At 43.0% G+C, this 72,089-nt stretch overlaps 1 long non-coding RNA gene across 2 annotated transcripts; it reads right to left on the reverse strand.

Annotated features, from left to right (window-relative positions):
- Window positions 1–22,183: 22,183 nt before the first annotated feature.
- On the reverse strand, window positions 22,184–44,710 carry LOC123596164. Of its 2 annotated transcripts, none has more exons than XR_006711572.1 (6): window positions 44,491–44,710; window positions 39,357–39,538; window positions 35,780–35,981; window positions 31,837–33,084; window positions 30,741–30,913; window positions 22,184–22,681 (listed from the first exon to the last, which is right to left on the reverse strand). It is a non-coding gene; the product is annotated as an uncharacterized LOC123596164 (long non-coding RNA). The 2 variants fall into 2 exon arrangements; XR_006711573.1 differs by lacking the exon at window positions 22,184–22,681 and adding an exon at window positions 22,753–23,539.
- Between the last annotated feature and the right edge of the window lie 27,379 nt (window positions 44,711–72,089).

Genomic DNA, 72,089 nt, shown 5'->3' on the forward strand with positions numbered 1-72,089 from the left:
TTAGAAAAAGCACTTGATTATTCATTAGATGGTGAAGGAAACCATGTTATGGCATACCAGCACTCTGACTTGGCTTGGTTTGGTCGGATTTCCAACTCTACCTCTAGGGTAGAAGTGGCAAGTTCAAATGCCAATGTTGGCAGACCCTTGTGATCTCCCACCAAAAAAAAAAAAAATGTTAAGGAGACCATCGTGCTTCCAGGCTAGCACTGACTGAGAACCAGCAGATTTTTCATTTGAAGTTTTTGATGTTGACTTTGATGCCCTGGGGATTATTACGTTTGCAACATCCATATGTGATTGCAAAATACAATTCTGGAAAATTCAACTGAAATGGACAAATAAGGATAAAGCATGATAGGAGGATACAAAGGCTGTAACAAATAGCAAATACAGGCACACTTACACCTCCTTTTTTTCTTAAAAAGAAATGCACTATCAATAAGCAGGGTCAATGACATCTGCTTGTATCACTTAGGTACCCCCACTGGAAACAGGTGACATTTATTTCTCCCAATTTAATGGAAGTATTCTAGGAGCTCAGAGAATCAAATGAAGATTTGACTACTCAAGCTTCAGGCAATACACGAACCAGGGACCTTGGAGCATTCTTCATTCGTTCATTCCACAAATATTGTTGAGCACCTGCTTTCCATGGAATTGCTCTCGGTGCTAAAAGCGTTGTGGAGATGGAATCTAAATGTGATTGCAAAAGCTAATGAACACGTGTTCCAGACACAGATGCTAAATGTTCAAATTCCAGTGCCTGCTTTCCATGTAAGGTTTTGCTCAGGTTTCAGTTCCTGGGAGAGAGCCCAAATAACCTAGCTTGCATCAGGAATCCACCTCCTTTGTCAGTGTTGAAGGGGTGGGGGAGGGGGTTTTGAAGAGCCTTGATGAACAGCTTCCCCATGAGCATGTCCACAAACCATGGGGAAAAAAATCTCACCCAAAAGAAAATACTGGTGCTTTCACAAGAAGGGGATGCTAAGAAGGAAAATGAAAAATTGTCTAATCTTCTGCCTCACAGGACAGAATGAGATCATGAATACGAAGACATTGTCACAGACAATAAGTATATGCGAAAATATATATATGGCGAAAATAAGTATATGCTGGGTAAACAAATGACAACAGGAAAGGTAATTTCAAAAGTCCATCTTCGATATGACTAGACATCAGAACATGGGAAGTAATTATGCAGGTTTTTAAAATACAAACAAACATAGTCAATGTGTCAGAAGTAACATATCAGATTTAAATAACTTATGAAATTTGGTAGAGCATTACTAAAAGTGTTTTAAATGAGGAAGTGTTAGTCCAACTTTCCCTGTGCTTGTCAGACTTCACCTCAATTTCATTGACACTTAATTAAACACATGCTATTTTCCAAATCCTTGGAGAAATATACAGATTTTAAGAGAGATCTCAGCACACAATATCCTACAGAAGAAACAATAAATTACAAACAGATCTGATACTATGACATAAGTGAAGTGTTTAAATGGATGAGGCAACTGACCTAACTCATAGCATCATGCCCATCAAATTGTATACAACTCTAGGTGGGGCAGAGCCCTCCTCCAGCAAAGATGAGAGAGTTTCTGGTGACTATCTTGTGATGTCTGGAAGAGGAGTCTTTGAAACCAGGGTAGGACAGTGACTCAGGCATGGCTACTTTTGCCATTAGCTAAAACATCAACTGTGCTGTATCTTTCACAGAAGAGCCCCAATGTATGTTGTCTTTGAAAAGGCAAGAAGAGGGGCGCCTGGGTGGTTCAGTCAGTTAGGTGTCTAACTTCAGCTCCGGTCATGATCTCACGGTTCATGAGTTTGGGCCCCGTATCAGGCTCTGTGCTGACAGATCAGAGCCTGGAGCCTGACTCGGATTCTGTGTCTCCCTCACTCTCTGCCCCTTCCCTACTCACGCTCTGTCTCTCAAAAAGAATTTTTTTTTGAAAAGGAAAGGCAAAAAGAAAAACTCTTTCCTAGAATCTCCATTGCTTTCCAAGAACACAGGAGTGAGTTTCCTTCAAAGCTGGAAACAGAGATGAGAAAATTCCAAGGACAAATGTGGGCAAAACACTTTTCCGTGTCTCTCCATGTGACTGGGGCTTTCTCACAACATGGCGGCCGGGTTCAAGGGTAAGAATACCAAAAGACAGCCTTTGCAATTTGTGATCTAGTATTGGAGGGCATGGAGTGCCACTGCTTTCACACTCTGTTTGTTAGAATGCCATCACACAGACCAGCCCATATTCAAGGAAAGAGTAATCAGACCCCACATTCCAATGAGAGAACTACCAAAAACTTTTCAGATCTGTTTTTAAAACCACCACAGTCCATACTCTAGTGGCACATGTTTAGATTCCTTTCCATGAAAATTACCTTCATCCTCTCCTGAGACATCTCCTTCCTCCAAGTTTTGTTATTAAATCAGGCTCAAGCTGATCTAATCACCAAATTCCATAAAGTAGGAATGACCCTTTCTCCAACTGCATCAAGAAGAATCATGTTAAGTGTATACACACACACACACACACACACACACACACACAATTATGATGCCTTTTTCAAAACACAGAGTGTTAAATATACATAAAACATCTCCATTTGTGCAGTTTTAATGTCCTCTCCCAGGTAATTAATTTCATGGAAATTTACAATCCATGTTCTCCCGGTAACACCCCTCCCCACACACACTACACTCCTCACACTGTTGGGAATACTGGACAAACACTCTCACCAAGAAATTACATCAAGAAGTTAAATTAACATTAAACATTGTATGACACATGCATCAAACAAGAAGTGTTGTTTTTAGACACTGAGATTTTCTGGACAACCTCCAAGTGCTAATATGTTTAACCTCAACCATCGATTCCTTGTTCTGAGATGGCATTTAAGACATTCAGATATGTCTCCTTCTGAATTCACCCTCCTGGCAGTTCTGGGAGGCTGTATTTTGCTGAATTTGGCCATTAGCCAGGAAAATGTCTCCTATGAGACAAAGATGGCTGTTATTTCCCCAGTATCTATTCTCCCCTTTACCTTAATAATAAAGATTTTAGCTGGGCACATGGCCACATAGCTAAAGAGTTTACTTCCCAATTTCCCTTGAAGCTAGGGGTATCTATGTAATTATATTCTGGTCAATAGTATGTGAGTGGACGTGGCAAGTTGTTACTTCTGGGTCAGACCCTTAACATACAGTAAGCATATACTTCCTTTCTCCTCTCTACCTCCTGGTTTTTAGAATGTGGATGTGACAGTGAGAGCCACAGCAGCCATTTTATTTTTTTTTTATTTTTTTTTTTTAATTTTTTTTTTTTTTCAACGTTTATTTATTTTTGGGACAGAGAGAGACACAGCATGAACGGGGGAGGGGCAGAGAGAGAGGGAGACACAGAATCGGAAACAGGCTCCAGGCTCTGAGCCATCAGCCCAGAGCCCGACGCGGGGCTCGAACTCACGGACCGCGAGATCGTGACCTGGCTGAAGTCGGACGCTTAACCGACTGCGCCACCCAGGCGCCCCTACAGCAGCCATTTTAAACCACGAGGTAGAAGCAACATGTTGAGGATGGCAAAGGAATAAGAAAGTCCGTATCAGCTTGACTTGATATGGTTGACTGCTTATACTCAGAGTTACTTTGGAGAGGAAGAGCTTTTATCTGGCCTGATTGTGTTATAGGGGGAAAAGGGAATGCTAACTAATAGACTCTCAGATCCAGGCTTGCAGTCATCTCTCAGATATGCCCAGCATTGGCCCTACCTCCCTTCCTTCACTATCTCTTATTCTATAAGAAGTCGTGAGCCATCCAGTGTCTGCTTCCTATAGCCAGTAGCTTCTGTCTACTCGACTTGACCCACATTTGCCACCAGACCTCTCTCCGATTCCCCCACAGGCAAGAAGTTTAATAACCTTTGTCCGTTAACCCTTTGCTTCCAGTCTTCCCGCGTCTAATGGATCCTCCAAAGTGTTGTTGACAGGAATAAGAGTGCAAAGACTTCCAACTGGAAGGTTGCAGGCAATGAACAATCGGAATCAATACTACCCATAAGCGACCATGTGAGCCGCTGTCCTAAGCAGCAGCACAGACATCTGGCTTCTTCCTGATGATTCCTGTCTCCTGGCCTGCTCAGTCCTGCAACATGCATCCCACTCCACAGCATAACCCTAGAGTGGAGACTGGCTGCACACACACACACACACACACACACACACACACACACACAGACATTACAATTAGAAGATGGATGTCATCCTTCATTAAAAATCAAAAAGTGCATGACCTTAAAATGGATGACAAGCCAGAATATCCCTTCTTGGCTTTCACTTATACCTATGGGGTCCCAGATGCATTTTAGCATGTGTGTATATACTCAGACTTGCTACAGACCGCTAACTACATCTCTTGCACTCCTGGTTTTAAATTGTGACTGGCACTGGGGCGCCTGGGTGGCGCAGTCGGTTAAGCGTCCGACTTCAGCCAGGTCACGATCTCGCGGTCCGTGAGTTCGAGCCCCGCGTCGGGCTCTGGGCTGATGGCTCAGAGCCTGGAGCCTGTTTCTGATTCTGTGTCTCCCTCTCTCTCTGACCCTCCCCCGTTCATGCTCTGTCTCTCTCTGTCCCAAAAATAAATAAACGTTGAAAAAAAAAATTAAAAAATAAATAAATAAATAAATAAAATAATAAATTGTGACTGGCACAGCCAGAAACCAGACATGGTGGACACAAGCAATCCTTCAATTAGCCAAATATTTCAACATTGAAATGGGAACTGCTGTGTTTGCACAAATGAGGCACATTGGTATTCTGGACGGTTACTGTCACAACAAAACAGAGACCAGTATCATAAGGAACGGATATTTCAGCCTCAATGACATGAGAGCTGTTTCGAGTGCCTCGGTTTAATGCAACTAAATATTCACTGAGTGTTTATCCTGTGTCAGGTGCTGACTGCACCAGGCGTTGGGGAGACAAAGGCGATGAAGACAAGGTCCCAACTCAAATGAACAAATTGATAAACAAAAAGCTGCAAATGTCTGTAAGTACCATAATAGGAAATGTCTAGAAGAGTGTTACGAGAACATAAATGAGGCAGGAACCACCTCTGTCTGGCATCAGGCTGCCTAGAAGTGTTCAGAAAGGTCACACGAGTCAGGTCATAAAGAATGAATTGATGTTCACCAGGCAGACAAAAAAGGGAGGGGACGACAGGCAGAGCCAAGGGCTTTGCAGGCAGGAAGAGGCACAGCCTCTGGGGCAGGTGATGAGGCTGCAAGATGTCATTCTCAAATACTGGTGCAGGTTAGAACCCCCGAGAAGCTTATAGGAACCATGCCAGGATCCACCAAGAATATTAAATCAGCATGTCCAGGGATGGATCTGGGCACCAGGACTTTGTCAAAACTCCCCAGGGGATGCTACTGTGCAACCAAGGTTAACAACCACTGCCCCGGTCAAGACCAAGAAGGTCTCCAGTGTCACCCTGAAGAACTATACTTCCGTCCAGGTCATGGGAATCCTAGGCAGTCCTGTCTTCAGCTCCTGAAGACTTTCAGTGGCAAACACCTATGTGAGGTCCTATACCACAGGGTTGGGGGCACAGGTGAATAGCTAAAAGAAAAAAATACAGGTATCTCAGTTACAGGCAGAACCAAATTCCACTAGAGGGGATAGATGCTCCAGCCCAGTCCTGTGAGCCTGCCCTACTTCTATCAGAGTAGGGCACACGCACCTTAGATTTACCTGCAATGTACACGTCTTTCCTGTAGCTTAGTCAGTTTCTCCTCTTCTCCTAAGTCTACACTTCTGAGCAAGTTCCTATGATTTGAGAAGTCATAGATGGAAGGGTGTTAGTTAGCCTGCAGACGAGCTCAGGTCCAAGGAGACAAGAAGCAACGTGCCTCCCCGAAGGTCCCAAATTCCCATAGTCGGCAGCTCTCGCTAGCATACCTCACTGCTGGGCTCAGTGTGCTGGAACAATCTAGAAGACACTGCTTTCTCTCTGCTGATCTACAGCTTTTTCAAAAATACCCTAAATAATGTAACAGCAGCTCACAACACACACACACACACACACACACGCACTCACGCACGCACGCACTTTTTTAGATATGCTTAGGACACTGCTGTCACTAGGCATATTCAACACATGGCATCAACAGCTTGGAGGAGGTGTTTCAAATACACCAGACTCCCTTGCAGATGTTTTGAAAACTGCTGGGTTCCAAAATTTAAAAGCAGCAGAATTTTCTTTTTTGTTGTATGTTTCATGGAACTCCAAAATCTCTAGTCCTCGAGGCTGAAGGCCTGTATAGCTCAGTGGTAGGACTTCGCTGATCTGACCAATTTCTACTGAGCACCTACCATGTGCCAGCAGAATTATAGGCACTTAGGAAGAAAATCAATGAGCAAACACGTTTTCAAAATTCCTGCCTCTGTGCAACTTACATTCTTGCAGACCCTGAGAGAATGTCAACTTTGGGAAGTTATGAACTGAGCACAAATCACGTATCTGCTGTGACACCCTGGGTACCTGACCAAACCGATGCAAGCCTGTTTCATCGTTTTGAAATGGAGCTAATAATACCCACCTCCTGGGATTATTGTGAAAATAAATTCCACAACCACAGCAAAGCAGCGAGAACAATTCGGGCTTATAGAGGCTGCTGGATGCATTTGGGTCCTCTTGTCCTTCTATCATTTATCTAAGACCCCATGCTATCTCAGATATAAAACCAAGGATGAGAAGGCACGATTCGATAGATACTAGATTAATTAGAGACACTAAGTGCTCATCACTACAAACTCAGAAATAAAGCCTCACTCTAGCGTTTCCACCAGGATACGTGCTGCTTCACCTTCCCTTTTACAAACTTAAAGAAGGCAGTGCAGGGTAAGAGAAATACTACGGGCCACGGTCAGGAGACTAGATTTTGATCAAGCTCCTCCAACAATGGCTATGTGTCTTTGGGCAACTCACTTTCCCTCTCGGAGTCTCCACTCCTGGAGCTGCACAGTGAGGGGCTCTACCGTAACAGTGCTCTCAATCTGGCCTCCATAGCAGAATCCCCTGAGGAGCTCTTACCACATATTAATGTCCAGAAAATTAAACCAGAATCCCTGGAGGGATGTTTGTTTTTTTTTTTTTGTTTTTGTTTTTTTTTTTTTCATTTTAATTCTCGTGATGCGAAACCAGGATTAAGAATGTCTTGGCTCCTCTTTCAACTCTAACATCCTAGGACAGGGCTTGCGATAAATGAAGCCAGGCATCAGGTGACCCTGCCAGACCACCATTTCCCTATGGAGCTGGATGTGGCTGGATGGAGCTGGACTGGGGGTCCAGGGTTGCATATTTCATTATTCAAGAGGAAATGGATATTGGGTGTGTGTGCATATGTGCATATGTGCTCCCAGAAAATCTCTAAAACTTAAAATGGTAAACCAACTCTGGGATTTTCCTTTCAGTTTCATGTTAATGTGGCATAAGCAATAATAATAATAATAATAATAATAATAATAGTAATAGTAATAATAATCAATCAAAGCCAAAAAGCATTGTATACCAATGCTAGACTCCTGTTCTCTAAGGCTTTTGACCAATTCAATTCTTGGAACACAGAAGCCATGATAAAAACATGGAGTTTAGAGATTCCTTTTCTTCCTTTCTTTGTATCTTTTTAAACATTTTTTTTCATTATTTCTTCCCTTCCAGGAGCCATTTTTAGACATTTTTCCTCCATTCGCCTGTCACTAAATTTTAACAACACAGATACGCTGTGTATCTGCTTATGTGCTTTATATATGAAGAGAATATAATTTCTTCACCCCTCCCTCTGCCCTGCCCCAGAGACTCACTTTTACAAATTGCCCCCATTGAGAACACATGACTTTTCTAAAAGAGTTGAGGCATCTTGACCTGCCTATTGATCAAGCTCAAGTCTGGTTTTGATCCTGTGTTCTCTACCATGCACACCCATGCACACCTTCTAGGAGAAGCTGAGCGAGGCAGGATTGCTAAGTGCCCAAGTGATCGGTAAGCAGGTGTACAGCCTTCCATAAACTTCCTACCCTCCCTGATCCAGTTCTCCCCCCTAAACTGACTTCAGAATTGTTTTAAGCATGCAGTGAATCCACGACTTGACTGAGACGGGGAGCTGGTGAACACTGTGCTGTACTATCCAGATCGTTCATCTGTGAAGACCTTGTCACTGGTGGCGGACAGCTTTGAGGTGTTGGCCCCTCTGGGGACAGCCTCTGGGTACCCACACTCAATGATCAGTGAGGGAGTATAAAGGGCTGGTCATCTCAGTCCAACAGGGAACAATCTGGACCTGCTACTCTAGCTAGCTCCAGGGTGTCCCTTGGGTCCGGCCAACGTTGTCACGGGGCCATCACCCTAACTCACCTGCCCCATCTGCCCACTCCCGCTTCATTCTTCTGTATATCGGGAGCCCAAAGACACACCTGCACAAATATCAGACCGCACACAAAGCTCCATGTCAGAATCTGCTTCCCAGGAAGGCCAACAACCACAACGGGCAGTACAGAGCCAGTGCAATAATGGTTGCCATTGTTTAAGAATAACTTTCTGAAACTTTCAGCATTTCCCCCATGAAACTGTCAACTGCGTTTGCAGCTAGAATTTATGCCAGGCTTCCTGGCATCAGGGATGCTGTGAAACAAAAGGGACCACAATGAGGAGCTCACAGTCCTGATATCCCCAAAACCTGAACTCAGAGCAGGACCTTATTTAATACGCTCTCCCCATTTCTTGTGATCGATCCAGCCCATTTCCTTTCTGCTCTGGGAGATCTGCATAATTCTCACCTAAGGGACGTGACTCTCCTTTGTTGGACAGGTAAATAAATGCAGCTTTGTGCTCGATCAGTTTGGTGATCTTTGTTCCTTACTGTCAACATCACGAATCACTCTTTACAAGACCATTGCTTCATGCCACCCTTGGGTTCTCCAGGGTTTCTTGCTGGGGAGCCCATCGGACCCTTCCCAATACCTCACCCCAGGTGTCCTATCCCACCTCCACAGTAATCATAACCAGAATGATAGTTATGGTTTTAAACTAATTATAAAGCTTCCTAGATTCTTTATGCGTGTGACCTCATTTAATCCTCAAAGGTGTAGCTATTACTATCCCTAGGATACAGGTTAGGAAAAGCGAGATCGATGGCCATGCTTTATGACACATCTGGTGGGTGGTACAGCTGGAATTTGAACACTTTAGGACTAATGCCCAAGCTTAGGAACTACTACGCTACAAATCATCTCTCTCCTAGTTCCTGTTCCTGAGCTGCTGCTGTCAAGATCGTTCTGTAAATAATGGCAAATAAAGTCTCAAACTTGATACAAAAACAAAACAAAACTTAAACCTTTTTACCAATGAGTAGGCAGCAGTGGCCGAGAGCTGGGAACGGCTGGTCAACAGCAGCAGCCCCAGCCTGCAGGGCATGGGAGAGCTCTGTTTGAGGATGAACTACCCTCTGTGCCTTCTTCCACCGGGCATCCTTCCTGCCCCTCCCCTTGGTGATTCCGAACCCAATTTGACTTTCTGACTTAGTTCCTGGTACTCCCTAGACCAGGCTTGCTTTTTTCCTAATGTTTATTTATTTATTTTTAGGAGGAAGGGGCAGAGAGAGAGAGAGAGAGAGAGAGAGAGAGAAAGAGAGAATCCCAAGCAGGCTCCATGCTGTCAGGGCAGAGCCCAATGCAGGGCTCGATCCCACCAACTGTGAGACCATGACCTGAGCCTAAACCAAGAGTCAAATGCTGAACTGACTGAGCCACCCAGGCGCCCCTAGACCAGGGTTTCCTAACCTCAGAACTGTTGACACACTTGGAACCGGGTTATTCTTCACTGTAGGGGCTGCCCTGTGCGTGGTAGAATGTTAGTAGCATCTCTGGCCTCTACCAGATAGATGCCAACAGCACATCACGTCTTCCATCTGTCATAACAACCCAAAACATCTCCAAAAATTTCCAGAAGTTCCCTAGGAGAAGTAAAACCATCCCAGGTTGAGCACTTCCCCTGACTGGCTTCTGGAACAGGTTTGACTTTGGGCTGATGACTCAGCAACCCCATCTGAGCAGGCACCCCCTGATTAATTGGATTAATTGTTCATCTTGGCATCTTCCTCGGGAGGTTGGCCTCTTGACATCCCAGAAACAAACTGCAGTATTCTTAGCGAAGAATTCGCTCCTGGTGAAAGAGTGTGTCGTCTGTCCCAGACCAGCCCTACATCTTAACATGTGCCTCCTATCCAGTGCTGGTGGGTAGGAGCTCCACCCGATTCTCAGAGAAACCCCAGTCAGAGGATGGAATTGAACATAAACCTGCAATACTCAGTGTATCCCTGTGCCAAACCCACTACTTTCTGTCTGACTTCAGCTTTTCATTTTTAAGAATGCTTCAGACATGTGGATGGATATTCATTGTTTTATTCCTACGGTGTCTGTTAAGGACTTTTTAAAAAGCCAGCACCAAGGGCCAAATAACAGACTTAACTTTGTAAAGGGTCATGTAAATGGCTCATTGACACATCTCCCAGGCCTGGCAAAGCCGGTAGCCAAGCTCCAACAGAGCCTGAAAATGAATGTCCCAGTACGTAGGTTCCAGGGCTGTGAGCCACTATTTTCCCCCTTGGCAATCAAGCTACTCCCTAAGCCCAGCCCCTGTCTTTCTGCACCAATTCCCTCATCTAAAGGATAAGGAAGGACAAGCAACACTTCAGCCTTTGGCTTTCTCAAGGTGTGACTGTTGATAAGACTCTTGGCCATCCATTCTTCCCTTGTTAACCCTCGTTATACATCAGCTCCCATGGTGTGCAGAGTGGAAAGGGAAAATGCACTTTGCAATCACGTAGACCTCGGTTTCACTTCTACTCTGTGTCCTCAGCAAATTTCTTAACTTCTCAAGACATGCTTTTCTCTTCTATATGTGGAAATATTATAAAAACTGTCTTTTCTGTGTGTGTCATTGAAAAAGATTAAGTTAACACGTACAAGGTGTCTGGAAGGTTCTCATTGACTGATGGCTACTGGAGGGGCAGGTGATATTGTTGGTATTAAAATGATGATGGAAATATTGATGCACATGAGTTCCTTTCTCCCTTGGACAGAGAAGCTACCGTAAATTTCTTAATCCTTTCTGACTTATGGGAACTCAGTCGTCCTTTAAAAAAAAGAAAAAACAACTGTACACTTTAATTAGCTCTCCTTCTTGAGATTAGAGTTCTTCTTTTGAATCTGTTTTGAGCATCTGGTTGCTGGAAGCTCCCAAGAAGAAAGTACTCCCAAGAGCACTTAGAGATTTAACGTGGAAGGCTGCAACAATGGCCTTGAAACTGACTTCCAAAATGTGTGTCTCTCTCTCTCACGCACACAAACACACATTCAACAAACATAAAAAAATAAACAGCTCCATTTCTTTCTTGCTCCTAGAAAGGGTTCTGCCTTTGCTTTGGGATGGGAGGGGTTGGATAGTTTCACTATCTCCTCTGAATACCTTCAACATTATTAAGAACTTATCTGAAAATGAGAAGTAAAACATTAACTGAGAAACTATTACTGTCATTTTACCTTTTACTATACATTTTACAATACACTATTTAATCCACACAAAACCCGTGTGAGTTAAAGATTATTATTATTCTCATTCAAGGTCCATATTGAAAAAATTAACGCTCAGAGCAACAAGGGGGTGTCAAAATGCTTATTCCAATATTAGCCCCTAATTGAAAATCCAATATTCGTTCCATAATGTCATACTGCTTCTCAACTTTGTTTCTCTGAAATCTCTTTCACATCAATTTAACAGAGGTTAAGAATGGAGAGCCCTGCAAGGTGCAATGAGCGGGGGGGTGGGGGTGGTTGTCACATAGTGGATGGGAGATAAGATGTCAAGTATTGTGACGCCTGCCCCAAAATAATTAGGGTTTTTTTTTCAACGTTTATTTATTTTTGGGACAGAGAGAGACAGAGCATGAATGGGGGAGGGGCAGAGAGAGAGGGAGACACAGAATCGGAAACAGGCTCCAGGCTCTGAGCCATCAGCCCAGAGCCCGACGCGGGGTCGTGACCTGACTGAAGTCGGACGCTTAACCGACTGCGCCACCCAGGCGCCCCTATTAGGGTTTTTTTTTAAGACATTGTAGGAATAAAGTTCACAAAAAAAAAACTAGAAAAAATAATTAAAAGACTAGTAAATTCTATTCCCTGGTCAAAATACAGCCAAACCTTTTCCCAACCCATTGGCCTTGCATCCTTTGCCAGCACCTGATTTTTTACTTCATTCCTTTGGTTGTACGTCTCTTTCCCCCTTTCTTTCGGAGACTTACTTGGCTTTGATTTGCAAGTGTCCAATACCCAACCAGAGTAGTTGAAGTGAAAATGGACTTCTCTTGTTTCACATGGCTAGGAAGCCCAGGCATGATAGGTCCTGGGTTTTGTCTTTCTCTCCATGTCTCAACCTTACTTGGGGCTATCTGAAGAAAGGTCCTTAAATGCCTACCTCCATCTCTAAATCCACATCCTCCTAGTTTGACAATAACATTGGATAGGGGGAAATAAAAACTCTACTCCAAAATCCTCCATATTAATTCCAGGAAAGGCACTGGCTTATCCTGCTTGGGTCATGCATACACACATGTAGACAGTAACTCTACCCAGAGGGATGAGGTGTTCTGCCCAGCCAGGGTCATATGCCCCTTCTTTAGCTAGGGGTATGAACAGAATGATTGCCATACCTTAACAAGCCCTTAACATGGACTGAGGGAGGGTTCTCTAAAAGAATCAGAATAAAGGGGATTGGAAAGCATGCTGGATACGCATAAAAATGTGTGACTACCATGGTCTACTATAACAGTAAATTAGAACAATTTCAGGATCTTTACAGCTTACCTAAGCCCTCTAAAACTCTCAAAGGTGTTGCCATTTGTGGGACACAGAGAAGTTTTCTCTAAAGTACAATGTTGTCCTGGTGACATTCTGGTGATATTCTGTCCCCTGGCAGTCCTTTCTGTCCCTAACAACCTCCCTGTTGTCTGTGAACATTTGGAAGCCTGGGAACATTCCCATCCCTTATTCCCACTGTCCATGAGCAAATTACTGCCAGATATTATCTCCTATTGTGTCTGCCCCACCCTCGACCCAATGTCAATCTATCAGATATGAATTTTGTGGGATGCTACTGCTTACTCATGAAGCTTCTACAGCAGGCTTTCTGGATGATACGACACAACAAAGCCTCTTCCCCAGGTCTCTATTTCATTTTGTGGTTTAAAATAATCACAAAAAGTAGACCCGAAATCCTTTGTCCAAAACAAGTTGACTTGACGCTGAATAATAAACTGGAAAATCAAAGAAGCATTGCTGTATAAAGGCTTGTTCTTTCCCTTAGAGTGAGATATACTAGACAAAGTTCAGTATTTGTCATGGTGAGCAGGATACGGGGGCTGGAGTGATGTGATATAGAAGAATCCAATTATTGTAGAAAGAAAATGAGGGGAAAGTCAGTCCTACTGCTCTGAGAAAGAAATGTTGGTTAACGGGACTGTGTAAAAGAACCTATCCATCCCATCGCTAGGTGTTCCATTCGAGCATTTCAGCTCAAGCTTCTCAGGTACTCGCAAAATATGACACCCAAGTAACAGGAAAGATACCACCAAATGGAGTTTCAGTTACATGGTTGCACTTAATTCCAGGAAAAATTCTGTTCAAATGGCTACGTCCATTATCTCAATCTTCTCTACAAACCTAAGGTATGCGTCCTTAGCTGAATGTACAGATGCAGAACTGGGGATTCGGAGTGATGAAGACCCAGTGATGGCAGAGCCACCGCTAGATTCTGGTCTGGTAGACTCCAGCTCTGGTGCTCTCTCCTTGAAACCTCTATGCCGAGCCTTATGTGAGTTGGCCTCTGCCCTAACCTCCTGGATCAGCAGACATGCTAGATTGGACTACCACGTGGAGGAATATCAACGGGCTACCACACTGAACCAACAATTTTGGAGGGTTTTTTTTTTTTAATTTTTTTTTTTAGCATCAGTGATGTACTGTGTTGTTCAAGTACTAAGCAACCCTCCACTTGTTAAAATTTTTTTTTTTTAACGTTTATTTATTTTTGAGACAGAGAGAGACAGAGCATGAACGGGGGAGGGTCAGAGAGAGAGGGAGACACAGAATCGGAAATAGGCTCCAGGCTCTGAGCTGTTAGCACAGAGCCCGACGCGGGGCTCGAACTCATGGACCATGAGATCATGACCTGAGCCGAAGTCGGACGCTTAACCGACCAAGCCACCCAGGCGCCCAACCCCCCACTTGTTAAAAAGCTCCATGTTTCAATTCAATTCAGCCTTCCGAACATTTGTTCCATTGGATAAATAGGCCTAACTCATGTTTTTCTGGAATATGGGTTTTATGTCACTAGTATTGGAGGCTCAAAAGCAGCTCCGAAATTAGTGCTGGGGGGAGGTCAAAGAAATGACTCTTTGGACACTGTGCCAATTCCACGCTCATTACCATACTAATGTTGCCCGGGCAAGGCCTTCAGTGGCATCCTCCAACATATGCAAATATGCATTGGGAAAAATGGAAATGTATGTAAATGACACAGAAGTTATACTGGCCCATTAACATCACAAATCCCCATTTACAGCCCACTCTTAATTTAGGTGATCTTTCTATTAGGAGGACCGCTTATGAAGTTAATCTGGAACGAAATCACAGCATGTCAATTAAAATGGTGTGACAGTGAGACCACCATCAGTTGGTAACTCTTAGCAGATGTCTTAATTAGGCTTCTCAGTGGCAGGTTGACCGACGACACTCTGTGAAAGTCATTTTCAAGTTTGCATCTGGGGCTTTCTTCTCCAAACTTCTTCTCTTTCTCTTCTTTCCATTTAAATCTTAGCTATTATGAGGTCTCCCTTTGTGCACGTTTTTCCCAAAGACTTGATTCTTTTTCTCATTTCTTTTGACTGTGAGTGAGAGTATTCCAGAGAGAACATTCTACTCCTAGGGGTTGGGGCACTGCAAGCCTTAATTTATTTGAAGTCTTTTGTTTTATCTTACATATTCATTTGAACTTTGCATTCTCCTTCTTAAAATATCCAGACTTGTTTTAATATAAAAATTGGTTTAAAACCATACACCATCTATTAAAATTGAAGCCATGTTACTCTGCATCTTTGTACTTTCTTGGCTCATGCCGCTGCACATCCCTTAAGTGTGGAAAACACAAATATCATGTAAAGAGAGCTTTGGAACTAACCAGACCTGAGTTTAAAACCTCACACTATTTATTTAAGTGTATGACTTGAAACAACTTTTGCAATTCAGACCGAGCTCTCTGAGGCTAGGGACACTTTCTCCCCGCCGCCCCAGCCCCCTTCATGGAGATATAATTGACAATATCATTGCAAATGATAAATGATAAATCATTGCAAAATGATTAACACCATGGCATTAGCTAACACCTGTGTCACATCATATAATTACTATCTCCTTTTTGTGGTAAGAACATTTAAGATCTACTCCTTAACAGCCTTAAGAATTTACTACAGGGGCACCTGGGTGGCTCAGTCAGTTAGGCGTCTGACTTTAGCTCAGGTCATGATCTGCAAGTTCAAGCCCCGCATCAGGCTCTGTGCTGACAGCTCAGAGCCTGGAGCCTGCTTCGGATTCTGTGTCTCCCTTTCTCTCTGCCCCTCCCCCACCCATGCTCTGTCTCCCTCTGTCTCAATAAACATAAATAAACATTAAAAAAAATTTTTAAAGAATTTCCTACATTACTATTAACTATAATCACTATGCTGTACATTAGATGTCTCAGGACTTATTCATCATACAACCCAAATCTCCCCATTTTCCCTACGTCCAGCTCCAGGTAACAACCATTCTACTCTTTGTTTCTGAGTTTGGCTTTTTTTAGTTTCCACATGTAAGTGATATCCTACAGTATTTATTTTTGTCTGTCGGATTTCTTTTACTCAGCAGAATGCCCTCAAGTTCCATCCATGTTGTCATAAATGTCAGGATATCTTTCCTTCTTGTGGCTGAGTAATATTGCATTGTGTATATATACCGTATCTTCTTTATTCATTCGTGTGTTGATGGACATTGAGGTTGTTACCATATCGTGGCTATTGTGAATAATGCTGCAGTGGACATGGGAGTGTAGATATCTCTTCAAATTATTGATTTCATTTCTTTTAACATATACCCATAAGTGGGAATGCTGGATCATATAGTAGTTCTATTTTCAATCTCCATACTGTTTTCCATAGTGGCTACATCAATTTACATTCCCACCAACAGTGCAAAAGGGTATTCTTTTTTCTACATCTTTGCGAACACTTGTTATCTCTTGTCTTTCTGACAAAAGCCATTCTAACAGGTATGAAGTAATATCTTATTATCATTTTGATTGGCATTTCCCTCATCAGTAGTGATGTTGAGCATCTTTTCATGTACTTGTTGACCAATTGTATGCTTTCTCTTAGGAAATGTTTATCCAGGGGTGCCTGGGTGGCTCAGTTGGTTAAGCATCCAACTCTTGTAATCAGTTCAGGTTGTGATCTCATCATGGGATCAAGTCCTGCATCCAACCAAGAAATGCTTATCCAGATCTTCTGCTCATTTCAAAACCTAAATCAATTTTTTTTTTGCTGTTGAGTTGCAGGAGATTTTTATATATTTTGGGGATTAACAGGTTATCAGATATATGATTTGCAAATATTTTTCCCATTCCAAAGGTTACCTTTTCATTTTATTGATTGTTTCTTTTGCTGTACAGAAAGAAATGGTGCTGGGACTCTCCTTTTCCCAGTAAATATGTTGACTCTCTTGTCAAATACTAGTTGACCATGTATCCTAGGGTTTATCCCTAGGTTCTCAACTCTGTTCTGTTTGTCTGTGTATGTATTTTTCTGCTAGCACCCTACTGTTTTGGTTACTTCAGGAATCCTGTCTACCCTGAGCCTTTCTCATTTCTATCATCTAACTCAGCCCTTGACATTAAACTAAGTACTCAGGCTTTTTGTTTTTTTAATGAATATTGTCTCTATGCTTAAATATGTTTCCTTTCCAAAGCAGAGAGAACAAGTACATCAAAGTATTTTGGTGAGAATTTTAAAGAAATGTTTCCACTTCTTCAGACAAAATAAGTTCCCTATGGAAGTCAATACGTATTTTGTGGTGGAGGAGTGTCTATGCAAATACAGATGCCATAAACAGGAGTTTTACAGTTTCTCTTGAAACAGACAGGATGAAGTGCCATGTATAGAACCCTAATTAGGAATGTAAGATTGAAGTATTTCCTGCTATCACAGAGCAGGAATTGGCAAATATTTACCGAATAGGATCATATAGTAAATATTTTCAGTTTTGTGGGCTATACTATCTTTGTTCCAACTCTCAGCTCTACCACATATCACAAAAATAGCCACAGACTATACTAAATGAATAGATGTAGGCAGCTGTGTTTCAATAAAACTTTATTTACAATAATAGATGGTGAGTTTGATTTGGCCCAAGGCCAAATATACTGTATAGACCCTTGTATAGACTATGCAAATGTTATGAAATTGTATTAGACCTGTATTTTTTTTAACTTTTAAAATTAAGATAGCAGACAAAACTGTGTTTAAAAAGTAAATGTAGAGCATAAAGCAAAATCCAGAACACATAGTAGGTTATCTCTAATACTGATGACAATATTTTGTGCCTATAATATACGGTATTCAGCCTTCTCTCCAAATAAATTTGATCCCAGAATAGTTTGCATTGACTAAATCACGTCTAGTGTGAGGCTTAAGGACAGTTCCTGTGGATTTGAAGCCCTAACCCAAAGTGAGTTTGGAGCTCTTGCCTGATGGTGAGGAGAGACACCCCGACTTGGGAAAGGCTTGGCACACGGATGATCTCGGTTAAGTCACCAACCCATCATCCCTAACAGAAGACAGTAGCAATGATAGAATAAAAAATATTTCTCTTGGGCCTTCAGAGAGCCAGGGTAGAAAATGCTTTGTCAAGAGAAAAAACAACGATCTTAATTTTCCTGTAGTGATGTAATATCCCTGTAGAAATCACAGTCAGCAGTTTGGTGGAATAGAAAAAGCATGGACTTTGGAGACAAATCCAAATGCAAGTCTCATTTTTTTTTCCACTTAAGTTGTGAGAAGGACAAAGTCCCCTATCCCTGTAAACCTCAGTTTCTTCCCCTGTATAGATGATACAACCTGTCTTAGAAGGATATGGTCGATTAAGAGGTTTCAATGAGTTGCATGTATGAGTTAATGATATAGGTTGTTAGCATAGTTGAAAATGCACAATATGAGCTCCATAAATGTTCATTTCTTTGCTTTACCATCTCCTTTCCCCAACAACACAAAAAATAAGACCTTTCCACTGCTCTCAACTAGACCATCCACTTCCCCTGCTAATAAATGACCATTTTATCGCACCATTTTACCTTGAATTGTTACACAGTGTTCTGCCCCGCCTCCTATTCTCCTAGCTTACTGCAAAGTCATGAGTCAATTATTTTCAAATATTATTGTTCTAATAATAGCACCTGTTCTCAAAACATCACAATGGCCCTCACCTCATCATAATGTACTGTTTTTAAATCATTTAGCTGTTTACAATTGTTCCCTTTCTTTACATAGTTGTAGTGATTCACTTGGAAGCTTCAGTGCTGTATGTGCACACACACACACACACACACACACAAACACAGTGCATATTTTCCTACTTTTCTGAGATTTTGTTTTTGCAATTAAATTATTAGCAAACAAGATCTGAGAGAAACGCATTGATATATTTAAGACACTGCAAACTCTAAGGCACGGTGAAAAGCGTTTTTTAGCAACACCCATCTGCATTCCCTTGATGTTTTAAATTCCAATTGCTTCTCATCTATTCATGAAAGCAGATCAAATAAGACTTGATTTTAGCAAGTTTTGACTTTCTTACTTCATTCACAGCACACAATAAAAGCTCCAATTCTGAGGATTTCACCTTCAAGGCTGATATCTTATACAAGCATAAATTTGAATCCAGCAAGCTAAAGACCTGAAACGTCAAAGAGGATCTCTCAGCTGAGGTATGAGATTAGTTGACTGAACATTCAATTTTGAACATGTAGGGACTCACACAGGTGCTCAGAAATATCTGGAATATGTGTCAAGAGTCCACTGAATTCTTAGAAATGGTGAATACCCCATGCAGGACTAGAAGAGACTGGAGAGGACCACACCTCAATAAAATAGTTATCTCTGCAAAGAACAATTTCAGTCTAGCTTCTCCTTCTTTCCAAGCCACAATTCCATGAGAGAGGGACATTAGAATGAGTGACCTCTTGTTTAAGAGAAAGGTCCAAGGTGGACAGCCTGGGGAAGATTCCTAGTCTCGAATTATTTACATGCAATAAAATGGATGCAAAAATGTAAGTTTTGAAGCGTCTCATGCTCCTGAAAACATCAGCTTGGAGCGGAGCAGAATCATTGACCTGGTTTTTCAAGGCGGAAACACGGACACCATTCTGAAGTCCCTCTGTTCTCTCTTCTCCCACACTCAATCTCTTACGAATTTTTGCCAAGTGGTTATGTTAATGTCATCTCTCCAATCTACTTCTGCTGCTAAGTCAGGTGCCCCTCTGGTCCAGCTGCTTCCAGTTCTACCCCTGTCTTGTACATTTTTCCTACTGTGGCCAGAATTATCCTTACAAATGTCTAATGTGGTCTTGTTGTTTCTTTGAATAACGTAGTTCAATTATCCCTTATTATAGGCAGCAAGACATTCAAACCCCTTAGGGTGACTTATAAAATGTCATTAACCCTGCCTGTGTTTCTAACTTCCTCTCCTAATATCCCTTACATGTAGAGTTCCCAGAATTAGGAAAGAAAGAGAGAAAGAAAGAGAGAAAGAAAGAAAGAAAGAAAGAAAGAAAGAAAGAAAGAAAGAGACAGTGAGAGAGAAAGAAAGAGGGAGACAGTGAGAGAGAAGAAAGAAAGAAAGAAAGAAAGAAAGAAAGAAAGAAAGAAAGAAAGAAAGAAAAAGAAAGAAAGAAAATGAAAGGAAAAAAAGACACTCGGTAATAATTTTTGTGTATATATGTCCCGTGCATTATTTGAATGTACTTATACTAAAAATATTTCTTTATCTGAAATTCAAGTTTAACTTGATGTTCTGCATTTTATCCGGCAAGGTCACTTGCCGGATAAAATGGTATCACAACAGATACCATAATCCAGCCAAACCAGATACTCTTGCACTGTGTTGAATGTACTTTTCCCCCTTTCTCAGCTATAACCTTTGTGAGGTCAGGGCCATGTACTCGGTCCCAAATGCTTAGCATGTTATTGATATAGACACTCAAGAAGTATTTGTTGAAGGGAGAAAGACAAGGAATGAAGGAAACAAAGGAAGGAAGACAGAGAGAGGGAGGTAAGTAAAGTACCTTTAAATATCACAGACCAATATTTTCCCTGAAGTGAAAATCTTCTACTTCTGAATTCTTCTGGAAATCCTTACCTGTCCCCTCCTGATGGAGTTTCTTTTTCCAAACATCTATAGCATCATGTAAAAGCAGCTGTGAAAGTCTGCTTTGTAACCCTGCTATTATTATTTACTCATCTGAGCTTCCTACTAAACCCTGAGTTCATCAATACCAGAGAGTAAATTTTCTTTATCAGTTACCCTCTCAGGGTACCTGGAACATGGGAGGCATTCATTCAACACATGTTTGGTTGTCTGGTTAAATAAAGAATAAGCTAAACTAAATAGTAAGACCTATGATTTTTTGTAATATGTCTAGAAAAATCTTGAGCTACTTTTGAAAAGAATCCAGGAACAATTGAGAGACTTTGCCTACAAAGATCCTTCAAGGTCAAAATGGAGCATTGATAAACCTTCCTGGTCCTACTCCATGGGAAAGCAGGTACTTTGGGAAATTCATACCACAAATCCCAGCAAGGATGGCCCTACTTTGAATGATTCTTCATAAGAGTATCAAATAAGGCCACCAGGTGCCCTCTGTATCAGATGTTCTCATGTCAACAGCATTTAGATGTGTTTCACAGAATCCAGCCAGTATCACATGGAGACTACCATCTGGAAATATAAGTACATCTCATAGAGTTTCCCATGAGAGACTTTTTATACAGGGGGCAAATAGCTCCTCTTGAGGTGTTGTGAGTGACCTGATTCCTGAAGCCTTTTCTCCCCTGAACAGCTCTTCGCATGTAATTTATGGCCATCTGGAGCCCCAAGCCCTGTCATTGTACTCAGCCCGAAGCTGAGGGATAGGGTACTTCCTATATCTACATGTGCAGTAGAGATAGCACCACATGGTCCTAAATGAGCAGTTGCCAGATGGATCCTGTTAACGTGTGAGTCTGACTTTATCAGTCCTTTACTCAACACCCTCTTGTGGATCTCCATCCTCCCCAAAATAAAACCAAGGTCTTTTTTTTATGAATATAATTTATTGTCCAATTGGCTTAAATAAAACACCCAGTGCTCATCCCAACAAGTGCCCTCCTCAATGCCCATCACCCATTTTCCCTCTCCCCCACCCCCCATCCTCCCTCAGTTTGCTCTCAGTATTTAAGAGTCTCTCGTGGTTTGCTTCCTCCCCTCTCTGTTTGTAACTATTTTTTCCCCTTCCCTTCCCCCATGGTCTTCTGTTAAGTTTCTTAAGATCCACATATGAGTAAAAACATGATATCTGTCCTCTGACTGACTTATTTCATTCAGCATTATACCTTCCAGTTCCATCCACGTTGCTGCAAATGGCATGATTTCATTCTTTCTGATTGCCAAGTAGTATTCCATTGTATATATAAACCACATCTTCTTTATCCATTCATAAGTTGATGGACATTTGGGCTCTTTCCATAATTTGGCTATTGTTGATAGTGCTGCTCTAAACATTGGGATACATGTGCCCCTATGCATCAGCACTCCTGTATCTCGTGGGTAAATTCATAGTAGTGCTATTGCTGGGTCATAGGGTAGTTCTATTTTTAATTTTTTGAGGCACCTCCACACTGTTTTCCAGAGCAGCTGCACCAGTTTGCATTCCCACCAACAGTACAAGAGGATTCCCGTTTCTCCACATCCTTGCCAGCATCTGTAGTTTCCTCATCTGTTCATTTTAGCCACTCTGACCAGTGTGAGGTGGTATTTCAGTGTGGCTTTGATGTGTATTTCCCTGATGATGAGTGACCTTGAGCATCTTTTCATGTGTCTGGTGAATGAAACTTAAGGACATACAAGATCTGGCACCCCGCTATCTCTCCATGTCCCATCGTCACACTGTTCCAACCACAGTGGTCTCCTCCTGTTTCTGAAATTCTCCAGCATCTCCAGCATGTTCCCATTTCAGGGCCTTTAAACTGGCTGCTCTCTGGGTCTGAGACACTTCTCCTCAGGAAGCCCACAGGTTTTCTTCAAATGCCATCTTCTCAATGAGGCCCCTTCCTTTTTATTTTTCTCCCCCTCCCTCTTTATTTTTCTACATAGCCATTTTCACTTCCTATCATACTATGTCATATAATACATTTTATTTTTGTCTTCTTCCTTTGGAATGCAAGCTCTGCAGGGGTGGGATTTTTGTCAGCTTTATTTACTGCTGAAGTCCCAGAGTCTAGAATACCTGGCCAAAAAAGAAAGACAGAAAGAAAGAAAGAAAGAAAGAAAGAAAGAAAGAAAGAAAGAATCAGGAAAAGAAAAGAAAAGAAAAGAAAAGAAAAGAAAAGAAAAGAAAAGAAAAAAAAAGAAAAGAAAAAAGAGAAGATGATAGTTATCAAAATGCAGAGAGAAATCAGATCTTCTTGCCTTTGCCTCTCAAGTTAAGTCTCCAAAGCCTTTGTAAGTCTCAATTTCCTCCTGAGTAAAACAAGAACTCTTCTCGCTCTACCTACTTTAATTACAGCTCTGCCTGTCCCAGCATTTCCAAGTTGTAGGTATTGACAATTCTCACGCTAGGTTCTGAAGCAGGTCTCAGTCTTGGAGTGGGATCTTCCCAGCAGGTGGCATCTGTGCGTGATCTGGCAGCCACTAGCAGAGTGACTAACATGGCTGAGGCTAGTTACTGGGATCCACGAGGTTGAAAACTTCCTCAGCCTCCTCTTTGTAAGAGTTGGCATCAGTCGCAGTAAATAGACCTCAGGCCCATGGGGCACAGAGCCTGATATCCCACCCCGCTGCGTCAAATTTCTCTATCCAGAAACTACAGCTGATCCTACGAATCCAGTTACTTGACAATTTCCATCCGAAAGGCACCAAGATGCCTCTGTACTCGTAGGGAGGAGTGGAATACGAGGTGGTGTCAGAGGCCCTTCAGTGCAAGGGTTGGCCTCTTCATTTCCCATCAAGATCACCCTGACCTTGTCACCCCTCTAGCTTTTTGTTTCCTCAGTTATTAATGGAAGTACTCCCCAGATCTCAGGGTGATCTGCTTCCTCCTGAGCTGCCATGTTATCCCATCAAACCTTCCGACAGGTTCTGCTACCTGAGGAATTTTGTGAGAAATCAAGAGAGGATGTGTGAGATTGGGTTGCAAACTTGAAAGCACTGACTGCATCAAATATGAAAGATGATTATTGTTAACGTACATTTTTAATCCTGCAGATAAAGGCAAAGAGAGAAGAAATTCCCATGTATCAGAGTGCCCTAATAGTCACTGTGAGAAGCTCCTTACCATACTTTACTTCATTCACAATGACACTCAGTTCAACATTAGCCTCCACATTTTAAAAATGGGGAGGTTGAGGCCCAGACAATTTAATGCCTGCGATTACATGGCAAATCTGGAGTGAAAACAGGTCTGACTCTCTAGATCATGCTTTTTGAAACTCACCAGGCTTATTTAAAAAAATTAATGCTTTTATTATTTATTTTTGAGAGGGAGAGAGACAGAATGTGAGAGAGGGAGACACAGAATCCGAAGCATCCTCCAGGCTCTGAGCTGTCAGCACAGAGGCTGATGTGAGGTTCGAACTCAGGAACCGCGAGATCATGGCCTTGGCTGAAGTTGGATGCTTAACCCACTGAGCCACCCAGGCACCACTAATCTCACCAGGCTTCTTGAAAGGATATGTTTAATATGCCAGATATTATTTCAACCAATTCCAACTGACCAAAGAGCTCATCATACAGAGATTCTCTATCAGTGAGAAGCGATGCCTCTCATTCCTTATGTTTTATTTGGCAATTAAGAAAATAATAGTTCGAGGTGCCTGGGTGTCTCAGTCGCTTGAGTGACCGACTTCAGCTCAGATCATGATCTCACAGTTCGTGAGTTTGAGCCCCGAGTCGGGCTCTGTGCTGACAGCTCAGAGCCTGGAACCTGCTTCAGATTCTTGTCTCCCTCTCTCTCTGCCCCTCCCCACTCATGCTCTGTCTCTCTCTGTCTCAAAAATAAATAAACATTAAAAAAAATTTTTTAAAAAGAAAACAATAGTTCATGAGAATGGAAACTCCTGGAATAAAGTGTCAGGCCTCATTCATGTATATCATCACCGTGATCCCATCACACAATAGGCTATAACAAAATTTTTGTTGAATGCACTCGTTATATTCAAAATCTTGATTGTTTTTTTGTAAATAAAAATCATAAGGCTCTTTATAACACATAGAAAAAAAAACAAAACCACTCCTATTTTTCCTGCACAGATATAACTAGTGTTAATATTTGGGGGTATTTTCTTCTAGTTTGAAATGGAAATGTTTTTAATTATTATGTTATGACATATTAAAATGAAATGTAGCTATTTTTACTACTCTCTACTTCTTTTCATTTGAAGAGAGCAAATTTCATTCTGTAGAAAATTTGAAAATTTAAAAAGCGCAAAGAAGGAATAAGATAAACAATGTGACTGTTCAAAAATAATGATAATCAAGCATATAACTAATGACAACCAGAAATAGTTTCTTTTGTTTATGTCTTCCACTTTTTCCGTGTATTTTAATGTGCTTGAAATAATGGCATATATACTGCTTTTAAGCATAAAGAACTCAGACATGTTCATAGTTCCTGAATGGGAGACAAAATGAAAAGTGGCTTAATGACAGATAATATCTGCCAGTGGGTGGTATATTCCTTTCCAAAAACTCAGGCTCTTCATATAAATTTTAAAGATGCAGAAAATCACTACTCAGGTTCTGAGGTATTGAAAACGGTCATATGTCACTCTCTGCAGCTCTACGCTTATAAAGGCAAAATGGATTTTTTGTTGTTGTTTATTTATCTTCTCAGAGGTATATTAAACATTTCAGTATTTTGGCAATAATTACCCAGTCTTTGAACAGAATGGCAGGAATTATTATTCAAAGTGGGCATCAATCATGGACAGATTCTACGTGAATGATGCTAGTTTTGAATGGGGCTGAGAACAAGAAAAAGCTCTGTAATAGGTCCAGACTTCTGTGCAAGCCACTCTGCCATTTGGACCACATGATCCAGCATATCCAATGGTGCTTGAAGTGTCAGTAGCAGGTAGGGATGCAGTCTGGAACCTTCGGTAGGTCTCTGCAGGTGGATCATGGCACAGGCCTTAGGATTTTGGAGCAAAGCCTTGCTATCCTCTGCAGATAACTACACTTTTTTTGAGAAACAGCTCTTGACTTGCTCTGGACCATTAATAGAGACTAAATGCTTAACCATGGGCCACCAAGTTATTATGCCACCTGAGCTGCTCATCACAAATCGGGTATTATCATCTGACCCACCATGTCATAACGTTGGGATTACACAGCAGCACTCCATCAACAAAAGAGAGTGAATTATATATAATTCAGGCCACAGGAGTTCCTGAAGGGCACAAGTAAATCATATGAAATGGGACCCAAATGCCCAAGGTCTCTATTCCTTACACTTCCTTCTTTCTCCTAGTCTGAATATAAAGCCTCCTGGGGAGTTGCCTACAATCAGTAAACAAAGGGAGAGAAGACCCAGACCTAGTTTACAGATGGTTCTCCACAAAGTGCAGGCCCCACTCAAAACTGGACAGCTATAGCACTACAGTCAATTTCTGTGATGTCCCTGAGGACAGTCGTAACAGAAAATCTTCCCAGTGGGAAGAACTCTAAACAATGCACCTGGCTGTTCACTTTGCTTGGAAAGAGAAACAGCCAGATATGCAATCACATACCAACTAATGGACTGTGGACAATCGTTTGGCTGGATGGTTAGGGACTTGGAAGAAACATGATTAGAGGAAATTTGTGGAAGAAGGATATGGGTAGACCCCCATGAATGGGCAAAAATGTGAAGATATTTGTGTCTCATGTGACTGCTCACCAAAGGATGACCTCAGCAGACAAGAATTTCAATAATCAAGTGGATAAGATAACCCAGTTCTGTGACTATCAGTCAACCTCTTTCCTCAGCCACCATTGTCATCGCCCCATGGGTTCATGAACAAAGTGGCCCTGGTCTCGCGGGTGAAAGAATATGCATGGGCTCACACCATGGTGTTCTACGTACCACAGTCAACCTGTATATGACCCCTTCTGAGAGCCCAATCTTCCACTGGTGCAGCACCATTCCCCTGGAGTGATCAGCCAGCTATCTGGTGGCAGGTTGATTACTTGGACGGTTTCGGTCATGCAAGGGGCAACATTTTGTTCTTACTAGAATGGATGCTTGTTATGGATGCAGATTTGCCTTCCCTGCACTCAATACTTCTTCCAAAACTACCATCTGTGGACTCACAGAATCCCTTATGCATTGTCATGGTATTCCACACTGCATTGTTTCTGACCAAGAAACTTACTTCATAGCAAGCCCATGGTCATAGAATTCACTGGTCTAACAATGTCCCCCACCATCCTAAAGTAGCTGGCTTGATAGGATGGTTCAATAGCCTTTTGAAGACTCAGTGGCAATGCCAGGTGATAGTGCCTTTCAGGGCTGAAGCAAGATTTCTCTAGAAGTCCATCTATGGTCTGAATTACGGTTCCATATAGAGTACTGTTTCTCCCATAGCCAAGATTCATGGATCCAGGAATCAAAGGTTAGAGATGTGAGTGATATCAGTCACTGTTATCCTTAGTAACCCACTAGAAAAAGTTTTGCTTCCTGTTCCTATAGCCATATGTTCTGCTGGCCTAGACATCTTAGTTGCAAAGGGAGAGATGCTGCCACCAGGAGAAACAATAGTGATTTCACTGAAATGGAAGTGCAGATGGCCACCCAGACACTTTGGTCTCTCCCTCAGTCTGAATCAACAAAGAGTAAAAGGGAGTTCCTATGCTGGCTGGGGTGATTGATCCTCACTACCAACAGGAAATTGGACTACTTCTCCACAGTGGAGGAAGGAAGAATATGTCTGGATTATAAAACACCCCCTATAGTGTCTCTTAGTATTACCATGCTCTATGATTAAGTTCAAAAGAAGATGACAACAATCCAAATCAGGCAGGACTAATCATGGCCCAAACCCTAATGGAATGAAAATTTGGGTTGCTCCACCAGGTAAAGACCACAACTGGCTGAGGTGTTTGCAGAAAGCAAAGGGCATGCAGAATGGATAGTAAGAGACAGTAGTTATAAATACCAGCTACAACTATGTGACCAGTTACAGAAACTAGGACTGGAATTGTCATGAGTATTTCCTCCTTATTTTGCTATGAATGTGTGTGTGTGTGTGTGTGTGTGTGTGTAAGACCATTTGCTCAATATATATATTATATGTATAAATATATATCAATTGCTATGTTTTCTTTCCTTTTTTACTCCCTTATCATGTAATGTAAGATATATTGACTTTAGTCATAGTATTTAAGCTTTGCTAATTTTACATTACAGTATTTAAGTTATGGGATATCAAGGAGAAGAGTTAATATCATGCAAGGACTTTACTCCTCTTCTGGAGAAGAAGTTAGTGCATTTTTGGTTGCGCTCAGGGTGGTTTTTTCATGTTAGGCAGAATTATGATCTCACTACTGCCTTTATTTGGAAATTAAGTATGGTTGAAGGAGATGTACATGAATGCCAATCTGACAAAGAGTGGGCTTGTGTTAGTTAATTGTATGCATCAATTTGACAGGGATGTGGAGTCCCCAGATTAAATACTATTCCTGGGTGTGTCTGTGAAGGCATTTCTGGATGAGATTAGTATTTGGATGAATTAACTGAGTAAAGCAGACGACCCTCCCCAGTGTGGATGAGCATCATCCAATCTGTCAAGGGCCTGAATAGAACAAAAAGGCAGAGGACACGGGAACTGGCTTCTGCCTGACTCCTTGAGCTGGTATATGGATCTCCTCTTGCCCTTGCCTGGGACATGCAGCACTGAGCATCCAGTTCTCAGAACCATACCGAGATATTCCTGGGTCCCCAGCTTGCGGATGGCAGATGTTGCCACTTCTCAGCTTCTGTAATCACGTGGGCCAGTTTCTTAAAATATATTTCATATATATACGTATATACATCCTATTAGTTCTGTTTCTGTGGAGAACCCTGACAAATATAGTGCATTTTATTTTTTCCACTTAAAATATGCAAATGCAATTCTGGTCAAAGACACTTTGACATTCAATGCATCAGAAGTTCCAAAATGTATCTCATATCACACTGATTTTCTGTAATCTCAATTATGTTCTTAACTGCTTCTTAAAGCTAACTGTTAGTGCTAATTCTACCATTGAACCTTTAGTGTTGTAGAAACTCTTCCTTATCTCATCCAGCCCCTTTTACATAACACTCTCTATTTCTTTATGACATCTGTCCTATTTTTAAGAAGCTATTGTTCCTTGCATCTCATCTAAGGATGCAAAATAATCTCCTAAAAAAAAGCAAAAGCCATTTCCTGCAGCAGATCTTTGGCAAAGGTTTGTTCTTCCTCTGAACTTCCATAATAATCTTTCATAACCATTGTTCCAAGTTCCTGCACTGTGATTGTTGTCACTGCTGGGGTATATCCTTCATGTGATATGGCTTTCTCATCTTTAAATAAAAGATGTATCAAAACCCTGTATTTGCCAGAAAACTTCCAGTATGAATGTTCCTTGACCTCACTTCCTTCTGGCCAATTCCTCTTTTCTAAGGTATAACTACATACCAGTTGAATGTTCACAGCTCCTAAATAAGTTCCACCTTCTAACAGGCTTTATTAACCGTGGATCTAATAGACTGAAGTGAAATTCTTCCCAAGTTATTTCTGGATTTCCGCTGACATGAACAGTTGTTGAGCATGAAAATAGCCATCAGTCCCCCACATGTCCCGCTACCAGGGTCATCCTGTATTTCTTTCCCCCAGCAAAGGTGCAGAAATTCTATTTTTCCACCTCAAGATGCTTTGCATTCCTGCCATTAAAGCCCTCCTCCTGTCCTCCAGGCCCTGCCCAGGAGGTGGCAAGCTGGCTGCCCACAGGAGGAATCTGACTCAGAGGCATTTGAAATAGCACCATTTTTAAAATAAAATCGATGCAATTCTAAAATAAATAAATAAATAAATAAATGCACAGAAATAAAATCCAGATTTCCAGCTCCTCTTGAATTACGGAAAGATTGGGCAAATCTCTATCTGTGTTCTTGCAAGACAATTTGTTGTCTTTTTTTTTTTAAGTTTATTTTTACCTATTTTGAGAAAGATACCGAGAGCAAGTGAGAGAGGGGCAAAGAGAGAAGGAGACAGAATCCCAAGCAGGCTCCACATTGTCAGTGCAGAGCCCAATGCAAGGGTTAAGCTGATGAGCTGTGAGGTCATGACCTAAGCTGAAGTTAAGAGTCAGGTGCTTAGTCTACTGAGCCACCCAGGCGCCCCAACAATTTGTTATCTTTACATAAAGCATATCTTCTCTGGTTTGCTTCAGTCTCCTCCCTGGACAACCCACTCATTTTGTTACCTTAAGTGTTTGCATTTTTTTAAATTGAAGTTGACATATTAAATTAGTTTTGTGTACAACATAGTTATTTAGCAACTATATACATACAAAATGCTCACCATGATAAGTGTATTATTGACTATGTATATTCTCTATGTTGTACTTTTCATCCCCATGACTTATTTATTTCACCTACACCAAAAAAAACAGATTGATAAATACAGATAACACACTGGGGGTTGGGGAGGTGTTGGGGGACAGACAAAATTTGTGTTTGAATTCAACCCTAGTATAAACTTGTTTCCCACTGTATTTGTTTCCCAGGGCTTTCACAACAAATTACCAAAAATATGGCAGCCTAAAACAACAGACATTTATTCTTTCACAGTTGTGGAGATGAGAAGTCCAAAATCAAGAGGAAGCCTTCCATGCCTCTTCCAGCTTCTGGGGGCTCCTTGCATTCTTAGCTTGTGGCCACATCACTTCATTCTCTGCCTCAGTAGTCACATGACCATATTTTCTTTACGTGTCCTTTTCTGTACCTTATAAGAATACTCTCATTGGACTTAGAACCTACCTGAATCTAGTATGATCTCGTCCTGACCCTCACCTTAATTATGTCTGCAGAGATCCTATTTCCAAATAAGGTCACATTCTGAGGTTCTGGGTTCTGGAAAACAAGAATTTCCACCAGGGGATCCTTCCCAGGGATACACACACAATCCCAGAATGTGGACAACGAAAGAAAGACAATGATCCTTCCCATCTCTTTCCTATAGAACAATTCCTAAAGAGCATTCCCAAGCCAATGGACCGTGTTTTTCACTTCAGTTTCATTGACCTTAAAGTTGGCCAAAAAGCAAAAAACAAAAAATACCCACCTCCCCGATCCAGCCTTTAGTTGATTGTCAGTCCAAGTTTATGGCTGTATTTTGAGTTTATATCTTCTTCTAAGCCTTCTTTGGTATTTTACTGCACATTACGGAGAAAGCTGTACCAGAGGCTGTTCACAGACACCATTTTAAACCAGCAGTCAGTGAATCAACTTTATAAGCTGCAATTTAGAAAATAAGGAAAGGATGAGCTTTCCCCCCCCTCCAAGTATACTCTTCATTTCCTCCACACTCCCTCTGCTCCCAGCTCCTCTCCCCAAATGCATCAATCACATTGCTGACTTTAGAGGAACAGAGGAAGAAGGATAGCATTGTTGTGCAAGTGTAGAACGAAAGATGCCATGGGGCCAAGTGAGATACCATAATACTGCTGCTGAGACCTTTACAGTCTGAGCTCTGAAACTTCCATTTGTTAATGCTGATTAAATAATGAAAACAATTCTAGGTTAGGAAAATGTTACTAATCAGCTCCACACAGTAGCTATTGTCATTGATTTGTATATTTAATGAAAAAACTAATTAGTACATATTTGTTATTGTATTATGATTAACATACCATATCAAATGTGTCAGAATAAAATCCTTTAAGAACAAGAAGAGTGTCTTATCCTGGGAAAATTGAAGCAAAAGAAAAAAAAGAAGAAGGAGAAGAAGAAGAAGAAGAAGAAGAAGAAGAAAAGAAGAAGAAGAAGGAGGAGGAGGAAGAGCAAGTACCTTAAAATTTTCAAAGCCCAGCTCTGGAAGCCAAGGTCTGGAGTGGCGAAAGAAAGTGGCCCTAAGTTACACCGCTAATTGGCAAGGAAACGGGAACTGTATTCCAGGCCTCCTGCCTTCTAGGTCACTGTTCTCTGCAGGTACAACCAGTTAAGTCATTTAAGCAAGTTGAGAATATACCATTTTCCGACTGTTCCATTCATTCATATACATCGCTTTGCAGTTTCCAAGTACTTTTACAAAGGACATTATGCCATTGGGTTCCCACAATAATCCTCTGATATGGAAGCAGGAGGTGTCCTTTCATAGGGAAGAAAATAGAAGATCAAACTTTTCCACTCGACACCTTTATTCACTGAACACCACTCACCTATCCCACACTAGGCCTCCAAAGACGAAGATGGTTCAGAATCCCGGAGGGTGTGCAGTCTGGAGAAGGAGAGAGAATTCACCAGACACTGCTGGCAAAGGGTCCTAACAGAGGCGAGCCCGAGATGCTGAGGAAGTGGAGAAGCAGGTGATGAGAAAGCAGAAGTTAGAGGATTTATATTTGGACAGAGGATAAAGAATAAATGTACACCAGCTGCAGAAGAAAAGAAATGGCATCCCACCTGAAAGGAAGAAATCACAGTAGACAGAAGAAGACACAGACATACAACACGGCGCAGCCATTCAGCATGACTTCTGAGAAGGGCATGAGTCACAAAGGACATCCACAGAGAGCATGAGACCAGGTGAAGAAGTCCTTTCTGTGCTACGGTGAAGAGTTTGAACTTCATCTGCCAGACCAACAGGTGCAGGTTTTTTAAATAAGAGTGTCACATGATCAGATTTCTGTTTGGAATTCAAATGCACCCCAGATTCAGGCAGGTAAAAAAAGGAAAGGTATAGAACCACAGCGAGGAAGAGAGGTGATGACAAACTGGAGAGACGTCTGACGCCTGAGCGAGAAGAGAGGACCTCTATTGGGTTTCGTCCACCCGTTGCTCTGGCTGAACTAGTGTGGTCCAGATCAACTGAGTTTTCAAGAGAAACCAGGAATGGGTATTTTTACGTAAACACATCTAATTTTTCTATCCAGACATCTTATTCTAAAAAGTGTTTTGGACAGAAAAGAAAAAGGAAAGGCACCGTGGGCTGCTTTTATCCAAGAAGCCCCGTTTTGACATTTGACCTGTGTGCAATGTAAGAATCTGGAGGCAGGGAGAACATTTAAGGATCTATTGCAAAAGTATAAACCTAAGGCAGGGCCCGTGAGGAAAGAAAAGAAGGGCGGGAGATGGCTGACATCAGAATATAGAATCTAGAAGAAATCCACCGAGTGGTAGAGGGAGCAACGTGACTGGGCATTCGGACTCTGGTCTCTGATTTAGTCCTTTGTGAGATTGTTGTGATTGCGGGTATAGGCTTTACTAAAAACCAGAAACAAAAACAAAACAAAGTATAGAAAGAAGCAGCAAAGAATGAGTTCTAAAAACAAGCCTCCAACCATCAAACCAACTTCCCATGAGTCCTCCAAGTTCAAAACGGTGTTCGCATTCAGAGCCAGATTGACAAAGAAGACTAGTGTTCTCTTTGTTTCTTTGCTTCAGCCTCTGAGGTATTCAGTTAATGTTCTCTGCCATAAAGAAAGAAATGGTTGGTCTCCTTTCCCTAACTACACTGTCTCTCTGATTTAAGTACTTTTCACCTGTGAATGTCCTTGGTTACTCCTAAACTGTATTCTGTCCTATAAAAGGCACTAAATTAAAGACTGCTTTGACTCTGGGTTTTAGTGAAGCGATTTTGAAAAGTGCTATAAGGTTGCTCCTCCCTTCAGAGAGCCAGTCAAGTTCCCCTTAAATGTCACCTCCTTTCTGCAATTGCTTTAAAAAGCCACCCCTTTAAGACACAGCTCAGATGACCTCTCCCTTTTCGTTCCAGACCCGCAGCCCCTGGCAACCCCAGATTAGGTCAATGCGCCTTGACTGTGTGAATCATCATCATCTGTCACCATCTAATTAATTTCCACTCTTGAAAACCTATAAGCCGTGCCCAATGCAGCAGCTAGAGCGGTCTTCTTAAAATACGTCAAATCGTATCACTGTCCAACTTAAATTCGCCACTGTCTTTCCTCTGCAGTTAGAATAAAGTATAAACTCCTTGAAATGATGTACAAAATCCTGGATTATCATCTTGTCTGTAACTTCTGCCACTCTTCTTTGTTCTGCTTACATTCACTGGCCTTCTGAGGGACCCTTAGATACCGCCACAGGGCCTTTGCATTTGCTCTTCCCTCTCTACTTACAATACTTTTTCCAGGCTTTACATATAGCTGGATTTTTCTCATCCTTCTAGTCTTAGGTCAAATGCCATTTCCCCCAGAGGCCATCCATCCATTGCTAATTCATCTGAATGCTCACTTTCCTAGGTTATTGTCTCTCAGCATCTGGATTACTTGCCTCATAGTTGTGATAGCCATAAGAATCACCTTGCAGGCCACCTAATGCTGAAGCACAATTGTGTAAGGGCCTAGGTTGTTACTCTCTGAAGTCCACCCATATGCACACTCTCAAGCCACATTTCCCGTGGGCTGCTCCTAGCCATCGGCTGAACAGGAAAGGGATGCTAAGGCAGTCTGATCCTGGGGACATGGAAATCCTCTGGCCAGCAATTTTGACTTGGGGACCCACCATCAACTGACATTCTCTTATGCTGCGTGGCAGTATATTTTCCTACCTGCCTGCCTACCTTCCCTCTCCCCTCCATTCCATGAGGAAGGGCTCCCCCAGTCCCATCCAGTGCCTTTCCCCATATTCCTTCAAAGTCCTATGTCTTACTTTTGCTTCTCCTAGAACCTAAGCTAACAGTACTTAACTAAATCTTTGTGTGTGTGTTTTTATTTTTTTTTAATGTTTATTTTATTTTTGAGAGCGAGAGACAGAGAGTGAGCAGGAAAGGGGCAGAGGGAGAGGGAGACACAGAATCCAAAGCAGGCTCCAGGCTCCAAGCTGTCAGCACAGAGCCCAACCCAGGGCTTGAACTCAGGAGCTATGAGATCACGACCTGAGCTGAAGTGGGACGCCTAACCAACTGAGCCACCCAGGTGCCCCAATCTTTGTGTGTTTTTATGTATGTATGTATTGAGTTTCCCCAATGAAATGTCATCTCCTTGGAGGTAAGGCTCCTGGTAGTTTCACTCACTGCCATGTGCATAGCACTAGCAAGATCCTGGCATTCACTAGGTCCTTGTCAATACTTGTCCAATCTCATATATAGGTCTATCAACACACTGACACGTTATATTGACATCATCCATGTGCCCGCTTTAATCTCTCACTGGGCTGCAGAACTTCTTAAAAATAATCTATTGATGGTGTTTGGTCCCAGCATGTTGGCCAGATCCTGAGGCAGACTAGCAGCCCAATTTGTGTTTGAGTTGAGATAACAATTCCTCCTTCCTCGCTCACTCTGCCTATGCAGTACTCCCCATATACCCCAGGCAGCACAGGGTAAATCCCTAACTGTCTTCCATAGCGCTATCTAGTTTACCCCCAAGCAGGCCCTCGCCCCGTGTCCTACATCTCTGTGATGCGTGAATGTCCCCACCACTCGCCCAGGTTCTGTGAATTCTTCTCCTTCTCTGGCCTTCTACATCCCTGTCAGCATTCCAGGCTGCTCAAACAGTCACCAACTTCAATCCTTTTCGCTTCCTAGGTATCTGCTCATTGAATGAGCTTTTCTCCATTTTTACTGCAAGCACCTGGGTCTAGGCCAACATCACCTCTCTCCTTAACCAAACAAATCACCTCTTAATAGGTTCTTCTTCCTCCACATTGACATCCCTCCTATACATTTCCTCTTCAAGAGCAACACGTCCTTCCTAAAAAGCATATCTGATCAGGCCACACCCTGCTGACAGCCCTTCCCGTTTCGAAGTCTTTTGAAGACTTTCAGGGAAGATCCACTCAATCCTGCCCGGCCTATCCACAGTCTGTAATAGTTCTTATTACACAGACTTGTTTAATGGTACCTTCAAGAAGGTGTGTGACTCATGTTTTGAAAACAAAGATCTGCCCAAGTTACGCCATTTTGTTCAAATCCTTTAAAGATTCCCCATTGCCTCCAGATGCTGTGAGAGTGCCCTCCTACATCTCTAGCCTCCTCTCTCTATGCCATCCAATGCCCTTAGCCTTCCCAGCTATAGACAGAGCCTCACCCATGCAGCACTAGCTCACAAATCTTCGCCGATGTTGCTTCTTTTGCCTGAACCACTTTGCCTCATCTACATTCTGGTCGGCGCGTCCCCATCCTTCAATACCCATCTTGATTACCTCTCTTCCACGAAGTCTTCGGATACCTCTCTCCTCTCGGTAGACTTCGCCACCTCTTCTGCTGTGGCCCCACGTTATTTGTACAAATTTCTATCACTTCACAGCATTTCTTGGTTTATAATTCTAATTTTGTGTCTGCCACTGGACTACAAACTTTTCAAGGGTGGTGTCAAGGTCTTATTCAGCTTTCGTTTCCAAGTACCTGCCGCATACAAAGAAGGTGTTCAATAAAAATACACCGAGCGAACAAATGAATGAACAACTTCATCCAATCTTCAGAGAGCTACAATTTTTTCCTCTCTGGTTATTCTACCTCCTGCCAACTACGATAGATGAGATTGCCTTATTTTCTGAGCTCTATACATATATAGCTATACAATCTTTCTTAGTAGGTTCTAAACATCTAAAGAGCAGGGGAAAAGCCTCAGTTTCTTTGTTTCCTTGCCTTGCACATGGAGGAGCTCAATCTCCTTTTGCTGATTGATTGTTATTGCTAGATCTACTATTCCTTTTTGATTCGGCAACTTACTGAAAAAGAATTTAAAAAGAAAGCCTGCTCAGAAATCAAACAACAAAATCACAAAATGTTCTTTTCTAAAAATAACACATCCCCCAAACACTCAAGGCAAAAGCTGTGTGTTTTCTCCTCTCCCATTAATGAGAGAAAGATACGACTTCCTCAGTTTTCATTTTGTCTGCGTCATGTCTGTGTTGCCTGGAGATTTGCGGCTGTTGTTGCAAAAAAGATCAAATGACAACAGGAGACGGATGGTCTCCTTGATTAAAAAGTGGCACTCAGATACATCAGCTTCCTCAAATTCAAGGAGGAGAGGGTTATTTCACAGCTAGTGCCCACTTCAGAGGCACGAATCCCTGGGAGCAGCTGAGGCTCCCCTCCCCGCACCCCCCCCCCCACACCGCCCTGTCCAGATCTGCTCACACAGGAACTTTAACGCAATGACACGTAGAGCAGAATCACAAAGGCTTAGAGTTTCCTGTTCATTGATTCAAGATCATCTTTCCAGAGACAATTCAATAAGCGGCATGGCAGAGTCAAACCAACCTGAATTCCAATCCCAGCTCTGACAGTCAGTAGCTGTGCGACCCTGGTCAAGTTACTTGGCCTCTCTAAGCTTCAGTTTCATCAGTTGGAGAATGGGGGTGATAATAACATACCTAACACCATGCTGCTGATGTGGTTGAATGAGATAACACAAAGATATCCCTGCCTGTTCCTCAGTGCTCGTCAATGGTGGCCGTTATCATTTATTCGCCAGAACCTCATGTGTCAGAATAGCCACCAAATGTTGAAGACTTACATAGTTCTCTAGACACTATGCTAGTTGTTTTTATGCTGATTAGTTTACTTATAAATCTCAAAACAGTCTTTAATCAGGTATTATCCTCATTTTATAGTTGGGGAAACTACATGTGCGTGAGGATAAGTCACTTACCCAATATCACACACCTCTTACAGTCACCTTTATGGCAGAATTAGTCGTCGCCTTTTCCACAGCCCTATGTTTCTGTTTCCTATCTTAAATGGGAGGGCGGTACTGAGAACCCCAAGTGCCATCCAACTCCCACAACTTCAGGAAGAATTTGAGACATGCAGTCAGGCGGACCCAGTGGATTTTCAATAGTACTACTACTAATTTAGTAGTAATTTAGCCAGATGTTTCTCCTACACTGGAGCCACATTTGAGCTTCAATGGCCCTTTTAATCAATTTTTTTAATTTTTTTTTTTAATTTTTGATAGAGAGTGGAAGGGGGAGAGGGGCAGAGAGAAAGGGAGACACAGGATTGGAGGCAGGCTCCAGCTCTGAGCTGTCAGCACAGAGCCTGATGCGGGGCTTGAACCCATGAACGTTGAGATCATGACCTGAGCCAAAGTCGGACGCCTAACCAACTGAGCACCCAGGCACCCCCCCCCCCGACCTTTAATCACTTTTGTTGAAGAGTATGGGCTTTCAGATCTTTCCACTCTAAGGGAGGAAAAAAAAAAAAAAAAAAACAGAGGAGAAAATTTTTGCCCATCACCAAGGACCTAGAAAGAAACAGGCCTCAGCTGTCCTCCCCTTATTTCTCTGCCTGTGGACAACGTGTTGCCCATAGAGACAAAACCGCTCACCAAGCAAGAAAGATCCCTCAACCTTGTTTTGTCCCTACTGGACTCATAAATAAAGAATAAACCACTGGCCCTCCCTCTCTCTCCCCTGTCCCCCCAAAATATCTAACCATTCCTTTTTCCTTCCTACTAAATATTCCCATCCACCGAGCACTGTAGCTTTTATGTATTTGTCAATCAGTGCTTAGTCTATCAGAGCATCCTCTTTGGGCAGTAGTTGCCTTTGGACAGGAAAAGGCCTTGAGCTCCCTCTAGAGGTTGCTATAATTTGACCAACCCACAGGACCCTCGCCTTGACTTTACACAGCTGCGTTTGGTAGCCAGGGGCAATGTCACATTTGTCTGTGTTTGCCAAGAGCGCTACAGGAATGGATTCAAACCGGAATATTCTCCACTGGAAAAGTGAACCAGGGCCAAAGTGACAATGTCAACAACTCCCTCCAAGTGAGCAATACAGAGACAACGGCTTTCTCCAACATGAAGACAGGTCGTTTTGGTCCCCGGAGCCTGTTGAGTCTCAGCAGAAAAATCTGAGCAGAGAGCAACAGAGGAGCCAGCCATCTCCCCCCCAGGTTGTGAGCTCTGAGGCCCTACCAGGCCTCCAGAGATAGGAACAGAGAGACAAAGCTGTTTCCTCCTGGCACTGAACGCTGACCAGTGAGAGGCACCCAAGATGATGGCCTGCCTAGTGCCAAGCCCTGGAAGGTGCAGAAAGGCCGCCTGCCTCAGACAGACAAAAAGCCAGCCACTGCATAAAGCGGGCATGTGTCTGGAGCATCACTGGCTACATTTCCTGCTCTGGTGTCCAGCCCATATGTGGGAAATGTCTGGTACTGGCTAAACACATTTTTGGAATAATGTTGAATAAGCACACACCTAACAGCTGTCCTATGGCTGCTTCCCCTAACTGGTGTAGGGTGCACTTGTTGTGGGTAGAATCATGTCCCCCCCACAAAAATATATTTCATTTTTAACTCACAATGCCTATGAATGTGACCTCATTTGGAAACAGGGTCTTTGTAGATCAAATAAAAGTTAAGAGGAAGTCATGCTAGCTTCAGGTTACCCTTAATCCAGTGACAGGTGTCCTTGGAAGAAGAGGAATATTTAAAGGCAAACACACAGTGACAGAAGCACATCATGTGATGACAGAGGCAAAGACGGGGGTCGTGTGTCCGAAAGCTAAAGGACACCACAGATTTCTGGCAACCGTGAGAAGCTAGGAGAGAGGCATCACATGAGCCTTCCCTGGGGTCTTCTGAGGGAATCTGGCCCTGCTGACACCTTGACTTCAGACTTCTAGCTTCCATTTCTGCGAGAGAATACATTTCTGTTGTTTTAAGTCGTCCAGTTTACGGTAATTAGATATGGCCCTAGCAAACAGCACTTTACTCTTCCCAGCACACTGAAATGAAAATCTCAGGGCCCCCGCAGAGGAAGTGTTACACCTCTTATTCCTTCAAAAAGCCAGACGACACCCAGTCACTCTTGTCACTGCTTCCAGGTCTCTGCCTGAAGATGAGGCTTCCCCATGATGGAAACAGCGTGGGCCTCAAAATTCAATGCCACACCATGGAGGGGTTGCTGGTAGCTTCAGCTAAAGCTCTATAGGTCTCACAGGGCTTCTGTTCTAAACAATAGGAGAAAAGAAAAAGCAGAAATTATGGACACGCTTCAATTCCTTCATGTGGAACACTGGGCAGCAGCTTTCCCCCTAATCTCTTTGTACAAATATATTTTGGAAAAGAGGATGTATTTCCTCACAATACAGGGCATTTCAGACAGTATAGGCTCCCTGACCTATTTGCAGAAATAGCTTATCCTCTGCTTACAGACAATAAACAATCATTATGATGTGTTAATCTCATATGCTTCTCAGGAGAAGGGGAAATCATCACATGGAAGTAACAGAGGGTTTCAACACCTTCCTTCCTCCAAAAAAGGGATTGTCTCAGAGTGCTCCCTTCCAAGGACGCTGTCCCACTAGATTGCGAGCTTTCTCAGGAGAGGAACAGTCCCATTTGATCTTCCAATCCATGATCCCTGGCACCAGGTGGGGTATCTTGCAGGCTTTCTGAAAAAAACTGGAGTGGAAGGGCTGGAGATGGACAGAGCCCTCCCCACTGGAGGGATCTGTAGCCTCAAAGGTTACCTGCTCCGTCCTCTTCCTACCAAAGTCTGTAAAGACACGAAGAGAACCTTTCATCTGAATTTTCTTTGCCAGTTAACATTAATTCGGGGTTAAATCTTCCATAAAGACCCATTCGTGCAATGACTGGGTTTCAGTCACGCCAGCTGTACTGCCCAAGACGACATGTTTAAAATCCCTTCCATTTAAGTGGACAAGGCAAGATGAACACAGCATTGTTCAAGCCTACCTCGTTCCAGGATGGTTGCTGCTAATCAGCCTGACTCCTTGCAATCTCTTCTGTCAGCACTGACCTTGGGTCTCCGTATCTGCTGACTCTCCAGACAGCTTGCTATGTTTTCTTCCCAACAGGGCTCCTGGAAAGCCCCCATTTGGCCCAAGTCCCAAAATTCCTTCTGATCAGCTCTCTTGGAACGCATCCTGCTTAAGCGGGATGTCTGCCCCTACCCATCCTGATTCTGGGAGTTGGAGTGTCTGCTTTGACTACAGCGTGAGGGAGTCCTGAGAGGGCAGCTCTCCCTGAGCTAGGAGTTCTCCGACAGGCTGCCCGTCATAGGCTTGTCTACCAGCCATGCAAGCAGTGAAGCTCGGATCACTATTCAGAAACAGGGTCTCCTCTCGTTGCATCATTTAGGTGTTTTAGGCAATATGAGCCTTTAAGAGAACAGACGGGGCCGGACTCTAAATGTTTTATATTATCTTGACTAAACTTGGTGATGGTTAGAAGAAGAGGGAATAAGAATGAAAAAAAAAAAAGGAGGAAAAATGGGTAGGAATATAGGAACAGCTGATCTTGCAAATCTGCTTTAGGAAAGATCCAAAAGCTGCATTTCTATCAATTAGGGAGAGAAAAGTTCAGATACTAGTAGGGAGGGGGGCAGGTGGTGGAAGGTCCAAATATCCTGAGGTACTATCATGGAAACTTCAAGATACACACACACACACACACACACACACACACACACACAAATATTTCCCTAGCATAAGCATCTAAGTATTTGGATCTCTAGGGTCTAGAAGAGGGGAGTCAACCCAGCGATTTGGAAAGGAGACTGAGCTAAGGTTAGCAGTGGGAACCCCGCTGGGAGAAATGCAGATAGACATGATGAAGACATTTTTTGAGGGTGAGAGGTTCATTAGAGCTCACCAACAGCTTACACATCCTGTTACCATGATGGCAACATCAAGGTCCCAGAAGAATCTTGGGTCAGGTCACTCCTGAATCTAACTCAATTTACCTACAAAGTGAGAGTAATGACAACATCTCTATATATCGCAAGGGGACTTAGAAGGATTACATGAGGCAATAATTATTAAGAACCTTTGCAATTTCTTACAATATGCCCATGACAAATTCCTCCTCATCTACCAAAGGCACAGAGCCTGCTTATGGGAGAAATTGGGGCGTTAAAACTTTGAGATTTGGTGTGGGTTGACCAAGGGGCCTGTAGGGTGAATCACCTCACAATCAGGTGACCTTGCTATATAACTTCAGGTGACAATGTATTTGGTGATACTGGACAGAATTTCCCTTGAATCTGGGGACTGGAAGCAAGAACATGCAGTGAAATCTGAGTCACAGCAGGGTCAAGTGAAGAGCCCTCAGTGGGAAATCAGGACAATTGGATTCTCATACCAGGTATAGCTAAGCATGGACCAGTATCATCAACTGTCACTGTGCCACTTTGCTCACTTGTAAAATAAAGGCATCATCTCCTAGTTGTTTCCATGCTGTAATATTGTGTGTGTGTGTGTGTGTGTGTGTGTGTGTGTGTGTGTGTGTTTGTATACACATGTTGTAATGCTTACGAAAGAAGCATTAAACTAACTAGTGCTAAGCCCTGGATTTTGCTCTACACTTTCCCCAAAACAAGACTTTTTTTTGAAAGGGGTGGGGTGAAGGACAGCAGGGAGAAGGAGAGAACCCCAAGCAGGCTCCATGCTTAATGAGGAGCCTGTCTCGGGGCTTGACCTTACAATCATGAGATCGTGACCAGAGCCAAAATTAAGAGTCAGACACTCAACCAACTGAGCCACCTAGGCACCCAGCCAAAACAAGATATTTTATGCAATTCTTAGAACATATCTGGGTGTAAAAGAGCATATCTGGGTTTACAAAAGCAGGTGCCAGCCAAATGAAGAGCAACTCTGCATGAATGCCTTCATTCACAAATACTCCCGTGCTCATTAAATTCATACTGATTGATTATCCCTATTACCTTATCCAGACCTACTGGCATCTCACTGTACATTCTCTGCCCAACAGGAAGGAGTGTGCACTAGAGGCCCAGGGTCCTGTGCTGGAGGAAAAGTGTGAACCTCCATTTGGTTTCCAGTGACCCCTAACTGGCTCATGACAGACCAGTCCTGGGGCTCAGGGCTAGTCCTGTTATCTCCCTGAAAGGCATGTGTTGGGGTGAGGGTGGGGCTCCCCCACCTGTAGGGAAGGCTATGAAGACACAGAAGTAAGAGGACATTTAGGGTCTTCAGCATTTCAAGAAGAAGCCCATAGTGGCTTGGGAGGGAAATGGGTTCAAGTAGACCTAATGGGACTCCTTGAATCTCCTTTAGACTCAAAATTGCTTCTTGCTCTACCCAGAAAATTTTTACAATCAGATTTCATAGCAAAACCAGCTGGAAACAAGATAAACCAGAAAGGGCACATGTGTGTGTTTATGTGTGTGTTACAAGGTCCTGCCTTATGCCAAAAAAATACCCGGGAAAGATTTCCTTTCACAACATACACATTGAGACTCACTCAGCTCCCTAATCTCTGCAGCTCTGAGGTATGCTCAAAGGGATAGGAAGCATAGAGGCATCATCCTGATTCTCCGGGGCTGGGTAGGGCAGCCCTTCCCCTCCCGTATGTTCCACCAGTATGGGCCATGTAACCTCGGGCAAGTTACTAACTCTTTTGGGGTCTCAGTATCTTCATTTGTGAGAACAGAGATGCTAACTGTGCCTGTCTATGGGGTTAGGAAGAGAATTCAACAGGATACTTCATGTAAATCATTTACTGTAGTGCCTGAGTTTTTAAAAGGGCTAAAACATTATCCCGGCCATAAATAATAGCACGATTTCACTGTGTTTCTCACTGCTACTACTCTCGCAGAATTACACAGCGCCAAATTGCAGTTGTGGATTTACCTATGGGACCCTCCCTCTGAACAGAGAACCCCCTGAAGGCCAGACCTGGACCTGTGTCATCATCGCTCTCTGGCCAGCACTCCACTGAGTGCCTGATTTACGACAGGTGCTTGGGGGGCACCTGGGTGGCTCAGTCGGTTGCACTCTCGACTCTTGATTTTGACTCAGGTCATGATCTCAAGGTTCGTGGGATCGAGGCCGGCGTCTGGCTCTCCAGTGACAGCGTGGAGCCTGCTTGGGATTCTCTCTCCCTCTCTCTCTGCCCCTCTTCTTCTCTCTCTCTTTCTGTCTTTCTCTCTCTCTCCCTCAAAATTAATAAGTAAACATTAAAAAAGAAACAAACAGGTGCTTGGTATGTGTCCTGCTGAATGAACAATGGGTTAAAGCAGTGAATCGCAGCCCCGGCTGCCGCTGGCATCACTCGGCCAGGTGGCTTTAAAAATCTTGCCGTCCAGCCCCAACTCCAGAAATTCTGAGTAAACTGATCACAACTGAGACTCCGGCGTGAACAGTCTGTGAAATCTCCCCAGGGTTGGAGGTGCTCTGGGAGATAGCAGGAGTTGGGGACTACTTCAGGGTCTCAAAGATCAGCCAGGCCAAGCCAGCCCTGAGGCTCTCCCTCCAATCGCCCATCTCCGAGGCAGTTGGCAAGGCCCAGGAGCCCCTGGAGACACAACTTGCTGGGATTCGAAATGTCCTGTCCTGACTGCTGAGCAGTGTCTTCTCGTGACACAGCACCGCTGGCCCCACTGCCTCCCCACGGAACAAAACACAATCCTCATCCTGAAACTTGGCCCAAGACAAACTACAACTGCTTTTCTTTTATAGCCAAATTCAGGCACTCTCGGCTCTCAGTGAAAATCATTTGCAGGCCTTGTGGGATAGAGGAGAGAAAATAACGTCTAAAATATATAAATAATTCAGGGCTGAGTTTATTCATGACGCCGTGTTTCCTCCGAGCTGCGGTTTGTATAATCTTTCTTACACTGCCAGTTGGGCTTGCCTCCATAGCATTTATTACTGCAGACAACCCGTTAGAAGCTGTTTTGATTTATGCATCTACATTCTATTACGGAGGTAAGTTTATAGCACGCTGCGGTTTCTGCTGCTGACATTGTAGGAAGAGAAAACACACACACACACACACACACACACACACACACAATGACTGGAGGAAAGAATGGGGAATAGTCATGCTGCCAGTCTAAAAAGGTCAAGAGAAATGGGCCTATGTGCTCTTATGTGCCATTTAAAGTTATCTGGTACACACACTCACGCTCACCTACCTGCATAAGACAAAAAAAAAAAAAAATGTCAATCCAACATCTTCTAAGGGCCAGCTCACTCTTCTAGGTGATCCGGATACATTGGTGAATGAAGTAGAGAGAATCCGTCCTCTAAGGACACACTCTTGTTCCACCAACAGCCTCCTGGGGAAAATGATGCTACTCTCATCTCTGTCTCCCCAACAATGCTTAGCACAAGGTTGACACACAGTGGGCATTCCATATCTGTGGAATGAATGAGTGAATCCCAGATGAGGAATAAAATGAAGTTACACTGTCAAGATCACTTTTCAGTTCTCTCTCCTCCTGGCAAGGTTACATAAGAAAAACCACACAAAACCTCACCCAATAAGCATTTATTGCTCGGATGTTAGGCTGGACGGCTCTGTTACCTTTGCTTGGCTGACTTTCGGAGCTCAGATGTAGCTGGCTGCCCACTGACCAGGTCAGCCTCTGCTGGGACAGTTGGGGTGACTTGGCTTTGCTCCATGTGTCTCTCATTCTCCAGTAAGTTACAAACCATGTCCTTGTGGCCATGGCAGAAGAACAGAGAGTAGCTAGAGACATGCAGGTCTCTTGAGACTTCGGTTGGGAACTAGGAAACCATTACTTTTTAAGGATTCTATTGGCTGAAGCAAGTCACAAGGCCAGACCAGAATCAAGGCATGAAAGATTCCATATTTAGTGGTGGGATCTTGAAAGTCACAGAACAAAAGTCAAGGCTCAAGAGGTTAAAAAATCAAAGCCACCATTGCAATCTGCCACAGGTACCCAGCAAATTAGCGAAAAGCTATCCCTGGAACCAGCCTGTAAGTGAAGTCTACTTTCCTTCTCACTAACACCCAGGCACATTCCCCGCCACCCGATGCTGAACATGGCTCCTTGATGAGTTTACAGAGAAAGTATGTTGTGTGTCTGAAAATAGTTCCTTGTTTCCAGAGTATCCCCCACCCTGATCTTTTTACCGGGGCCCCACGGGGTGTCACCTGCCTCTGATCTCCTGCCCTTGTTCCCACAAGTTCTTCCTGCACCCTTCTTAACCTACCACTGTAGGAGACATGATGTATTTATACTAAGATCACGAGACAGAATTTTAGCTACAATGTACTGAGCGCTTACCACATTCCAAGTCCTGCGCTGAAGGACTTTGTACATGCTACCTCATTTAATCCTCACACTGACTCTATGAGCATGTTAAAATGATCTCTCATTTACCATTGGCAGTGGGGGTGGGTATAAATACCAGGGGAGACGAAGTCACTTGTCTAAGGTTCTAGAATTAGTAAGTAATCAAGTCAGGTTTCAAATCTAGTGTGTCTCAATCGGAGCCCATGTTTCTAACCACTATACCATATCTGTCTTCTTTGAACCCCATAGGGTCTCCTTCACTAAACCATGACACCCACCTTGGTAAAGAATTTCCACTTTCTTGAAGCAAAAGACCATGATCTTCTGCTATCAGATACTGCAAAGGAAGAATCCAAGTTCACACAACAACAGCTTGGATTATTTTCCTTTGGGGACAAGGTTGGAGACAGGTTGTGAAACTTCCTGTCTGGTATAATTTCCCCCAGCTCCCACAAGAATATCCCAGGCTTTGTTAGTCAGAATGACTGCAAATGAGGCCATAGATTTAGTTTCTCCTTGGGCCAGTTGGAGTCAACATAATGCATGATGTAATTTGCTTGCCCACATGAGCACCAATAATTCTTTGTGTAATTTCCTATTGTTGGTTGGAAAGAAGTCTGGTTCTGAACTAGAGAGAAAGTATGGGAATCCTACACACATTATTGCAAAAGCATTGGATCCCTACAGCAGTGCCTTGATGTGGACAGTGGGAGAGTGTGAGCCCGGGAAATGTGGCAGCTCATTCCAAAGTCGAGCTATGAAAAGAAACGGAGTCCTCCACAAGTGGACTGTCTATCCAATCCTCATTTACCTTCTCTTTTAACGTCCGTTTAATACTGACACCCAAAGAGCAATAGACAAATGGTAACCTACCACCTGATCTATAGGTTTCCAGGCTCATGAAAGTTCCAATGCAGAATTCTGATGAAAGCTGAATTCAAGATGATTGGTTAGGTTTAAGACCCTGAGAGGAAGAGGAACACGCCCAGGGTTACTGGAAGGGGGGAAAAACATATATATACATACATATACATATATGTACATATATATATACATATACATGTACAGTTCTCTCTCCTCCTGTATATATATGTACATATATATATATATATATATATATATGGTGTGTGTGTCTGTGTGTGGCTGTTCAACAAGGCTTTTGGTGTATTTAACCAGCCAACTACATAGGTAAGGATGACAGGTGTGCTTCACTCCACTGGTCAAGGGGAGTTTGGTGAGCACCAACCTGCATTAGGGAGGAAGGACACAGTCTTCAATAGGGGGGTTTATCATATTAGAGAAAAAGGTGGAAGAGGGCCTACAATGCCCAAACACAAGAAATACTGGAAATCAGAACACTGTCTTTAAGGCACAGTGACCCCATCCACTAGTAAGCATATAAGTGAGGGTTAAGCTGGGTCAACCACAGTGGTCATTTCTCTCCCCTTGGAACATAGTAAATGAGAGATTGGGGAGAGGGATATGCTCTGCCTCCCTAGCATTTCCCACATGGGAAGAATGGACAGAAGTCACTTAATCTTTGAAAAGGTTTAATATAAAAAATGGACATCAACATGCCTTCTCTCAGCCAAGCCAGTGGAGAGTGGCTAATTTTTAAGACTAGTCAAAAAAGCAGCAGGGAGTGTGAGAATGTGGATAGAGAGAAGCTAAAAGGATGGAGAGGCAGCCTGCTCATTGCAGCCTTTGCTCCTGGGAAGCAGGCCCGTCCCTCGGGCACAGCTGTGATGTGTGGGGTAGAGTTGGGTCCACGAGAGAATGCAGAGGCATCATCCAAGGAGCAGATGCTAAATGGTTCTTAGAATGAGGCAGGAGCTGAGGTTTGAGCCAAATGGGAGGCAGGGAACCAGAAAAAGAAGGAAGGAGACCACCAGAGAGGACAAAAGGGGAGATGGCAGGAACCCACTCTGGACAGAGCCATCTTCCCTTGCAGGTGGACAGCTACCTCCCCCAGAGGGCTCAGGCTAGGGCTGGATGGATGCTGTCCAAGGGGGGCTTAATGACCTCTTCATGTTGCTTTCTTTGTTCTATAAAGGCATGTATAACTGCATTAGTATGCTCAGCAAAGGGCCTCCTTTTGTTGTGGCAGGTGCTGTAAGAATTCAGAACAGCTGATGTTTCATAAAATCATGAGCCTGCAGAGAGCCCTGGGAGGTCAGAAAGCCCAAGCCCCTGCCCCTCACATCTGGTCCCTCTGTTGAATGGTGCTGCAGCTCAGAAATATTTTTAAAATCATGTTTATTGTACTTCATCTTATTTCAAGAGTGATACACTTTCATTGGGAAAAAAAAAAAGGCGGAGCATGCAGCAAAGCAGAGAAGAAAACAAAAATAATTTCTAATCTTACCACCACCCAACGAGAGCCACTGTTGACATTTCAGTGGAGAACCCATTGCTGTCTCTCAATCTTTTACCTGTAGGGCACAGGTGTGTGTGTGTGTGTGTGTGTGTGTGTGTGTGTGTGTGTGTCTGCATGTGTCTTTGTGTGTATCTGTCTGTATTGTAAATGTACAAAAAGTAAGTGGCACTTTTCCTATTACTCCAGAATTATCGAATAAAGATGTGTAGAAAGAGGCATTAAGTGCCACGCATTTCAAATAGAGCCAAACGCCTCTCTCAAGCCATGCCAAAAAGTGGGCAAACTGGCAGTGATACCTTCAACCATCACCCAGCACCACCAGCACCTATCTATGAAAGAAGACCAAGGAGAAGAGAAAGGGGAATCCTATGAGTGCCGAGTGGAAATGCTGGGCCATAGCATGTCAAGGTCTAAACAGGGATTCTATGACGTGTGGAAGGGGCTTTCCAAGACAATAAATCCTAAATATATGCAACACTGGCAAGAAGCTAACACTGACACCTCATTCTCTGCCACCTGAGTAGACAGCGGTCTTGTTGATCTACATGGTTCCTGCTTAAGTAGGAAAATAAAGCGTTGGGGGGAGGGGGAGGGGATGCAGGGGGTGCATCCACATAACAGCCTGTCCCATCAGGTGTTCTGGCAAAGACACTCCAACTTGCAGGAGGTCCAGTGGACGCTGTACAAGATAGTCTTGACCCACCTTTCTGGTCATCCCGTAAGATAGTGGGTTGCCAAGGAAGAGGAGATGAGAAGCAGGAGACTGTGGGTGAACCCCCCAGGGAGCATCTGGGGGAGAGTCAACTTGTCAACCGGAGTTAGATCTCTGCACCTGAGAGTCCCCTGAAGAGGAACCGGAGAAAATGGACAATGGGCCCACCAGGAAAGAGCCACGGAGAGGGGAGTCTGCCACGGAGAATGCCCTGAGGTCCCACCAGTGGGAACCAAAGAAACCATGACTGCTGACCAACTGAACCTCAACAGCAGGCAGTTCAGTAAGCAGCGCTGTCCTTGACCTCTTTCTCCCCACTCCCAAATACACCAGAGGCCATTGCCCTGCCTCCTAGAGGGAGTGAAGAGACTGCTCCCAGAGAACGGAAGGGGGAGGAAGAGTAAAGAGCAGGCTGGGCCTCTCCCACTCATGTACCCCGGGTCTCAAGCCCTGATAGCACTGGAGGCAGAAGAGGGGACGACGTTGGTCTCTTATACTGGAAAGGCTTGTTACAACCAAAGGAAATAGGAAGTTAGGAAATCTGCTACCTGTCAGGTAAGAGATTTAACACCACATCATTGGGAACATGCCCAAGGGCACAGTGACTGAGGGAAAATCCTGATATTTGTAACCCAGCATCTTAGCATATCTCCAAAACTTAAAACACACACATACATGAATATACAATACATATATGCATATATACACATTTGCATACACATACAAGCATGTGCGCATATACATGCATATGCACAGACATATGTGACACATAATACATTTGCATGCACATACACACATGTGTAGATACACATGGACACATTCACACATATGAACACATACATGTGTGCGTGCATATATACACATACAATGCATGTGTACATATATACACATGCATACACACATACATGAGCACATGCATACACACCTGATACACGCACATACACACGCACTCATACATACATACACACGCACTCATACATACATACACACATACACATACACTCGTACAGGCATATACACATACATGCATACACACATCTATGCATAAACACATATACACACGTGTGTGCACACACATACATAAATATACATGCACACGTATGTACCTATATTTTTTAACCCAGACAGAATAAAACACAGCCAAAAGCAACTTTATTTTTTCACACCCCTGCCTTTTGTCCCTGATTCTGTGACCCTCCCTTCTCAGCACCTGCATGAAATCTCATGCAGTTTCCATCATTTCTCTGTCTACTGTCACACAGAACGAAGCCTGATCTTGCCTCATACGATCTCGCGTCCTATTTAAAGCTCCCTCCCCCCCCCCCACAGCTTGCACCTGCTTCAAGCTGGGGAACCTGGGTGAGGAAAGACATAGTGGTGTCAAGGCCAGCAGCTCTGTATGTTGTGGAACCACTATGTTGTACCCTAAAGCTAGTGTAACATTGTGTCAGCCACACTCAAATAAAAAAACAAACATAAAAAATTGAATATAACACCCAATCCTTGTGAAGCTGTAAAAAAAATCAATATAATCTACTTAGTGCTACTGGCCATAAGCATACTCTTTTATGATGACCAAATAACAAAATGTACGAAAAGTCAAAAAAAAAAAAATGAAATATACAAAGAGATTAGAGGGGATGGTGGCTTTGGTATGTGGGAAGTTAATTCCCAGAATTGCATATCTGTGAGGTTCCCAGGGTGGGGAGAATATAAGAAGTTTCCATGAAATATAAGAGCCTGTAGTGAAGCAGTGGCCAGGTTTTACACCTTCAGGTTTGGCCCAGGACACCTGGGACTCTGACGGTTTGTGTGTGTGATCACTGATCCTCCACACCCTGGTTGTGTGGAGTAGAACCAGGGCCCACAGCTCCTCTAGCCCCTGCTGGATTTCTGCTTTCAGCTTCTCCAAGTCCGGAGTCAGGAACATGTCCAACTCCATTGGCAAAGGGCACCCACTGACCCTGCATATCTCCAGGTCATCAAGGTGGGAAGTGGTGAGAGATACACAAAGGTCCCAGTATATTCTTGTAGGATCCGGTGCACACTCATGTGTTCCAGTTTACCCTTGTTCTCCCCACATCCTGCTCATTTTTCCTCCCAACGGCTAGCCACGCTGACCTGTAGTGACTTCAGGCTCCACACCAGATGCAGAGTAGCAGCATTTAATGACTTCTACCCCAGCTCCCACAATGGAGTAGAGTCTAACTCCTTATTCTCGATCACCCATAGTGGTTCTGCTTCTCTGAGTAAACTTCGACTAACAGAGAAAAAAAGAATGAATTCCTAGTGCCTCGATGCCCTCACCAGCTCGCCATGTATTCCTGTCCTTCGATGCATGGCTTCTCTCTACTTACACTTTATCTCTTTTGCTCACCTCATCTGTCCACATAGTCCTCTTCTCTGATACCTCTCTCAAGGCAGCCCATGGCTTCCTCCCTTCTATGGAGTTCATTTCCGGCCCACAGGAAACACACATAAAACTTAGACCTACCAAACTCCAGAACTACAGTCTCTTTTCAATGAGACCCTCTATAAACAGTGTCAAGCATGGATCAGATACTGGTCCTTATGTTCCCAAAACACTGAGGGAAACATATCAAGTTCTCCAGTTGATTTTCCCCAACAAATTTCTTTTATTTAGTCAATACACCTTCCCCACAAGATGGAGTGTATTTCTCCACTCCTGCTGGTTTGGAGTTTGGCCATATGACTGGTTTTGGCCAATCACAAAAGTAATATTGTGTTCATTCTAAGCCAAGATCTTAAAAGGCATTAACGTTTCTTCAGCTAATTCTTGTACTTCTGCCATCACTATTAAAACTTGTCCTGGGCAACTGCTGGTTCAAGAATGATGAGATATATGGAAGGATTCAGATCCATCTACAGCTGAAAAGAAACCTACTCAAACCACAGACTGAAGTAGCACTTGCCACAAGAGTCCAGCTTCGATCATCCAAATTGTCGTCAAACTGCAAATCCACGAAAATAAATATCTGTGGTTATAACCTAATGAGATTATGAGAGTTATTTCTTATGCAGTTTTATTATGGCAATAGCTGACTGGTACACTTGGCTTATAGTGAAAAGGAAATATCTGCCTTCAGTAATTCCCTCCAAAACACTTCCCCATGCATCCAGCCTCCTAATAATTCTTAGCATCCTTTACATAGAGGTGGGTGATGGGCTAATGCTGACAGACCAGCTTTGAGATGTTTCCTTTGCAAGTGCTCAATTGATAGCTGAGCATATCATTTTAGAAACTGGGGGTACCCAGCAATTGCACTACTAGGTATTTATCCAAAGTATACAAAAATGTTGATTCGAAGGGGCACAGGCATCCCAATGTTTATAGCAGTGCTACGAACAACAGTCAAATTATGGAAAGAACCCAAATGTCCGTTGATTGATGAATGGATAAAGACAATGTCACACACACACACACACACACACACACACGCACAAATGGAAAATTACTTGGTGATCAAAAACAATGACACCTGGACACAAACTGTTTATTCTAGGAATTGGAGTAAACATGTCATGTTTACTATTCCACTTTATCCCTGTATATACAAAATTTGGATCATACCCTACATGTAGATTTGTGATCTGCTTTCTTTTGCTTAAAAATAGATTTTAACGTTTCTCCATGTCAGTTATTTTCCCTCCATGTCCGTACAATCACTTTGAAACAATATCAGGGCGTGAAGAAGAGTATCAAAAGGAGCAGGGGGCCCGGCAGATGCCACGCTGGGGCCTCTTCCGCCTGCATCTTTGTGGTTTGCCCCATCGCTGTGAAGGCTCCTGCCAAACAGTGGAGCCTATGTGCTCCCCAGGGAGGCCCTCAGTCTACCAAGCATTGAGACTGGGTTACATCCTTCATTGTGGCTAAGATTGTCTGGGTGCGTATACATCCTTGATGAATAAGAAATAAAATACAGTTATATTAAATTAAACTGAAAGAAGACATATTGAATCGAATCGTTGGGCCACAGAGAAAACAAACAAACAGAAAGAGTCCACACTGATTCCGCCATGAAGTCTCCCCCAACACCAAATGTGGCAGGAGATGTTTTTAAATGACATTTTCAAATTGTTCAACAAAAGCAGTTAAAAAAAAAAAGTCCTTCCTCCAACTGTTTAGAGGTTTCTCTCCTAAGGTTTTAGAGCTTTTACTCCCAAGCCAGGTCTTCAGATCTCCAAAGAAAAAGAACGAACAAAACAAGTTACATGACAAATGAATTACTTCACTAAACAGTAAAATCAGTTTTGATCTCTAAAGGGCATTACAAATACAGTTGCTAAATTTCTATTTTCCCAAAATGTGCATTCCCCTTCTCATTCTACCGTTATCACCAAAGGAAAACACTTGTCTTAAAATTTTGTCAAAATGCCTTATTTCCCTATCTTTGTCCTTTGTTTTCTCCAAATCCACAAGGCTCTTCAGGCTCCAGAGTGTCTACAAGAAAATGCATGGCTATTAACTCATATGCAGTGTTTAAGAACCAAAACAACTGAACAAAGCAAAAAAAAGAGAGAGAGAGAGAGAGAGAGAGAGAGAGAGAGAGAGAAACAAAAACACCCTTAAATACAGAGAACAAACTGGTGGTTGCCAGCGGGGAGGTAGGTGCTGGGATGAGTGAAACAGATAAAAGGAATTACGAGTACAATTATCTTGATGAGCACTGAGAAATGTATATAATTCTTGAATCATATCATACAACTAAAATTAATATAGTATTATATATTAGTTACACTCCAATTAAAAAAGAAAAAGAAAATGCATGGTTTTTCTCAAAGGATTTTTTTTTGTCTAAGCTGCATATAGCTGACCAGAGAGTATCCCAGAACCCTCTGGAATTACCATGTAAATAGAATTGATGGTCTTCAATGTTTGCCTTTCTACATTGAGTTTTAGTAATGACGATAGGAGAAGCTTCCTTCAACAACTACTACACAATTATGATTAATAATAATAAAAGCCATCGATGATTGATCAATTAGGCAAGCTTGATATGGTTCTATCATTTCACCCTTATGGCTAAAAGCACTCTATGAGAGACACTCTCAATATCTGCACCTTGTCGATGAAGAAACAGGATCAAGAGGGTTTAGTGAGTTGCTCTAGAGGCCCCAGATGGTAAGTGATGAGGCCTGTTTTTGCCCTGATCCCAGGACACACACTCTTAACTGAGTTGTATGTCACACACCCTATCTGGCTCTCAGAAAGAATAAAAACAGCATTGGCTGCCTTTCACTGAGTTCTGCTGATTATGCCCTGCCTTGCTTGGTGCTGATAAATGTGTACAGTGTGAATTTATTCCACACTAGTGTACAAAAAAATGTCCCCTAGTTAAATTCGTCTAAATCAAGTTCAGTCTACCTGTGAACCCCCAGTGGACAGATGGGCAGGGCTCAATAGCAGCCATTAATGGGGTGACCCTCCTTTTCTCTAGTATTGTACAAGTGCTCCATTCTACTTCCTGGACTAGAACATTTGCAGACGGCCCCTCTAATCTTCATTCTGTCTATGTGATCCCTAAACTGGGCCACCCAGCGTCTAGCCTCCCTCGGTTTGTAACTGACCACACTCCATCCAGGATAATACATCAAACAGCAACCAAGCCTCTGCCATTTCCAGAAGCCCCCAACTCTTTTTCTTCACCATGTTTTAGAAATATGCAATGCTGCTGGATGAGCCAGTGTTTGGGAATCATTCTTCCAGGGTTGATGCTAAAAAACTAATACCCTCCACTCCGAGGATCTCAAAGAGCCGTTTCAGGAGGCTGGACACACCAGGGGGATCGTCAATCAACTATGGATCGAGAAAGAAAACAAACATGTCAGGCAGCTACACTGTGTCAGACAATATTCTGGTGTCTAATGTCTATTCTACACTGTGCCATATAATATTCTATTTCCCTAAAAAACTACAAGGCAGAAACTGTTATTATAATTGGTTTTTAAGATGAATAAGCAAAAGATCAGGGATGTTTTTCAAAGTGTCCAAATCATACAGCTATTTTACTCTTCAGAGATGGAAACTGGTAGCAAATCTTAATGATAGTTACCAGTTCTTAAGTTTTCACCCTATCTAGGCATTGCATAGACACTTCACATCCACGTGTGCCCGTAACAACTCGTAACTTATTTATTTCATCCTCCCTGCCTGAGGGAACCGCTGGGGCTCAGAGAAGCCAAGTCCTTTGCCCAGGGTCACACATCTGCAGAAGGATGGAGCCTGGGTGTGTCGCTGCCATATTAAAACCCAAAGCCTGATGATTCTCAACCCGTGCAGCACACAGCTCTCCTCCACTCTCTAAAATGGAGGTGCAGCCCCCGGGGGGTGCTGGGAACTGTGGAAGAGGTGAGTGGATGAGGCAGGCAGGGAGAGGAGAGCAAAGAGCACTGACTGGTATTCCTGGGGCTCTTCTGCCTTCCTGCTGAGTGGTTTGCAGGATTGAATCACAGAACAAAAGGGCAGAGGTCTTGCTTTGTTTTACAAACCACACGCTGCAGAAATGAGAATAATTATTAGTCATCTGTGAGGCTTGTGATGCTGCCGGCTTAGTCATTCGAGAAGTATTACAGATCACGCATCCGTAAGCCTCTAGGTAGAGCTGCAAGCCACCTACAGAATCCTTAAACAGGCACCAGCCTCTCAGACTCCTTGGGGCAGGGGGTAGTTACAGACACACTCTGCAAGAAGCTATGCTATCTTCCTATTAAGAGATCTTTCGGTCAATAGTGTTGTGAGTTCAGCAGAATGCACAGGAGTCCCTCTCCTGCTTCCAACAAATTTCCTTCTGGGCCAGACAAGATACTCCAAGCAGTTTTATGTCTCCCTACGGATGCTGGGGTTTCAATCTCAATTATGTTTGCTTGGCATTTATGAGAGATGCTATACGTGTGAAAGGGGCAGGAGAGGAAAATACAACAGGCACAGAAGTGGGTAAAGGAACCCAAAAGTTGCCTTTATGATGGAAGAGCTGAAAGGTACATGTGACCTTTAACTTGGTAGCACAGCTCCAGGAACTCCATCCTCTGGAAACCATTTAAACTGTCAGAAAATCTTTAAGCACAAGGACGCTCATCAAAATGTTAACTTATCAACAGCAAAAGCACAATACATAGCGGGCTCTAAGGCCTTGTTTATGAAGAATGTGCTAGATCCAAATAGTGGACTTAATGATTATGAAAGTGTGTGTTTTTAAAAGCCTTCTAACTTCTGGGGTGCCTGGGTGGCTCAGTTGGTTAGGAGGCTGACTTTGGCTCAGGTCATGATCTCGTGGTCTGTGGGTTCGAGCCCCGCGTCGGGCTCTGTGCTGGCAGCTCAGAGCCTGGAGCCTGCTTCCAATTCTGTGTCTCCCTCTCCCTCTGCCCCTCCCCTGCTTGCTCTCTGTCTCTTTCTCAAATAATAAACATTAAAAAAAAAACCTTCTAACTTGTACTAAGTGAAAAACAGTACTGAATTTTACACACAATATACTCATAATCATATAAACCGAACAACCCAGTTTTTTGAAGGGAAGTTGGAAAAAGACAGAAAACAAACAGGCCAACTGTGCACAGTGGTTCCTTTGGGAACTGACTCAGAGGTTAATTCTTTTTCTTTCTGTTTTTTCTTTGTATCTTCCCAAATGTTTATAATGAGCATGCATTGCTCTTATAATGGAGAAAGGCAATAAAAATCACTGATGGATTATTTGATTGATTATCCTTATCAAATCAGATCTACCTATAATTAATCCATATTATGGTTGGTGACAGCAATAATCCAAATGCTTAAAATGAACCCCTTTGGCATAGCTTGGTATTCCAAGCCTTGTTTCTTATCAAGCCCACCTCCCAACCCAAAGTTCTCTCCTGTTATGGCCCCCAAACAATGACACACATATCTTCGCAGGACCCACCCTGGTCTCGCTGCCTCTCTGCCTTTGTCATCCGGATTCCTCTTCCCAATATGCCTCTACCCCTTCACACCATCCCTCCATGGCAGCCAATATCAAAAAACTCAACCCAAACACCTCATCCCTTCCAGAGTGATCTCAGGCTCTTAGGCAAATTATTTCACTTCTTAGAGTTTCAATTTCCACGTCTGTATAGAATGGAAATCATTTCTACCTTAATTCGTCTTGTTAACCTTACATAAAAGTATCTATGTCAATAAGAGACTCTTAAATATGGAGACCAAACAGAGGGTTACTGGAGGGGTTGTGGGAGGGGGGAGGGGCTAACTGGGTAAGGGGCGTTAAGGGATCTACTCCTGAAATCATTGTTGCACTGTATGCTAGCTAATTTGGATGTAAATTAAAAAAAATTAAATTAAAAAAAATTTTTTAAAAATCTGTGTCAAGCGCCTGGCTCATAATAAGCACACAAAATATATTTACATGGTAGCTATTATTTGTGTTCGCTTTTCCTCTGAATCCTGTCCCTAACCTGCAGCTAGCTCAGTGTCAGGCATGGGGAAATCACTTGATTCACGGTTACTGGACTGATAGGTACCACTGGAAATGAAGCAGACCCTGGCAGATAAGCATCTGTGGCTGGATGACTTGGGAGGCTTTATCTTCATAAGAAAGCACAAATTAAAAAACTAGTCCAAAAGAGAACATTCTTCCTACACAGAGGATGAGTTTTATCAACTCTGATCAGAAAGAGGCTTTGGAAAATCGCCTGCAGGCATCACGGGAAGTTTTCACTCCCAAAGCAAAGAATATCAGAAAATAAGATGGAAAATTTCCTCATCCTTTTCCTCTCTACCCCCACGCGAGGCCCCTATCTCAAAAGGAGGGTTTGGTTGTTTTTAGATGAGCTTTTGCATTTTTTTTTTTTTTAAATCAGCTAGATACCAATGCATCCCCACAGCTGAATAAGCACAATTAAGATGAAAGATGTATCCTGGGGACAACATAAACTGTGATCCAGCCGCCCCTCGGGCTTATGTAACTTCTCCTGTTTGATGAGAACAGGAGATGAGTGGAGTGTCTGTATCCTACGTCATGCAGGGTTAGGAGCCTCAAAGTTCATTTTGAAAGGAGAGCTTCAATGCCTGGGGACTGAATTTCATCTGGATCTTGTCTACTCGGAAAATCCATGGCTGTAACGGTGGCGAAGCTCCTTCAGCTCAGCCCTTATAGAGAAACTAGCCTGATCCACAGGCAAGCAAAAGAATCTTCTCCAATCTGCGAAAGCTTGAAGCAGCTCCTTAGCATAAGGTAGCCACTCTTAAAAGAAATAAAAACAGGGGTGCCTGGGTGGCTCAGGCGGTTAAGCTCAGGTCACGATCGCACGGTTTCGTGGGTTCAAGCCCCACGTCAGGCTCTGCGCTGACAGCTCAGAGCCTGGAGCCTGTTTCAGATTCTGTTTCCCTCTCTCTCTGTCCCTCCCCTGCTCATGCTCTGGCTCTCTCAGGCTCTCAAAAATAAATAATAAAAAAAAAAGTTAAAAAAAAATTTTTTTAATTAAAAAAAAGAAATAAAAAAATATTGTACAAGCTATACCATCTTGTTGGTAGAAGACTCTAAGGGAGGGGTGCTTAAGGGGTTGGTGAGTTGAGGAGAACACAGACGTTCCAGCAGAACATTTGTAAAACACTCTCTGGTTCAGTGAAAAGCAGTGCACTGAACCAGTTTTCTTCCAAATCCATTAAATTATTAATCCATTCAACAAACACTCAACAACAGACTACTTCCCATTGGCTTTTTCATTTATTCATTAAATAAACATTTACTGAGCACAGAATGGATACCATGTACTGTCCTGCGTGTTATGGAGAATATAAGTAGTAAATGCTGACATTTGTTGAATGATTACAATATGCCAGCAATTGTCTAAGATAACGCAGCGGGTTAGTCGTAGACCCAGTTTGTATCTAGGAGCCTGATCTGGAAGCCATGTGGGCTTGACCTCATGCTCTATTGCCTCTCAAAGATATAAAATATCCATATGTTAAGATGCAAATCCTGACCTCAAGAAGTTTAGATTTTAGGAGAGCTGAGACATGTAAGTGCTTTAAGAGAAGTTCAGGAAAAAGTGTCAGGGACATTTGGAGAAAAAAAATGATTTCTTCTTTGCTAGAAAAAGAGAGATGGCTCCTTAAAAGTGGTAAGACTCTTGATGGACAAGCAGGATTTGAACAAACATCACTGGGCAGAAAAGCTATTCCAAACTAATGAAACAGCATCAGCCTATTACAAGGAAGGAAACCACGAGGTGTAGGAGAATGCAAGTATCACGGTTTGATCAGAGCACCAGTGCACGTGAACAGCCACAGTGGAGAAAAGGCTGCCGCTGGAGATTGAGGCAAGTGCGTGAGCCATATTGGCTTTTTCTTGGTACCTGCCCAGATAACATTCTTCTTCTTCTTTTTTTTTTTTTTAATTTTTGTTTCAACGTTTATTTATTTTTGGGACAGAGAGAGACAGAGCATGAATGGGGGAGGGGCAGAGAGAGAGGGAGACACAGAATCGGAAACAGGCTCCAGGCTCTGAGCCATCAGCCCAGAGCCCGATGCGGGGCTCGAACCCACGGACCGCGAGATCGTGACCTGGCTGAAGTCGGACGCTTAACCGACTGCGGCACCCAGGCGCCCCAACATTCTTCTACTAAAATGTATCCTGCAAGCAGCTACTAACCCCTGATGAGGGTATTTGCTCCAAGAGAGTGAGTATTAAGGCACTCCTCTAAAAGGCGAGGCAGAGTTCCATCTTCAAAACTAACTACCACACTCAAGCAAGACAGTCATTCTGTAGTTTCTAAGGCATCCTGTCCGTCTTGGGAAACTGCTGATATGATAACAGCCTTGCAAGGTTGGACAAGGAATATGAGGAAAGGCTCCTCTTTCACTCATATATTTGTCTGTAGGGTCTGACCCAGGGGAAGTATCTGTTGGGTTCATTCACAGAGCAGAGAAGGGAAATAGTGCTGTTTGCAATGGGTACCCAGTCCATTTCGTTCTTACTTTGTGCTCATTGAGCAACATTCTGAGACCTATCTGATCCCTCCTAGAGATGTTACATGGGGCAAGAGAGACATGCTCAGAGTATCTGGATTTTATTTATCAACATACATGAGAGAATTGGCCTTTGAGTTTGCTCAGCATGGGTCAGTCCCCACCTAGTGCCATGCTGTCCAATCTCTGCTCTTACTCTAAAAGGCGGGGGGGGGGGGGGAAGGGGACTTTAGATGAGGAGGGAATGCACATCCAGTTATATGAGTATGAGAGAAGACTAGAAAGGGCCAAGAGGTATCTTCACATGTTTAAAAACATGATTATGGGGGTTCCTGGGTGGCTCAGTCGGTTGAGCATCTGACTTCAGCTCAGGTCATGATCTCACAGCTCGTGAGTTCGAGCCCCACATCAGGCTCTGTGCTGACAGCTCGGAGCCTGGAGCCTGCTTCAGATTCTGTGCCTCCCTCTCTCTCTGCCCCAACCCACTCACATTCTGTCTCAAAAATCAATAAGCATTAAGAAAAAATATGATTATGTATAAAGAAGGACAGAACTGAAACTAATAGGTGGGCTGAAAATCATATGTATTAGGTATTGGCATTGTGGTAAATACTTATGTACACAATGCTATCTAGCTCTCACAAAACCTCTACGCTTTATGGGTATTGACATTCTCATTTTTCAGCTAAAAGTTCACATTATTTAGGAGTCTCAGAAAGATTTGGAAACTCATTTGAGGTCCCACAAATAACAAGTGGTAGTGTTGGAGCTCAAACCCATATCAGCCTAATTCTGTCTTCTAGCTCGCCAGGTTGTGTCCTCACGATAATATGCTTTATGGATCTTTTCTGTTAATTACCACAGGGGACAAACAGGTAGGAACTACAGGGAGCAAATTTCAGGTCATTGTAAGTACCTCTGTCACAGTCAACAGAATCACTTTGGGCCAGAATATGTCCACTCTCTAGACCTCAGATTTCCCTCCTAAAAAATAAAGTGGTACCAATGGGTTCATTTTTTCTTGTAGTAGCTATCCATAATCTGAGATGCTATTGAACAGACAGACATCTACCTCCCTAGTAGTGCTCATATCTATAGGACTCTATTGGGATCAAGAGAAACTTCACAAGGCATTAAGGCACCTTCCTGACCCAGCCCCTTCCCGTCTCTCCTCCCTCACCTTCCACTCATCCTAAGCTCACATCTTTCTCCCAACTACTGAACCACCTGTTAGTCTCCAAATGGAGGGCCACACCTCTTGGACTTCACACGTCTTATTCACTCCACTGGGATGAAACTAGGCAGTTGGCCATCCTACAAGTTAATATTCTTAACCATTTTTTCAATATTCACTTGGCATCAATGGGGAGAAAATACTTTTCTATTAATTAAAATATCAAGTCCATTCTTCCTTAGGTCGGTAAATAATGTATTACTTAACCACTTCATCTTCTTCTTTAAGTTCCTTTAAAATAAGATGCCACTTGTATAAGCACATCAATGACTAAGGAGAATCTCCTCAACATTTCCTAAAGAAGACGAAAAGGGCATTTATATGACATAGAACCCAGCATGTCATGGGAAAGAACACTATCTCACAAGTCTTTCCTTTCAGGCATCTTCCTCTGCCATAGCAATTCTGGGTCTTATCCCAACTTTTCCCCTTAGTCCCCATTCCTGTGTCAACAGCAGGCTCTCTCTCTCTTACCAATGCAAAGCAATGAACACTGTCCACCTGCTACCCTCCAAATGCCCTCACCCCCTATTTCTTAATACTCTTTTCAAGAGTCAAAGCTACTATATTAAGGATGAAAATTGTGTATTTGACTGGCAGAGAGGAATTTTAATTTTTGTTATGTATAAAATCCAAAATAAGGGTTTTCTTATATGCATCAAATACAAGAGAGACCAAGTTACGTTCCCTTAAACCCCAGAGGAACCACATGTAGAAATCTAATCAACAGTCACCTTATTCCATGTTTTTCTAAAGCGATTTTGTGTCCCTCACAGAGTAGGGCCCTAGTTTGCTGCCCACCTGCCCTGTATCTTTGTGCCGGGCTGTGCCTGGTGAGTTCCTGTTCATCTTGCAAGATTTAGCTGAAGGCAGCACTGCTTCTCTGTAAAGTCTGTCCTCACTCCACTCACCTTCTTTCAATGTTCTTCAAATTTCTTAGACCTTAGGACTCCAGTTATTATACAGGATCTACCAATATTTAGCATTTATCAATTATCTGTCTCCCCCCCACTAGACTGTGAGGTCCTCGGCATGAAGACTTTGCTTAATCACCTTCCAATTCTGCGTAGTCCCAGATTAGAGAGTACAATAGATCCTGTTTTTCAAAAAACGTTGCTCTTTTAAATTGGACAATCAAGTTTCTTCCAACTGCTTTTTTACATAGATGCATGCATGCCTACCTTCACAAATAAATACACATACATAGGCATGTATATACGAGTACACACACATACAGTCTTGATTCCAGGCCAAGTCAACAGCCAATGGAAGGAAAAGCCTACCCAGTACTCCTCACTTTTAACCCAGGAAAAAAGAAGTTGGTCTTGACCTAGTCCCAAGCACAGAATTCTCTGTGGGTGGGAGGAATATGAAGGCAAAGAAACAGGAGGCGACTTGCAAAAGAAAATGAAACACACGGCAAGCTAGATTCCCCAAGGTTCTTAAACTGGTAGTTAATTGAATCCAGTGTTCCAAGACCTTAATTTCAAACCAGATCTTTGGGAGAACAGTCAGTCACTCTCCCTCAGGCAAAATGAAAATCTTTTCCTTAACTCTGAGGCCTAACAAAGCTCCCAGCTCCTGCCTTAATCCTCGTGCTCATGGGGTAAGGCTGTACTTTCCAAGGCAGGCTCTGAGCCTCCCTTCTTCCTGTCTCTCCCGCACACCAGCTTCTCAGCAAAACCCTCTAGGCATTATTTAATCCACAGACCTCTTCACAAAAGCACCACACTTCCCAACATGAGTCCTTGCCAACCTGACCCAGGCTACACGCGGTCCCCAGGTTTGATTCAGAGCCAGCATCCAGAATGAAATCTCTCCAACTCTTACAGCGGTTCGGTGTGTCCTTCCCATCATGTCCTTGTTCCCTCTTGCATGACATCTACTCATTCACTTAAAGTTGACTTGTTGAATATTCAATATGTGTCAGGGCTGAAGATACACAGAATAATTAATAACGGCAATCACAACAACAGTAGCTGTCATGTATTGAATTTAGTGTTCACTGTAACAAAAATTAGAAAGAGAGGACAAAATCTGGATCACTTTCTCTCTCACTTAATTCTCACAAAGATCCTTGGAGTAGGTACCGTTAGCAATGCCACTTCACAAAGAGAAACGAGCTTTGCAAGAGCAAAACTGATGTGCTCCATCTGTTTAGAATAATTTTATCTGTAAGCAACAGAAAATCAACTCAGTGTGGCTTAAACAATGAGAGAAATGTGTTATCTAGCACAACAGATAAAACAGAGGAGGCAGCCCGGGATTGGTGAACTCAGTGACTTCATACCTGCCAGCCCCCTTGTCCTCAGGTGGGGTCTCCTCAGAACTGCAAAAAGGCTGGAATAGTTGCAAGAGAAACATCCAAACACAATAATCCAAAGGAAGAGAGCAAGGACACATATTTTCTTAGGGTCTATGTTAGTTTCTTAGGGCTACTGTACCTAAGTACACAAATTGGGTGACTTAAAACAATAGAAATGTAATTTCCTCATCGTTCTAAAGGCCAAAAGTCTGAATTAAGGGTGTTCACAGGGCCATGTGCTTTCTGAACATTCTAGAAAAGGATACTCCCTGCATCTTCCCAGCTTCTGGGAATTCCAGCCATCCTTGGCATTCCTTGCCTTGTAGATGCCTCACTCCAATCTCTGCCTCTGAGACACTATTTTCCCTATGTATTCCCCCTGTGTCTTCTTCCTTTTCTTATGAGGGCATTAGTCATCAGATTTAGGGACCACCCTAATCAGTGAGACCTCATCTTTAATTTTTTTTTTATGTCTACTTATTTTTGAGAGAGAGAGTCAGAGCATGAGAGATAGAAGGGCAGAGAAAGAGGGAGACACAGAATCCAAAGCAGGCTCCAGGCTCTGAGCTGTCAGCACAGAGCCCAACACGGGGCTCGAACTCACGAGCCGTGAGATCATGACCTGAGCTGAAGTTGGATGTTTAACCGACTGAGCCATCCAGGCATCCCTGTATGACCTCACCTTAACTTGATTACATCTGCAAAGATCCTATTTCCAAAATAAGGTTATATTCATAGGTAGTGGAGGTTAGGATTAAACATATCTTTTGGGGGCACAAATTCAGCTCATAACAATGTCTTATTGTAAGAGCTAGAAAACCTTCCCTGAAAGCCCCCTAGTCAGCTTCTTATATCTCATGGGCCAGATGTACATCAAGTGTCCAAGCCTAATATTATCACTGCCTAGGAGAATTAAAGTCAACCGTGATCAACTTAGACCAATAACAACCCACCCTAGGGCCTGGGACACAATCTCTACCTAAGAAGTACGTGGCTGAAAGAGACTAGATACTTGAACATCATATTAAGGAAGAAGGAAGGGAAAATTGATGAAACTAACGTCTCTAGGAAAAGCAACCAACAGTGTCTTCTGTACTTGCCTATGGTCCCCCATGTGTGTCTGATTCTAGTGCCTGAGTTATGTGAGTTCTCAAACCTCCATTTCAAAATCTGCTATGGTACCATTCCTTATATTCTCCAAGGCTCCGTTGCTACGGGATTTGTAGATGTCTTCTCCTTTAACTCATACCGCAATCCAATAAGATACATTCCATAATTACCCTTATTTTAGAGATGATAAACTGAGGCATTAAGCACAAGGTTGCACAGCTCTTGGAGGTGGATGTTTATGAAATGCAACAGCCTACCCCCAGACTGTGAGCAACTCATGGCCAAAAACTCTATCAAACTCATTTTTATGAACTCAGGACCCAGTACCATGCCTGGTATAGAAAAAAGCATTTGGTAATGGCACCTGAGTAGCTCAGTTGCTACTCAGTAGCTCAAAGCGTCCACCCTTTGATTTCAGCTCAGGACATGATATCATGGTTCATGGGATCAAGTCCAGTGTGGGCTCTGTGTTGATGGCACAGAGCCTGCTTGGAATTCTCTCTCTCCTCTCTCTGCCCCTACCCCGCTTGCATGCATTTTCTTTATCTCTTTCTCTCTCTCTCAAAATAAATTTTACAAAAAAGAAAAAAAGGGTAAATATGAAAATCCTATGTCTTCCTTCTCAGAAAGTCTTTTGTGAATTTTCAAGAGGGCATTTGAATCTAATTTCTGCAAACCATTCATTTCTCTTTTATCAGGTCCACAATCATGACTAAGAAATACTTCTTTGCACACCTAAATGGAACTCGGTAATTTTGACCAGTGGGAGGTAACATAGAAGGCAAGGTTTCTTGTTCATCTTGGCTTAATTGAGCCTAAAGAACGGATACCTGACCAAAAAGACATACAGGTGTCAAATAAGTATAGAGAATTGCAAATTAAAATGCTAGAAGCCACTGTATAAAATACCTACATTCTAATTAGAAGGGCTACAATCTAAAATACTGACATTTGTGGCATGGACTGACCTAGAGGGTGTTATACTAAATGACCTAAGTCAGATAGAGAAAGACAAATCCATATGATTTCCTTTATATATAAAATCTAAAAGGCAAAACAAATGAACAAACACCCAAAACACACAAACTCTTAGATACAGAGAACAAGCTCCTGGTTGCCAGAGAGGAGGTGGGCAGGGATATGGGCAAAATAGATAAAGGGGATTGAGAGGTACAAACGTCCAAATATAAAATAAATTGTGGAGATGAAAAGTACAGTAGTCCATAGCCAATAATATTGTAATAATGTTGCACAGCGACAGATGGTGACTACACATGTGGTGAGCACTGAGTGATGCACAGAATTGTCAAATCACTATGCTTCACACCTGCAACTAATGTAACATTGTATGTCAACTCTGCGTCAATAACAAATTATAAAATAAATAAATGAATGAATAAGATACTAACAATACCAAATGTTGATGAGAATGCAGAGCAATGGGAATTCTCATTCATTGCTGGTGGGAATGCAGAGGGAAACTGCCGCTTTGAAAGACAGTTGTGGCAGTTTTTAAATCTAATCATAGACTTATGATACAAGCCAGCCGTTATGCTTCTAGGTATTTCCCCAGATGCGTGAAAACTTACGTCTTCACATCCCTGCCCATGGATGTTTATAGCGCTTAATTCGTAATTGCCCCAAACCGGAAGCAACCAAGGTGTCTTGAATAGGTGAATGGATAAATAAACTGTGGTCTGTCCAGACTCCGGAATATTATTCAGCACTTAAAAGAAATGAGCTATCAAGTCAGGAAAAGATATGGAAGAAAGTGAAAGACATATTGCTAATTAAGAAGCCAATCGGAAAAGGCAACCTAGGGACGCCTGGGTGGCTCAGTCGATTGAGTGTCCGACTTTTGATTTTGGCTCAGGTTATGATCTCAGGGTTGTGAGATGGAGCCCCATGTTGGGCTCTGCACTGGGCGTGGAACCTACCTAAGATTCTCTCTCTTGGGGCGCCTGGGTGGCTCAGTCGGTTAAGTGTCCGCCTTCGGCTCTGCTCATGATCTCATGGCCCCGTGAGTTCGAACCCCATGTTGGGCTCTGTGCTGACAGCCCAGAGCCTGGAGCCTGCTTTGGATTCCATGTCTCCCTTTCTCTCTCTGCCCTTTCCCCACTTGCATTCTCTTTCTCTCAAAAATAAATAAACATTAAAATATTAAAAATATCCTCTCTCTCTCCCTCTACCCCTCTCCCCTTATTACATGCTTGCTCTCTCAGGAAGGAAGGAAGGAAGGAAGGAAGGAAGGAAGGAAGGAAGGGCAACCTACTGTATGATTCCAACTCTAAGGTATTCTGAAGAAGGCAAAACTGTAGAGACAGTAAAAAGATCTATAATTGCCAGGAGTTCAGAGAGAGAGGGAAAGGGATGAATATGTGGACCGCAGGGAATTTTCACAGCAGTGAATCTATTCTATATGAGACTGTAATGGCAGATACATGATAATATGCATTTGTCAAAGTCCATAGACTATACAACGCCAAGAGTAAATCCTAACATAAAGAAAGGATGGACTTCAGTTAATAACAATGTACCAATACCGGTTCATCAATTTTAACAAAGGCACCACATGAATGCAAGATGTTAATTACAGGGGAAACTATATTGAGGCAGGAGGGGGAGAAGGTAGTTAATGTGCTCTGGGGTGTTCTAGCTGAAACTGCATGCATCCATGTTTTGAAATCTTGACAGCTAGGGGCGCCTGGGTGGCGCAGTCGGTTAAGCGTCCGACTTCAGCCAGGTCACGATCTCGCGGTCCGTGAGTTCGAGCCCCGCGTCAGGCTCTGGGCTGATGGCTCAAAGCCTGGAGCCTGTTTCCGATTCTGTGTCTCCCTCTCTCTCTGCCCCTCTCCCGTTCATGCTCTGTCTCTCTCTGTCCCAAAAATAAATAAACGTTGAAAAAAAATTAAAAAAAAATTTATAAAAAAAAAAAAAAATGAAATCTTGACAGCTAGAAGTGTGCCCCTGACATTTGAAAGCTACCAGCAACTCTGCTTCCCCGGAGGTAGAGGTTTGAGTTTCTCCATGAGGGAAGACAGCACCTTTGTTAAGGAAAAAAACACTTACAGGACATTTTAATTAGACCAAGGTAAAGGAAGACCTCTTCCAAAATAGACCCAAAGCAATGAGAAGCCAGTCTCCTCTGTGAGACATGTTTTCACACCAAGGGTTTACAGGGAGCATTGGTGATTGATTCTCCCTCAGTGTGTCCCGAGGGTTGGGGGCTGGATCTGGGTGCAGAGAAATTTCCCTATCAGGGCGGTAAACCGGGTCTTACATGTGGACACACAAAGGGCAAAGGAGACGGCACAATGCAGGTCCCCACCAGGGAGGGGCTTGGATCAAGGAAGCTGGGGGGGCTGCCAGACGTGGTAACATTCACCTGCACTGCCATTCTTTTCTCATTTCACAGGGCTTCAGGGACATTTTAGAAAGAGCATTATGAGTAATTAAAGAACAAACCTAGTTTGTGCTTAAGGAAAGGCAGCATGGAGGGAGTCACAGCCCTGAGGAAAGGCAGACTTGAGGAAGCCAGAGGCAACCTGAAAATTCACAAGACCCCATAAAAGCAGCATCCTGTGTGTTTTAAATGGCACAGATGATGGGGCTATGGAGGTTCTGAAAAGGGGAACAATGGTCTGTGAGCTGGAGGGATGGGGAAGAGCTCCTAGCCACATGCTGAAATGTGGGGGGCAGAGAGGGCTTTCCTGGCAGAGCTCATGTGAGCAAATGTCACAGAAGCACCCACTTCATAAAAAGTAAGTTCCAACCAGAAACATCATTAGGTACATTTTTCTGGTTATTTGGGTAGCAAAGAAATTGACTCCTCGTGCGAAGTTTGGAACCAGTTTGTCAGCCAGAAGATGACACCCTACACACACACACACACACACACACACACACGCTCACTCAACATATGCTGTGTAGCTGTTGAAGGAGTCACAAAGTATGTCTGTCTGAAGTTATTTTTCCTTCCAAAGCTTGAATGCAAAATTGTGTTTTCCTATTTCTTTCAACCCAAGTCCTGTGGATCCGCTTAATAAGATTCAGACTTTCAGTCTTTCGATCTCAGGACCTGAGGAAAGAGAAGTCTCCAAGGGGTCAGCTCTGCTTGAATTCTCAGCAGACTCGACAATGCAAAAGTTCAAACATTATGGTCTTCCGTCATTTTCTAAAACAAACAAAACCAAAGCAAGCCTCGTAGGCTCTTTCATGGTTTACATGACTAAAACGCTCTCTCTCTCTCTCGTTTTTTCCTCGGTTTAATTTTTTTTCCTCCCTCCTCCACATAGTCTTCAAAAACATGTGAGTCATGCATACACTTGGACCTTAACTGACAATTCCCCACGTATCAGTGTGAAATGTCAGTAAGCAAATTAAGCAAAAGTTCTGGCTGGGGAGATAACTCGAGGTGGAGGGCTGCTGGAACCACTTTTTCAGTTCTAGTTTCTCCAGAGGAGGGAGGGCAGGTGGGAGGGAGGCTGGGACCAGAGGAACGAGGCAGCTGTCAAGGACAAAGCTCATGGCCAAATCCAGAAGATGATCCAAAAATTCAGGAAGCTGGGGCAAAGCCAAAGCCATTGGCCCTCCCCAGCATGTTAAGACTGTGGTGGTGAAGGGAGGAGAGCACCAGAGATGAGGCAGGCAGCCATAATGGGGACTAATCTAGCTAAGGTCATGGTCTGGGCAATCTTTGCAGTGTGGATAACCAACTCCCACACATCCACGACCTCTTCCCTGAGTGGCCCTCCACTTCCCTGCGTTAATTGAGGATTGGCTTTCCTCTGGTAATACCAATTCCTTTGCAGCCACCTCACGTGGAATCTGCCCCTTCTCAACACATCCTTCCACATTGCTCAGAGTTGTTATCATCATGCTGGTGCCCAGTGCCACTCCCAGCTGCCTGTGCTCTTGTGTTAAAAATCCCTTTCCTCCTGAGCCTCAGTTCCCCCAGCCATCACCCAGTCTCTACCTCCATTACCATGGTTTCCAACCACCACCTGGCCTTTATTCATTCTGTCAATGGCCTAAATGATGGTTTGATGTTGATGGCTGTTGCGTCTGGCCCACAGCTTCCCCTTCATCCCGTATTACCCCACAGGACTGCAGCATTCACAATGGCCAGACTATATAATCGCCAGACTTCTCAGGTCCATGATCCTGCATGCCCAAGTCTCTCTTCTCTTCTGCATATAGCACTCGCTTCTACGCAACATTCAGCAAACAGTAACCAGCATCTACCAGAGCCTACCATTCACTGTGCACTGGGAATGGTGCTGGGGATACTCAAGTGAACAAATTCCCTGCCCTTGAGTTTATAACCTAATGTGAGAGAGAGTCACAGAGAAGAAGAACACGGAGAAACCCAATCTTGTGAGAAGAGTGGGGCAACAGAGCCCCTTCTCAGTGAAAAGTGTGGCCTGCAGTGTTGAGATGGTAGGTAACCCATCCGGGCTAGAGAAGGACCCCATCAGTGGAGCCCATCAGAGGGATCCAACTCCAGTAGAAGACTAGGGGAAATTAGCATTAGCTACATAGTGTCTCACAAACCCTGTTAAGGGTTCTGATTAAGTCTTCAGATGAAGAAAACAGATTACCAACCAGAAATCAAGCTAGAAGCCCAGTCCTAAGCATAGGATCTTATTCATCTCTGTAACCTGGCATCTAATATTATACGAGCTCACAGGAGGTGCTGGATAAATGTTTTCCACAAAGAATTCATCCATGATGGACATAATGAGCAGGATAAGAGATAGAAGGGAAAGCTACAGCACATTCATTCGACAGGGCAGCAAGCAGGGAGGCTAGATTCCTAAGTAAGACCAATTCTAGGTCCCACTTACCCTTGTTCATGGTGCTCCTAAAATACTCTACCTCTTGGTTTTCCAGGGACCAGGCCTGGCTGAGACTACAGGGGGGGAAGTGATAAGCATCAGGAGCTAGATGGGCATGAGACAATCAGGGCTTACTCCAGCTCAGCCTAGCTCAGAAGCAGTATGTGGCAGTAAGAGGAACCTGAAGCCAATCCACCTTCCGAATGAAGCCTCTTCTACACGTTTTGTTGTGATGAGAACTGACCTTATTGGAATATGGACCACCAGACTGTAAAGCAGCACCTGCCCAACCTGGATCCCCGGCAGAATCCCCAGACCCACAGGAGTCTTCAGAGGTGACCAGGGAACTCATGGGGGCGTTTTTATCATCCTTAAGTTTCAACATAATTTAAGGCTGTGCAGGCTAACCCAAGTGTCCTTGTTTTCAACTCAAATTAGAACCAACTTAGTGTGCTAACACCAGTCATGTAGATCAGAAACTTTGATTAGAGGTTATATGTGCATTTGATTAAATTTAAATGGAAAAATGAATCAAATATTTCTCATTAGGTACAGTTTGCTTGACAAAATCTTTCAAAACATGTTGTACTTTGCAGGGAGTTAATAAAAGAGGTCCTTTTGGTGCAGAAAAGTTGAAATCATTTGACAAGAAGCAAGAAAATGCTTAGATATTTCATCAGCTTTTTACATGAGTCCAGAAGCATCTCATTCCTTGCCTGAGGAGGTGCTGAAAATGTGTGTTAATCCCAGCCTCTTCTTCAGAGAACAGCGCAGCTTAGAGGAAGAGGCTGGTTTACAAATCAATCATGTACCCTCCCTTTCCTATACAAAGCATGTCTGAAGGTAATCAAAGAGTTAATGAAGTGTCTTCTTCATAGAAATATTCAGCTGTAGCCCTTGCCCACCATTCTCTGTATCATTTAATAAGAGAACACAAGCTTCAGATGTTAACAAACCTGGAGTTGAGACCCAGGTCTCCTATACGATGAGTACCTGACTTTGGACAAACGTAGCATGGAAAACATGCAGCTGCAAATATCAAAAATGGAACTTGAGAAACTCAACAGAAGACCATGGGAGGAAGGCCAAGGGGGAAAATAGATACAGAGAGGGAGGAAGGCAAACCATAAGAGACACTTAAATACAGAGAACAAACTGAGGGTTGATGAGGGGGTGGGGGAGAGGGGAAAATTGATGATGGGCATTGAGGAGAACACTTGTTGGGATGAGCACTGGGTGTTGTATGGAAGCGATGAATCATGGGAATCTACCCCCAAAACCAAGAGCACATTGTACACACTTGTACGTTGGCCAATTTGACAATAAATTATATTTTTAAAAAATGCCAATAAATGGTGGCTTAAAAAACTGTTTTTTTTTCTCAAATAACAGGAAGTCAGCTACAGTAATCTCAAAATGGAACAATTCCATAAGAGCATCATCAAAAAACTAGGTGCCAATGCAATTTCTGCTCCTATCTGAGTATGCATTGAAGTGTTCATCTTCTTTTTGGTATGATCACTGTTACTCCTCTAGCCTTTGCATCCACATCCCAGGCAGGGAAAACAGGGAAGGGAAAGGGGCAGAAAGGATGCACCAGCTGAATCTATTTTTATCAGGAAAACATTAGCTTATCTGGAAGCCTCATTCAGCAGATTTCTGCTTATGTGTATGTATTGGCACATTGCAGGGAGAGTCTGGATAATAGCCAACTGGAAAAGAATTGACATTTACTGAAGGCATATAATCAAGTACATATACATAAGGATTTTCTTCAAATAGAAATAAAGACCTAAAATTATAAATTAATGACTCCTATCGAAACCCATCACATGTGTTAAAAACTAGTTCAGATGTTTTAGTTCTAAATATAGTTAACAATACATTTAAATGGGTTAATAATGGGGGGGAAGGAAGGCTAGAATGAAGGAAGGGA

This window comes from Leopardus geoffroyi, chromosome B1 (assembly GCF_018350155.1).
Source record: "Leopardus geoffroyi isolate Oge1 chromosome B1, O.geoffroyi_Oge1_pat1.0, whole genome shotgun sequence".
Lineage (NCBI taxonomy): Eukaryota > Metazoa > Chordata > Mammalia > Carnivora > Felidae > Leopardus > Leopardus geoffroyi.